Here is a 68474-nt window from a genome sequence, read left to right on the forward strand (position 1 = left end):
AAAGCCTCCTCGGTGCCAGGGGAAGAGGGCACAGTTTTGAGGACCCCCGAAATAGTCTCCTGCTGTCCCACCATCCTGGCATTGATTTAGGGGTTTAGGACTGAGGCATGGGCACAGTCCCAAAGAAGTTGGCCTTGAGCCTTGAACGCATAGCGCCAGCAGACACACCCTGGACACCTGGAAGCTCTCTCGCCCAATTCTTAGGCACTCGCCACTTGCCAACATCCTGCTTTCCTACCCCAAGGCTCCCCCACACGGAGCAGACGTGTGAAAAGGTCACTTCGGGGTGGGATGGGGTGGAGGAACGGTGTCCAGTTGCTTTGCAAACTTGTCCCGTCAATAAGTATGCGTGAAACACAAAGGTTGAGGGGTACCTGGAGTTTGGGGGACTTTATTTTGGGAAGGGGTGGCTAGGACTGTCAAGGACAGGTGTTGTGGCTTGACTAATGTCATCTCTGTCGCGCGGGGCAAAAGGGCGAGTTTCAGGACCCGCCTAGCGCTGCGGGGGGTGGGTAGAATGGGGCACCCCGAATGAGGGATCTTTAAATGTAGGCGGGGCTTGCGGGGTCGCCGGGGGCGGGGCCAACCGGGCTCAGCCAATCGTCCACCCCGCCCGCGTCGCACTGCCCCCTCCTCTCCCAGCCCGGGCGGGTGCTCGCCCCCCCACCCCCCCGCCCGGGCGGTGCACTGGGCGGCGGGGGATGCTCTCGCCGCTGGCTCCCCCTGCCCCGCCTCTGTTGGGCCCAGCGTCCCGCCGCCCCTGCCCGCCCCTGCCGCGACCCTGGCCCCGTCCTGTGGATCCTTGGCCGTATGGGACCCTGTCCCCTCCAGCCTTGTACGTCCATCCGAACCCAGCCCCGCAGGTACGGGATAGGATGGGAAGGGGCGCCTGGGGAAGGAGGCACGTCCGGGAGGGGAAGCGGTTTGGGGCAGGGGACCCGAGGAAGGGATGTGTGTGTCTGCACTGCCAGGGTAAGTGAGGAGTCTCGGACCCACATCCCGGAGGGGGAGGGTCCTGGGTTCTCTTTGAGGGGTGAGTCTCCAAACTCCACAGATGCGGTGGGGGGAGCTCTCAGGGTGGAGGCAGTGACCTGGGACTGACTTGGGAATGGGGGGAAGGAGACCCACACTACTGGCCCCTGGGTCTAGCGGTCAGGCACCCCGATAGGGGTCAGGAAGCCCAGATCTCCTTGGACAGAGATGGGGTACCCCGCACAGGGCACTACCCGCTGTCCTGGAGGGCAGCACTAGATTTGAGCGCTGGAAGCCAGGGCCAGGTGGGAGAAGCTGATGGAAATGGTGTGGTGTGGAGGGCGCCGGTTGGAGGCAGCCTGGGGAGGGCAGGGCAGGCTAGCTGCACTCTGCTGCCTGCTGGCAGGTTCCTGATGGGTGGCGAAGGGGGCAACGCCTGGGGGGTCAGGCAGTCAGCCAGTGCCTCACTGCACCATGCTGGGCAGCCCATGGGGTGGGAGGGAGAGTGAATCCTGTCCACTCTGCAGAATTAGGGCCCCAAGAGTGTTGGAATGGGTCCTTCCCCACCCTCCACAGGGACATAAAACCCATGACTTGTCTGCACATCCTGGAAAGTTCCACCATGTGCTGTTCTGGCCATGGTTCCTGGGAGCACTGTGTTTGCTCTACGCCCAGCATTTTGCCCTACAGGGGGCTCTGCCTTGGGGACGAGGGGGCAGGGAGCACCTTCTCCTGGTCCGCCCCTGAAGGACAGAGCTTGGTGTTGGGCAGTGGCACTGTGGCAGGTGTACTCATGGCCACATGCTAAGATTTTCCACATGAGATCTGGTCACCCACCCTGCTGGACGGGCACCAAGATGCCCCTTTACTGAAGAGGCAGCTGAGGAGGTGACTGTCCTCAATGGGATGCTGGATGGTCCCTCTGGGCAGCCGCTGCAACCAATCTGTCACTTGTAAATGGGCTCATTCAAGGGCCATTGGAGTCTGGTTGGGTTTTATTTTGTCTTCCTTTTGGGTGGGAGAGTGCCCTACTCCCTGCCACCTGCTAACCTTCCTTAGCTCCTCAAGAGCCCTCCTGGGTGCCCCCGGTCCCACTCGGCCCACAAGGTTCCCACAGTTCTCCTGGGATGGTGTGGAAGGGGGGCTTTGCTCATCCCCCTATCCCGGCCTTCGGGGAATGGAGGTCTCACACTCCAGACACATTGGACAATTTTGTCCATTCGAGGGTCCCTCAAAAACAAATGCAGCCCATAGGGTGTTTCTCACCATTTAGAGAAGTTCCTTGGAGAACTTGGGAGACTTGACCCCCCAATACACACCCTTTCATGGACACCCAAACCTTAGCTGGGATTTCAGAGGGGCTGATTCTTTGGGAATCTCTGAGGATCCCGGGGACCCCAGCTTTAGGTCCAGGTTGCCATGGGTGAGGGGAACATATACCTGGGAAGGGAAGAGGTCTCTTGTCCCTGGGTCGCTCTGGTCTCACTCAGCCTTTAGAAAACGGCTGCTCCCTCCTGTGGGATTTCAGGCCGACCACTCTGTTATTCCGTTTCCTCTGAGCTCATGGGAGGGTACCCACCAATGCCTGTGTCCTGAACGCTGGGGCCCCTCAAGGGCAGGGCCAGGCTGGCTCCCTCTCCAGATGGTGGCTTGTCAAGAGAGAGGCAGGCAGATCCTGCCACCCACCCCCAGTTGGCACTGATTTACTCGCTGCCCTTCCTGGCTGTGTGACCTTGAGCAAGGTATTGAAACTCTCTGAGCTTTGTCTCCTGTCTATCAGATGGGATCAGGGACACCACCTGCTTCGCCAAGTGGCAGTAGAGATTCAATGTGATAATGCTGATAAGGGATTCCACCACAATGAGCTGTAGGTACAAGTTAACACGACAGGCACCAGCAGTGCCCTCCATCCCCCTGTCCTGGAAGCTACCTGCCACCTGTCCCCACTCCCCTATCCTCACCCTGCCTAGGGCACCTTAGGACTTGGCTGCCAGGCAAGGAGGAGCATGGCCGACAAATGGATGAATTTGGCTTGTGCATCCAGTGGCTGAGTCACATCCCCAAATTGCATCTTTACTGGTGCATTTCTGAAGGTCATCTGCTGGGCCCCCTCCCCTCCTGGTCCTGTCTGCCGGGCCACCCACCTCTCCTGCCTGTGTGCTCAAAGCCCCCGGCCAGGCCTGGCACTCGCAGGAGGAATGGTGAGAGGGGAGCCTGTGCTCCTGGGCTCCCAAGCGAGGGGAGGGCCTGGGGCTGCTGTGCTGACAAACTCCCAGACCTGCCTGGCAGCCAGTAGCCCTTAGGGTGGCGGGCAGGGGCTCCAGCCCAGGAGGGGAGCAGCACCTAAGTGTTTGTGAGGAGACAGAGAGACAGACAGACAGACAGCAGGGCCAAGGTCAGCCTTATAAACTTGGAGTGCCTAGCCTGCAGGAGGCTAGGCCTTACAAACTGTGAAGTACCAGGCCGCAGGTGGCCACAGCCTAGTTAATGCGATGGGTGGGAGTGGGGAGGGAGGAACATGCTCTACGACTCATGAGGTCGTTCAGCATCACAGGGATGTTTCTTGCACGTCCCTGTGCTGTCACCAGCATCTGCGCACATGTTGTCAGCAGGACAGATGCAGTCTGGGGCTTGCCAGACCAGACACAGTGGTCCTGCGAGGCCTGGGGTGGATGCTCTGGCAAATGTTGCTTATGTCCCACCCAGCAGCATCTTGGCCCATCTGGGCATGTCCTGATGTCACCCCCTGAGGAAAGAGCACCTGACACCCCCAGAGCACAGTTTCAGGGCCGGGGAGCTGTCCCATCTGTGCACACAGCTCCCCCTCCAAGGCCCCCAGTTCATGCAGGCTTGGCCTTTTCAAAGGCACACTGCCTGCTGTGGCCAGGCTTGTTGGGAGAAGTCCATGCCGGGCAGCCTGGTCCAGAATGTGCCCTGTAAGGAGATAGTTCCTTCACAGCCTGGTGCCTCAATTTTACCAGCTGTTAAACTGGCCAGATCCCAGGACCCTCTTCTTGGAGGTATTGCAAGGATCCAGGAGAAAACTTGTGTGAAGGATGGAGCCTGGTGTGTAACAGATGTTTAATAAATGTTGGCAGGGCGACAGCGGGTGGCATGCCAAGTTGAGAGAGTAAGCTGGGGTGGGCCTGGCAGGTCAGAACCCAGCAGGCCCGGCTCCAGACAGGGTCATCGAGGTCCCTCCTCTTGCACGTGACCCCCATGATACAGCCCTGTGCCAGAGCAGAATCTGAGGATGTTGGGCAATTAGTCTGCTCTTTGGCCTGGTAGGGAAACTGAGGCTGGCCCAGGGTCACAGGGCCAGGCTGAGCATGTCTCGCAGGCTGTATAGATTCAATTCTGGAATATTAGGGTTAAGTCCTAGTTTGCCACATTGGTCCCAGAATCCATCTGGAGGCCACAGACCTCCCTCAACCCAGGCAGGAGGGAGCTATAGCCCCAGGCTCAGTAGCTAACGCCCCCTCGGCCATATCCTGCACCAATGTAAGTGTGTTAGAGCTTTGGAGAGGAGGAACTGGAGGTTCAGTAGAATGAGGTTAAATTGTTCGAGATCCTGACAGTCGGCTAGAGACGAGCACTGATGGGAGTTACCGCACAACCGAACACCTACACAGCCTCCAGTCCTCCCAGACAAACCTGCCGAGAGATTCCATCTCGCACACACAAGTGTTTACTGCATATTGGCTGTGTGCTAGGCATTGTCTAGGTGCCTGGAGACCCAAAACATCAGTGGGAAAAGGTTGGTAGCAGGGTGTCCCACGCAAAGGGCACAGCATGTGTACGGGGCCTGAGGCAGGAATAAGCAGGTTGGGGCTGTTAATAGGGAGGCCAGTGTGACCAAAAGGGAGTGGCTCTGCGGAGACTGAGCAGAATGGATGGTTGGGACTTGGACCACAGAGGGCCTCCTGGCCTCAGGGAGGCATCTGCTTTTTGTGCAACGACACTGGGGGCCATGGGAGAGTTTTAGCAGGGGAGGGGCATAGGCTAACTTGGATGCTTCTGGAATGGCAACGCATGTGTCAGCTGCTTTGGGTTCATGGCCTCTCAAGCCTCAGAATGTTCTGGAGTGTCGGTAATGGTCCTTGGCCCTCCGGTCAGTTGGCATGACCATGTCCCCCATGCCCTTGCAGGTCAGCGCGGGAGCCCAGCCACTGAGCCATGCCGGGCCCCAGGTGGCCTGCAGTGAGTCCAACCCCGGCACCCACATAGTCATGAACAACCACAGCCACAATGGCTGTGGGGGGCGGCCACTGGGAGGCGGGCCGGGGGCCCTGACCCGAGACCCTCCGGACCCTGAGGCCGGCCGCCCCCTACAGCCCCCACATAGCCCAGGACTCCAGGTGGTGGTTGCCAAAAGCGAGCCAGGCCAGCTTTCGCCTGGCAGCCCCCGGGGGCAGCCCCAGGACCAGGAGGAGGAGGAAGACGATGAGGAGGATGAGGCAGGTGGGCAGAGGGGCTCCGGGAAACCCCCCAACGTGGGCCACCGCCTGGGCCACCGGCGGGCACTCTTCGAGAAGCGGAAGCGCCTCAGCGACTATGCCCTCATCTTTGGCATGTTTGGCATCGTCGTCATGGTGACAGAGACGGAGCTGTCCTGGGGGGTCTACACCAAGGTGGGTATGGCCCTTCCCACTGGCGCCTCAGGGAAGCCCCACCCGGCACACCTGGTTCCCTGCCATCCCTCAGGCACAGGGTCAGGGCACATTGGCCCCAGGGGAGGAGGATGGGGGATAGAGAGGATCCTAGAGATGGGAAGTGGGGGGCTCACCTCCTGGGGGTGGCAGGAAGGCTGCAGGTAGGGGCAGAGGCTCCAGGCCATTCTTCAGCCTGCACCCTGGCTAAAGATGGGGAGAAGGCTGCCCCCTGGGACAGGCCTGGGCGGGGGGAACCCCAGATGAGGCCTGGGAGGGGAGCAGGGAAAGAGCTTCACCCACCCCAGCAGTCGGGGCCAGGTTATGAGCCTGGTTGTGGGTCCACTAGTGCTGCCCGAGGGTGTGCGAGGACAGAGAGTGATGGGGGCTGTTTTAGCCCATAAACTGTGCTGCACTCACGTGAGGCGAAACCTTACAAATGCAACATGCCGGGCCTTTAGGAGGGCAGGCCTCAGAAACTATGAAGTTCTCTGCCTGCATGCGACCAGGCCTTCCGAACTCTAAAAGTCCTGGACCCATCTTACTGTCAGCCCAGGCCAAAGGAATGACAGGAGCATCGCCTTCTGAGTGAAGTGCCCAGGTGTAGGAGTTGGGGGGCTGCCCCCACACCCCGCATTGTCCTGCTGTCTGCTCTCTCTCTCTGCACAGGAGTCCCTGTACTCGTTTGCACTCAAATGCCTCATCAGCCTCTCCACAGTCATCCTGCTGGGTCTGGTTGTCCTCTACCATGCCCGGGAGATCCAGGTCAGTGCCCAACCGCACTGGGGGGCCCCCTCTCCATGCCTCAGAGCCCCGACACCAGCCACCTGGAAGCCCAGCCCCCTAAACATAAAAGCACCAATAGCCTCCTTGTAGAGAAAGATCCCTGTGAAGACACATCGTTTAGACCACTCTAAATTTTGCTGGAATTCATGTCTGTGCTTTAATTGTTATCATTTGAGAAAGAAATGGTCATGGAGAGCATGGGGTGGGGAGGATGAGCTGGGCACACGGGGCACGGGAAGCCCCGGGATCTTCTGAGACTTTACTGTGCTGGGAGCCAGCGTTTGTAGCAGCAGGCTCCTTTCATATTCACTGGGGCCCCACATTTGAAAGACTTACTACATGCCAGGAGTTTGTTTTGGGGGGCGGGACTAATCAAAGCCAGGCCAGGCTTGAGTCCAGGTCGGGGCCTGTCGGGCGGGTGTGCCCACAGAGGGCAGACACGTCCTGGGTCTGGTGCCAGGTCCTGGGGGCACCAAAGGTTGTCAGATTAGGCTCCTCACCTCTGGCCTCTGACCCCTGACAGTGTGGCAGGAGATGGGTGTAGGGAAAACCATGCCTGGGTTGCTCTGTGTGCAGATATCTATGGGGACACCCGGGGCCTGGCACACAGGAGGGGCCCTGGATGTCAGTAGGGGCGCCTGGGCTGAAAGGAAGCAGTTCTGAGGGTACAGCCACTGGGGACAATAGTCTGGCAGTTCCTCAGTCAAACACAGAGTTACCATATGACCCAGCAATCCTACTCCTGGGTATAGACCCAAAAGAACAAACACATCCACATAAAAACTGGTACACAGGTGGTCATAGCAGCCCTATGCACAATAGCCAAAGTGTGGAAAGAACCCAGATGTCCACCGGCCCAGCAGGTAAAGGCACAGGAACATGGGGATGGACAGCAGCATGCCTACGTCCGCCTCGGCCGCGGCCGGTGCGTAGGTGAAGGCCAGCCGTGCCATCCGCCTGACGGGTATATGGATAAACAGAATGTGGTCCTTCATACAGTAGAATTGTTATTCATTGTATTATTAATATATTATTGTAGTAATATATTATTCATTTATTTACTATTCAGCTGTAAATAAAAGAAGGAAGCACTGTATGAGTTTGCCAGGGTTTCTGCAAAGTTGCGTAGCTGAGTGGCTTCAAGGACAAATGTTTTCTCTCCCAGTTCCGGACGTTGCAAATCCAAGATGAGGGGACGGCAGGGTTGGTTGCAGTGAGGCCTCCCTCCTCCACTTGCAGGCAGCCGCTTTCCCCTGTGTGCGCACATTCCTGGTGTCTCTTCCTCTTACAGACTCTCGTCCCGTAGAATGAGGGCGCTGTCCTCATGACATCATTTGATCTTAATTACCTCTTTAAAGGCCCTGCCCCCAAACACAGTCACATTGAGAGTTAGGGCTTCAACATAAGAATTTTGAGGGCATACAATTCAGTCCCTAACAACCCACCCTATGGTCCATCCCCCGAATCCTTGTCCTTCTTCTATGCAAAATGCATTCACTCCATCCCACTAACCCCCACCAAAGTCTTAACCCATTTCAGCATCAACTCTTAAATCCGAAGCCTCATGTGAGTGTCATTGAAATGAGATCCCAGTGGGACTGAGGTAAGAGCTCTCCAGCGGTGAACCAGACAAGTCACTCTTTCAAAACACAGTGTAGGACAGGCGTAGGGTAGTGGGGTAGTCCTTCTCCTTCCAAAAGAGGAGTTTCGGAAAGAAGAAAAGGGATGGGTCCTCAGCAGGTCTCAGAGCTGGGAGGCAGAGTCCATGAGAGCTGAAGGCTCAGGAATAATTCTCTTGGCCCAGAGCTCCACCTTCCAGGCCCATCAGGGTGGCTGCATCCCCGTTCGGCCCTGGTAGCGGCCTTTTTGTTTGGTTTCTCTGTGAGCATGCCGTGTTCAGGGTTCATCCACGTTGTAGCGCGTGTCAGTGCTTGGCTCCTCGTCGTGTCTGAGTGACGTTGGGTTGTGCGGGTGGACCACGCTGCGGTGTTCATCCACTCACCCTCTGGCGGACACTTGGGCCGTTTCCACTTTTGGCCGTTGTGAACAGCGCTGCTGTGGCTGTGCACGGGCAAGGGTCTGTTCGTCCGTCTGTTTTCATTTCTCTTCCATATCCCACCTGAGATTGGGATTGCTGGGTCATTCGTCACTCTGTGTTCCACTTTGTGGAGACCACCGGCCCCAAGTTTAGTTTGAAGTGTGACCAACCCTGAGATCTCAGGAGTTTTACCTATGAGGTCGTGTTTCCCATAAAAGTCGAGTGGGAGGGGTTTCAGCTCGGGTCTTCCTGGGCGGCCTGGACGCAGGTCTGAGACCCGCCGCCCGCCTGCCCTCTGCAGCTATTCATGGTGGACAACGGGGCGGACGACTGGCGCATCGCCATGACCTGCGAGCGCGTCCTCCTCATCTCCCTGGAGCTGGCCGTGTGTGCCATCCACCCGGTGCCCGGCCACTACCGCTTCACGTGGACGGCGCGGCTGGCCTTCACCTACGCACCGGCCGCGGCCGAGGCGGACGTAGACGTGCTGCTGTCCGTCCCCATGTTCCTGCGCCTCTACCTGCTGGGCCGCGTCATGCTGTTGCACAGCAAGATCTTCACGGACGCCTCGTCCCGCAGCATCGGGGCCCTCAACAAGATAACCTTCAACACGCGCTTCGTCATGAAGACGCTCATGACCATCTGCCCGGGCACCGTGCTGCTGGTCTTCAGCATCTCCTCCTGGATCATTGCTGCCTGGACCGTGCGCGTCTGCGAGAGGTGTGCCTTGACCCCCAGCCCCCTAACCTGCTGACCCCCTTGCCCACCCATGACTTCAGTGACTAAGGGCCCCCTCAGCCATCGCTTCTGTCCCCCTGACCCCAGTGACCCCCATGCCCACCAAGGATTTCAGTGACCCAGGGCTCCACCAAGCATCTCTTTCCTCCCCTCGATCTCTCCCCACCTGTCCAGTTCCTGGTCTGGTAGCCCTGGGGCTCCAGCCTTGTGTTCCCAACTACCCCTGGCCCCTACCCTGACCTGCACCCCTCTGGGACCCCAGGCCCCTCCCTCCAACCTGCCCCCAGGGGACTCATGCCCCTCTTTCTCCCAGCCCCTCCACTCTATGGACAGCTGACCTCTGACCTCTGGCCCAGGCAGTGGAGGCAGCAGGAACAGTGATGCCCCCCAGATGCCTGTCTCCCCCCACAATTTAACTTGCTCTCCTTCTCCCCTCTGCCCGCCCTGCTGGACTGTAGGGAAAACATGTGAGTCCCACCCTTGGCCAAGCTGCGTGTGCGGAGCTGCTGCCACCGTGCTGCCCACCAGGAATTTAAGATTAGCTGCCGAGAGGGGAGGGAAAGGGGAGTGAGGCAGGGTGGTCAGAACCAGGAGGAGGCCATGGGGCTTGGGGAGAGCTCCTTGCTGCACAGGGGGGCCAGGTAGGGTTGGGTTGGGGCCAGGACAGTGGGAGGCAGGCCTTTCTCAGGGTCTGTCTGCTTGGTGTCCTTGGGGACTTTGTCTCCAAGGCATGTGGGGGGAAAGGGCTTATCTCTAGCATCTTGTTCGGGCAGCTGACCCAGGGCTCTGGAGTCTGGGGTGAAGGAAAACTGGCCCAGTCTTTTTTAAGACCCCTGCTTGGGATTGATTCTGAGCAGTCCTGGAAGGTGGCAGGCCATCAACCCAACTTACAGACGAGGACAATGAGGTTCTCGGGACATTGGGACATTCCAAAGGGTCTGTTTCTGGTTGTCTCCTGAGGGAGGGCCTCTGCTGGGCTGCTCCTGGCCTGGGGACACCTGTCTGGGAGGGGTCTCTTGACTCGTGCCTAGTTGGGGAAGGCCCTGGAGGGGAGTCTGTGTTGGGTGATGCTATGATTGGGTCTCCTTGGGGGTGGCCCCTGGGCTAGACTTGCCCCCCAAGGCCCCAGTCCTCACCCCTTCAAGCCCCCCGCCCCATGGTCTCCACCTCAGCCTGATGCAGGGCTCACAGGGCCGAGGGCCCAGTTCTTTTTGTCATTGAAGTTTTCCATTGAGGGGTCCCATGGGGTCTCCTTGGACCCCTGATATACCCCAGTGCCAGTTCCCACAGCCCATCCCCAGCCACATCAGGGTGGGCTCAGGATCAGGGCCTGGAGAGCAAGAGAGGGGCGTCCCTCCTCAGGCATCCCTGAGGTCCAGGCTGGATCATTTCAGGGGTCCCCGGGTGGGGGTGGGGAGCAGCCAATCCTAAATTCTGAGCCCGTATTGCTGCTTGAAGCCCCCTTGCCTGCCTCGCTCTGCCCCTGTGGCTCTGTCCCACCCCTACCCCATATCCTGCATGCCCCTACTCCCTGGCCCTGGGTGGTCCTGCGTGGTCCTGCAGCACTCACCCGTGGCTGGAGGGGCCCCCTCCCTCCTGCCTCCTGAGTTCAGGGGCACCAGTCTCTCAAGAGCTGGAGGCCAAGGTGGCTTGGGGCTCAGTTACCTCAGTGAAATATGGGGGTCAGTTTCTGATCCTCTGTACCCAGCAAGAAGCCTGGAAGCCCCACGGTGGGGCAGAGACTCCCAAACACCAGACCTGCTGAGGAGGCCTCCATCCTTCCTGCCCCCACAGAGGCTTCCCTTCCATCTGCTCCCCATCTTGGACCCCTGGGCCCAGCCCCATCTGCCTGGAACAGCCTTCCCCCAGCCCCGGCCGCACCCCAGCCAGGAGCCCACCTCCTTTGTGCCACCTCAGTTGACCTCCCACCTTGAACCTCTTCAGGGGAGGTCTTCACCCACTGGTGTGGGATTCAAATGGCCTGAGGCCCGCTAAGGAGGGGGTCAGTTGGAAAGGGGTTCACTCGGAGCTGAAGGGGCTCTGTGGGCTGGACTGGGCTAGAGCAGAACCTCGAGCTGCTGCCAGACACCGAGAACCAGCCCTCGATCCCCCAGCCTGGGCTGGCCGTGGGCCGAACTGGCTCATAGCCTGCGTGGACAGGGTCCCAGTCCAGGCTGTGATGGAGACAGAATAGTGGCTTCTGCAAGGCCTTTGGGCCTATCCCTCCCACCCCCCCAAAAAAAGTTTAGCCCCAGACCTCTCCCCATACTAAGCGAGCCACTCCCTCCCTCCTTACACCCGGGTCAACTCCAGGCCTGGGATTGGGGTGACTGGTGCTGCCCTTTACATATTGATGTCCCTTCTCTCAAGTCCTGGAGCATGACCTGTCAGCCTCCTGTCTTCCCCAGTAGCCCTCCCCCCTCCTCAGGGCCTCTCTGGCTGGGGAATTTCTTCCTGGTGTCTGACCTGAATCCTCACCTCTACTCCCTGCCACTTCTGGTGCCCGTGGCCACCCGTGTAAGCGTCTGTCTGTATGTCTGCCTTTGGGAAGGGTATCATGTGGACATGCGTGGACACATGTGGTGTACCCTCACCTGGACTCCTCTCTGTCCCGTGACCAGGGCCAGGAGGGCAGACATCCCGAACAGCAGCTTGAGGGGCGGGCGAAGGAAGGGAGGTGAACGGGAGGCTGGGAAGGATGATGTGGGTGCCCTCTGCCCTGTGTGGTCTGCCCCAGCAGCTAGCCACTGCCCTGAAATCACACCTTTATCACCCCGAGCCCCCAGAGTGACCAGCTCCCCGCGGTCAAGGTGCTGCCCCGGGGGTGTGATGACGGAGGAAGGACCCTGTGGGCTGACCAGCCCTCCCCGCTCTCCCCAGGTACCATGATAAACAGGAAGTGACCAGCAACTTTCTGGGGGCCATGTGGCTTATCTCCATCACCTTCCTCTCCATTGGCTATGGAGACATGGTGCCGCACACCTACTGCGGGAAAGGCGTGTGCCTGCTCACTGGCATCATGGTAAGAGCCAGGGCCCGTGCACACCCCGCGCCGACAGGGAGTTCACCCCATCACCAGCCACACTGTCGGGTTCGAGCATTTGTTCTTGGAAAATCATGACGCTGTCCCCACCACCGTTTCCTTTCCTCCCACAGAAGGAAGAGCCACCTTGCAGGGGCTCAGCCCAGCCCCCTTCACCGTATGTAGACAGTCCCCAGTTGTCACCATCTGCTGAAGCCGAAGCCCAGTAACTCTGTCCCTCTTTGCTTCTCATTCCCTCCCGTTTGGACACAGCTAGGGGTCCACTTCCTCCTGCCTCCCCCGCCAGGGCCACCTTCTCCTGGCTCAGCTGACATGGCCCCTCGCCTGTGACATGGCATCATGCACAATTGCTTATGTGATTTTGTGACAGTGGAAGGAAAAAAAAGAAAGATAGGCCACAGTCCGTCTTCCCTCCCCCAGCAATTGAACTTCACAAACAAACAAACGAGAACAGTCGGGTAAGATGAGGGGTTTCCATCCAGAAAACCCTCGGTGAAATGGGAAAGCCGTGTTCCCTTCTCTGGGATGCGGCTCCTTCGAGAAAGTCAGTTTCAAGTCCAGCCTTCCGCTCGTTCCCAGCCCTCACCCCCAGCGCATGCACACACGGCCACGCTTGGGTCTCTTGTAGCTGCTCCATTAGCTCTCTCCTCTTCCATCCGTGCCCAAGTATGTCCCCTCCGGTCACTGCCCCAGGGACTCATCCTCTTCCACTGTCTCACCACCGGTGTCTCCCTATTCTTGAACTTCAAGGCATGCCACTGGGGCCTCCTCTGAGCCCCGCATATTTTGCTCAACATGGTGTCAGTACTGTTGTGCAGACTTGTCACCTGTGCTTTTTCCTTGCTGTGTAGTAGTCCATGTGCGGGTTTCTAGCATGTCACTGTGCCCCCAATCAACAGGGCTTTTCCTGAGAACAGGCTCGTGGGTCCTTCCAAGACCCTTGTCCTGATCAGGAACCTTCAACAGGGTTTGCTTGGAGGGTGACCTTGTGCCTACCCCACCAGCCTGGGCATGTTGGCTTCCAGACCCAACCAGGACACTTTGACAGTGTCTCCGGCCCTTGTCCACTCCTCCCATAAATGTGTTCTTCCATCCCTAAGAAAAACTGGACTGCTGCCCAGCTGCACCCCGGCCCGGCCCCCAGAGCCCAAGCCAGGGTTTGTCCCTGCTTTTAGCCTGTACTCAGCAGCCATGGGAGGAAGCAGCTGGTAAAGCACGAGGGACAGCCTCCAGCACAGGCAGGAAGCCAGCTTCTGGCTCCATCACCATCCCTGCCACCTACTTCTTGGTCACTCCTGAGGCTGATGACATTTCCTATGTGTCCTCGGCTCCCTGCACCACACTTCTTGGTCACAAAAATCTTCCTGCTTCTTCCCTTCCTCCCTCCTGTGTCATTTTCTGCTGCCCTGCTGTAACTGTCTGCCCTTCCTTCCTCCTTGGGACCTCACTCCTGCCTCTGTCCCTCCAAGTAGCCCCCAAGTGAACAAGTGAGCCCTCGCTGACCTCTTTTTCTAACCTGGGTTTGTCTGCCATTTTGGGCATCCTGGGGAGGGTGGGTGAGCTGACCAGGGAGCCCACAAGAGGAGACATCCTTCCCCCCCTTCCCCGCCTCCCAGGACTTGTGCTTTGCCTCTTCCCTTCTGCACAGACACACACTTCCTGTCAGCTGATCCCTGTTCCTGCCCAGTGACCTGTCAGCCTCATCTCTGTCCCTAACGCCCAGATCCCGAGGCTCTGACAGATTCTAAATTCTCTCGCCTCCGTGGACACTGGCCCTGAATGTGCCTGCAGCCCCTGCTGTTTCTTGTCCCTTTCTTATCGCTGAGCCTCAGTTTCCCCCCTTTACCCAATAGAGATAAGAGCGGTGCTGCCCCCCAGGTTGTTGGGATAAACTAATCCGTGGGACATGCTCCCCAGACACTCGGGTAAAGCGGGTGGGGTTGGGAGTCAGTGAACTCTGTGCCACATAAAGCAGAACGCTGATGTGCCCGCCTCCTTCCTCATGCAGGGGGCTGGCTGTACGGCGCTCGTGGTAGCTGTGGTGGCCCGGAAACTGGAGCTCACCAAGGCAGAGAAACACGTGCACAACTTCATGATGGACACACAGCTCACCAAGCGGGTAAGGATGCCAGCCCCCATCACGGCCACCTCCCCTCCTGACGAACAGGGGCAGGCCACCCCCCCTTACTTGTGCATGTTCCAGGCACACCCGTGTGCCCACAAGTCACCACACTGCCCTGCGCATGCGAAGGCCCAAGGCTCTGACACTTACGAGAACATCCCTGATCTGTGTGCAGAGACGTGGCGATGGCCATGCGCGTCCACAGTCCCGGCACGCCTGGCTGTGGGCCGTGCGGTGAGAGGCAGGACCTCTGGGGCCAGGCAGCCAAGTGCAGCTTACAAGCCGGCCTCAGCAGTTTGGCCTCTCGGTGCCTCAGGATGCCCATGCGTACAATGGAGAACTGTTCTTTCTCTGGCCCCAGGTTAAAAACGCCGCTGCTAACGTTCTCAGGGAGACGTGGCTCATCTACAAACACACCAGGCTGGTGAAGAAGCCAGACCACGCCCGGGTTCGGAAACACCAGCGTAAGTTCCTCCAAGCCATCCATCAGTAAGTCCAGCACCCTTCCCGCTCACGTTTCTGTATCCGCCTGGGGCGGAGGCAGCGTGATCCCCCAACCCCCTGGGAGGAGGCCCAGGGTCAGCCCAGACAGCTCAGCATGGCCTCGTCACAGCCCCTCCCATGCTGGGTGGTCAGTGGACTGGGGCCTGCAGCTTCTGTTGGCTGGGACTGTGGGATGGTCAGAGGGAGACACGTGATGGGCCCAGCATTCATCCAGGGAAATCACCTTTGTACACCATGCAGCCCGTCCAACATAAACGGTAGGAAGCATATTTTATTCTCTGAAATAGCCAAAGTGATTTTACCCCTTAGACACTGAGGCAATTTCCCCTTTTTGCTCTGGCTGCCAGGAAGCTGAGAATTAAATGTGTGGCCTGATCCAGAAGCTCATGTGGGACAATCAGAAATTACTTAATTTCCTCTTTGGTCCCTTTGTCTTGAGAATTAATTACTTAAGTAGTTCTCACCTTTGTCTCTTCACTTGAGTCACCCAAGGGGCTTTTGAAAGTCCTACAGGCCACATGCAACACCAGTGACAGTACAGTCTGGGCTTAAGCTTAAGTTCCTCAGGGGAGTCCAACGTGCAGCCAGAGTAGGCAACCTTTTCTTAAAGGGCCAGATAGTAAATATTTCAGGCTTCATGGGCCGGATGGTCTCAGTCCCCACTCTGCTGTTGTAACAGGAAGGCAGTGGAGCTGCATGAGTGTGTCTGTGCTCCAATAAAAACTTTATTTTCCAAATCGGGCATCTGGCCAGATCTGGTTGACAAGCTGTGATATGCCGATTACTGTCCACTAGAAATACCATGTGAACTACATATATAATTTTAAACTTATCAGTAGCCACATTTTCTAAAAAGCAAAAAAGTTAAATTTAATATGCTCATTTAGTGTATCCAAGTTATTCTCATTTTAACATGTGATTAAGACACAAAATCATTAACGAGATACTTTAGAAAGTTTCTGTACTAAATCTCCAAAGTGCATCGTCTGTTTTACGCTCACAGCTCGTTCGTATGCGGGCCAGCCGCATTTCCAGTGTCCAGTAGCCACACGTGGGACGGATGGGGCAGCCCCCCCGTCTAGAGTTTAAACAGCTCCAAACCCTGCGGGCGCGAGGCAGATGGTACCTGGTTTAAAGTAGTCAAATCATGTTTTTAGGTGCTTTTCAGAATCAGCCTCCCTAAAGAGAGATCCCACCTCTCATATCGGGGGAACCCCCCTCACAGGTGGGCTCTCCTGGGTGGGCCAGACGGCTCCCTGGCCCAAGATCTCCCGGGCCAGATGCAGGGGCTGACGAGCTAGAGAGTGAGATGGATGGGGTTAGTGTGGCCCCGCGCGAACGCAGCCGAGTCGGCCCAGGGGCATGCCCCCAAGAGGCAGCACAGAGACGCCAGTGTGAGCGGTAGGGTACGGAGGCTGCACGGAGGGGCGGCCCAGCTCCTGGGGTGTCAGAAGGTAAAGGACAATGACCCTTTCCCAGGGGAGAGGCCAGGCCATGGGAGAAGCATCTCAGACAGTTGGACTTTCATTTTTCAATTCCGTTTAATCATTTTTGTCTCTTTGTAAAAAGCAGCTTTCTTGAGGTGTAATTGACATATAGTCAACCACACCTGTTTACCGTGTATAGTTTGATGCGTGTTAACATATGTACACACCCATAAAACTGTCACCGCAGTGAACATAAGGAACAGAGCCATCACCCCAAAAGTTTCCTTATGCTGCTTACCAACCTTGTCTTTTAGCCAGAGAGTTTAGTCTGCTTACATCTGTTGTGTTTGCCATTATAATTGGGTTAGTTCCTAATGGTAACAGCCCCTGCTTCCCAGGACTTCCGCAGGGCTCAGTGAGGTGAGGGCAGAAGTGCCCGGCAGGGTCCCTGGCACGGAGCAATCACTCGTAACGCATGGCGTCCACCCGCCCCAACCCCCGCCCTCTGCCTCTGCTTGCACCATCACCTAAAAGCAGGGAGGGGAACTGCTACCCCATTTCCTCGACCTCACTGTGCCCAGGTGCTAGTCCTACCTCCTCACAAGACGCAGAGGCCCTTGAGGCAGGGAACTCTCCTTATTGGCTCTTCCACAGTTGTTAACTGACCACTGGGCCTCAGCCTGGTCTCTTCCACCTACCAGTGGGGCCTGGGCAAGTGACCGTGCTACTCCCAACATCTTCTCTGTAAAGTGGCGGTGATGGTGATGTTCCCTTTCTCCAGCAACGGGGTATGGATGGAACGCACGTGGGGTGACCAGAGGACTCGCTCGTGCCTGACTGCCACACAGTATTTTCTGAATATAGGAACTGGCATTGTTGTTATCGACACCCACAACATGGTCATTTTGTCATTCCACGAGCATTTCCTGCACCAGCTGGTGTGTGAGGCATGGGGGACACAGACACGGTCTTGCCCTGCACCTTGCCCCATGGGATGCTCCAGAAAGTTCTTTGAGGAAAGTAGGAGTGTGAGAATTGAGGAGAGCCAGGTCTTGGGAGAAGGCACCTGCTCCGTGAGTTATCTGTGTCCATCTGTTCGGGCAGGACCCTTTCGTTCCCCCTTAGATCCTCCTACACCCTTCCCCCCAGGAAAACAGTGACCCCGTAAGGGCAGGTGGTGAAATCAAGCAGGTCTGAACTAGGGCCTGAAGGGTTGTGGGATTTGAGTAGGAAACTGAGAGCTGAGCAGGCATACCCAGGAGTGCCCACGGGCTGAGGAAAGGCAGGGAGGGGGGGAACGAGCACAACGCCAGGAGGCCTGTACTGCAAACCTGAGGCAGCCATGGCACGTCCTGGAGCTGGAGAGGCCCCGCGACAGGAGCGCTGCATGCACAGCCAGTGGAAAGGAAGAAATGGTCGCAGAGAAGGCGGATTGGGGAGTACAGCCTGCGTTTGGGAAGTGTATGTGTTTCCTAGGCCTGCTGTACCACAAAGTACCACAAAGTGGGTGGTTTGAAACTACAGAATTTATGATCACTGTCCTGGAGGCCAGAAGACCAAAATCAGAGCCAGCAGGGCCATGCTGCCTCCAAAGGCGCTAGGAGGGGTATCTGTACCAGGCCTCGCTGCTTGCTTCTGGCAGCCTCAGGCATTCCTTGGCTTGTAGACGCATCGCTCCACTTTCCGTTTTCATGCGGCGTGCTTCCCGTGTCTTCATGCCCTCCCTCTGTGCGTGTCTGCATCCAAATGTCACCCTCTTCATAAAGACACCAGTCATAGCGACTTCAGACTCACGACTTGTCTTAACCTGGTTAAATAAGGTCACATTCTGAAGTCCTAGGATTAGGACTTCAATACATCTTTTGTGGGAGACACCATCCAACCCATATAACAGATAGCTTATAGAGAAGCCACTAATGGCTTCCCTAGGGAAGGCATGTCAGGGCTCCCCAGCAGACTTCTGGGGTTTGGGGTGCCTGTATCCACACCTATTTCTCCAGACAGAGGGCTGCGTCTTGGGGCCCTGACAGCATCCAGCATGGGGGGCCCAAGGGCATCCTGAGCATCCGTCCCATGTGGGCACACGTGGGTTGAGTTTGAACCAATGAGGGAGACAGTCCTACCTGGAACCACCTCCCTGGGCCAGTTTAGCTACAGAAGACATGGGAGAGCAAGGTCAAAGACACGCACGGGCCGGTCCCCACCCCCTTGGGCAGCTGTTGGAGGCCAAGGGCATGGAAGCTGAGTGGTAGGCACAAGGTCAAATCCCGCTGGGGTGCTATCAGGCAATGGCTTTGCCCCCCTAAGCCTCACTTTCCCCCTTAGGAAACATCATAGGTACAGTTTTCTGGACGGAATGTCCCCTCTGGGCCAGGCACCAGGCATAGGTTGGTGGGCAATGGGGTTGCAGAGCAAAGGCAGAGACATTCGTCCAGGCCAGGGCTGGGTGGGCACCGCTCAAGGGAGGGAGCAGAGGACAGATGTGCCTCCGAGGGGCTGGCACTGCCCTCTCAGAGGCTGAGCCCCTCCCCAGAGCAGGGGCGACAGCCCCTGGCTGTCCAGGCCCCCAGTCAGTGCCTGGGGTTGGCGTGTGGGAGGTGGGCAGCGCTGGGCGTGAGCTGCCCCACAGTGCTGAGGTTAAAATTGCCTTGTGATTTCTCTCTGCTCCACCGGGTCCTACAGAGCTCAGAAGTAAGTTTCTTCCTGAGGGTCAGAGGTGCATGCAGGTCATGGGGCAGGGTGCATACCTGGGGAAGCTCCTGGGGGAGGCCAGGCTTATGTCCACCCTGCAGACCAGTGCAGGCTTCACCTGACCCTGGGGGTCCAAGTTACTGGGACATTCTGAGTCGGGCATATGGACATGGCCAGACGGTGGGCACCATGGGTGGTAACTGAGCTGCTGTGCCCCCAAATCCCGCCTCAGCTCCCCACTGCATGTCCCACATGGCAACCCCTGGGTCTGGGGCAGGTGCATGAAGGACCTCCCCCACTGCTGCCAATGCAGCCTCCACCCAACCCCACCCACCCACCTGTCCCCAGGCTCCGGAGTGTGAAGATCGAGCAAGGGAAGCTGAACGATCAGGCCAACACGCTCGCAGACCTGGCCAAGGTGAGCAAGGCAGGGCCGGGTTGGGGGCTCCCCTGGACAGTCTGGGCTGCGTGGGTCCCCAGGGAGAAAGGGGACATTCAGTAAGGGACAGGGTGCAGCTTCTGCTGAGGGAAGGACAGCACTGGAGTTCATGGGGGCAGGCAGGTGACACAGGCAAGGGGTACAGATCAGGCGGGATGAGCCACCAGGGAACACCAGCCCCGTATGCAAGGGCCCATTGTGACCAGAGGCTGCAGCTGTGAGAGGGCCTCTGGGACTCTCCACCTGTGTGTAAAGGTTGCTTTTAACATGGGCAGTAGTTACAGTTTAAAAATCAGTATCTAAGAAAACAGCTTTAAAAAGAATATGTAATTCATGGGCAAAATTGATGATGTGGTATTTTTGCTATGGATATAAATTCAAATACAGCATCAACAGAAAGCTAATTTGTATAGCAATTAAACACCTTTCAGGAAATTAAAGTTGATTGCATGAGCTCAATAAGATCAGTTTGTGTTATAAGTGGATCTATTTGTTGGTTCTAATATCAAGTCCTACCCTCTTTCCCACTTGTAATATTCATCCATTAAAAGATGGTCAACTGACCCAGCTTTATTTTATTAAAAATTTTTTTATTGATTTGAGAGAGGGAAACAAGGATTTGTTGTTCCACTTATTTACGCATTCAGTGGTGGATTCTTGTATGTGCCCTGACTGGGGATGGAACCCGCAACCTTGTCGTATCAGGCCAAACACTCTAAGCGCCTGAGCCACCCAGCCAGGGCTCAGCTGACCCAACTGTAGTTAGGTGAGCTCTCAGAATGTTTTCACACTGTGCTGAACTTGCTCCTGACCAATGATGTGGTTTTCATAAATAGTTCGTGTGTGAGCTTTGCTTCTTGGTCTCACTCCCTAATCAATTATCAGCGTGAGGCCAATTTAATAATATCTTTAGAAGATATTAAGTCCTATTCTATTTCACTTCTTACACCTACCTGATTTTGGACTCACTCTCTTCCTCATTTCAAGAGATTGCAAAATAACTTAATATTAACCTATAAAAATTGAATTTGAAAGGGAACATTACAGAGGAAAAAACGTTCTAGAATCCTGAAGAAATAATTCAATTGGTAGCAGAAACTAGAACATAACCCTGAGAACATATAAAAATTGTTGACCAACTAATTTGATGTCATATGAGATTATAGCTATAAATATAAAATGCCTTGGAAAAGGTACTAGGAATTATAATTTGAATTATTCATATTATACTTCTTTAGCATAAATTATTGAAATTTGAATTTGTTTTAAAGAGTTTATTTATTTTTAGAGTGGGGGAAAGGAGGGAGAAAGAGAGGGAGAGAAATATCAATGTGTGGTTGCCTCTCACACACCCCCCTACTGGGGCCCTGGCCCACAACCCTGGCACGTGCCCTGATTAGGAATCTAACCCAGGACCCTTTGGTTTGTAGGCTGGTGCTCAATCCACTGAGCCACACCAGCCAGAGCTGAAATTTGAATTTTAAGTTATTTAAACCTTGTAAACACGGTGATATACCCCTGTCAAAATATATTTCACAAAAGTTTCTTTGAATCAGTCTTTAATTAGATTGGATTATATTTACATGGGCTTGTGATTTTTAAAAATTAAACAAGGTTAAGGTGTTTTCCAATCTTAAATTTTTATGCTCTCCTTTCCAAGGTTGTTGATTTAATTTGTATCTCTCTCTCTGACAAAAATAAAACGTACATCCTAAGTATAAAACAATTTTTTAAAAACCTCAGAGAGGGCTAAAATGAACCATCCCAGGCCTGATTGCCTCTAGATATTACTCTCTGGCCCGGGGGACGGTGGTTGCGTGAGGCAGGCTGGGGTGAAGGTCAGGGGCCCTGGGAGGGGCTCAGAGGTGTTGGACCCTCCACGTCCTGGAGTGTGGTCAGCCTACCGTAACAGAAGAAAGCATGGGGGACCCGGAGGGAGGCAAAGGCATGGGGAGGCTGCGAAAGTCTGCAGGTACTGTAATAGGTGCCTCATCCTATCTGTCTCCTGCCGAACGAGGGGTGGGAGGGGTGGGAGGGTGTTCCCGCCCCCGCCCCCGCCCCCGCCCCGCAGCCGGAACTTCGGAACTTCCCCTTCTATCCTCCCTTCCGAAGCCTGCAACGCCCCGTAAGCTTGCCCGCGGTGTCTGGTCGCACTGAGCAGGAGTTGAAGACGCCGAGCAATGTTCGAGCGCCACCTGATGGCGAGAGTGCGGTCTGCACGTGGTTGTCCCCGCTTTGCCAGGCTCCCCTTCCAGCTCCAACCAGGGTCCATCTGGACAGTGGCAGAACCAGCCCTTTCTGGCTGCATTGTGGGGAGCAGTCAAGGTGGTGGGGACACTCTGTTGCTTACCATAACAGTAATTGTGGCTGTCGTGTTCCCAGGTCTGTGACTGGGTCAGATCCTCTGGAAAGTCACCTCTCCCTCCAGGTCTCTGTCCCATCGCTAGTCTAACGTGCCAGTTCAACCCCTCAGGGCAGCTCTGGTCACAGCCACCCCCCTCCAGGACATCCTTCGGCCTTTCCCAGGTCTCCTGGCCTCAGCCTGGCATTTAAGACCTATCGGTGCCCTCACCTACTCTCCCACCATTCCCTGGGGTCCTGCAGGAGACCTGCAGGGCTGGGGGTGTCCTCACAGTTGCAACTGTCTCTCTGTGTGCCCGTCCCTTCCTGTCTCACTCAGCCTCTTCTCTCTCCCACCTCTATGTCTCTGGCAGACCCAGAATGCCATGTACGACCTCATGTCTGAACTGCACGCCCAGCACGAGGACCTTGAGGCCCGCCTGGCTGCACTGGAAAGCCGCCTGGATGCGCTGGGCACCTCCCTGCAGGCCTTGCCTAGCCTCATCACCCAAGCCATATGCCTGCCCCCACCACCCCTGCCTCCCCAGTCTGGCCCACCAGACCAGGCAGCCCGGAGCTCGCCGTGCCGGTGGCCACCCGTGGCCTCTTCAGACTGCGGATGACAGCCCCGCCCACCACCAGACCCCACAATCTTGGCCATTGTGTGGCCGCCACCTCCTCAGCATCCAGGAAGCCCTGTCCAGTTGCGCCTCTTGGAGTACAAGGAGCCAGAGCTGAGTTGGGCTGAGTGGCCCTGGGCCTGTCCCACGCAGACTGTCTGGGCAGGGGCGGCTGCTGCCTGCTTCCTCCCTGATTGGAGCTTGGGGAGCCTGGAGCTTCCTCTGGTTGCCCGGCTCCCTGACTCTCCCCAGGCCCCCCGTGGGCTCACAACAGCAGGGAGAGGGGTCCTTGCCAGTTCTGAATAAAGCAGGACCCATCCAGTTGCTGCCTGTTGTGTGTGTCTGGGGGACACTTGTAATCACAACACGGGACATGAACACCTGGCCGGGGGTCCCAGAACAGGTGTGGGAGTCAAGGCGAGCCCATCTCCATCACCCTCCTAACCTGGTAGTCTCCCCAGCCTGAGCTTGGTCGGCACACCTCTCTGAGGACATCTGCAACAGGCCCACCTGGCACTGACAGAGTGACTGCAGAGGACACGGCCCAGCCCCCACAAGAGGCATTGGATAATCAGACAGCCTTCCTTTCAACCAGCTGGCTTTGCTGGAGCACCCACTGTGCGCCTAGTGCCAGCGAAGCACAGTCCAGCGAGGGAGTTGACATGGGCGAGGAGGGCTATTCAGCCTTCTTTGGACATGTATGGAGCGCCTGCTATATATAGGGAATGTGATATGATGTAAATCATCACTCTGACTCTTCACCAGAACCTGCCCAGGGTAGAATGGGAGACTGAGGCTCAGAGAAGTGAAACCACCTGCTTGGGCCTACAGAATGAGGTGGGGGGCGTTGAGCCAGGACTTAAACTTGGGGCCCTACAGGCCACCACAAAGAGCCCAAACTTGGTGGAGGACACTTCATGGGGGGCTAGTATGAGTTGGGGAAGGTGTGGCACACTCCTGGGGTTGAAGCGCCCTGTTTGGCGTGGGCTGGAAGGGAAGCTTCAGGACACAAGTAGAACTGGAAAGGTCCCTCCAGGCCTTGGGCTCAGGGTGCTGGGGTCAGGCAGGGGTGGTGGGCCCTTGGCAGATGCGGAGCCCTGATGGGGGCGGAGGGGAGGGAACACTGGCTCCTGGGGAGGCTAACTGGTGCCCACCACAGAGCCCAGGCCCTGGCAGCCTCGGATAAGGCCACGGGCCACCTGGCTCAAAGAGATAGGTTGGTGGCAAGAGAGAAGGGTGTGGAGAGGTGCCAGTGGGCTGCAGTCAGACCTGGGTTCGAGTTGTGACTCTCCCACCCCTGGGTGCCTTTGGCAGTGGCTGCCCCTCTGGGGGCCTCTGTTTCCTCATCTGTAAGATCCAGTCATGAGAACAGGGCATAGTGCCCACCCTTGGGTGCACCCAGTCTGATCGAGGAGCCACGGTAAACACATAATGGTCACAAACACACTGAGCAAAGCCATAAGGAAATAAACATGGCCAGAGCATGACTTGGGGACTCTGAGGAGGCCACTTTGGGCGTGGGTTTGGGGGACGCGTGGGAGAGGGGATCTGGGGAAGGGCTTTCCTAACGCTGGAACAGCCAATGCAAAGGCCAAGCGGCAAGACTTGAGTCTGCTGTGTCTCGGCAACAACCTGTAGGTGGCAGGGGCGGGAGGGGGGGGAAGGCTGGGGCAGCACCCAGGACCAAAGGTGCCGAGTGGGTACGAATGAGACTACAAGGCACAGCCCCGTGGCTGCCTCCTCTCAGCGCCAGCCACATCCGGCCCGGGCCGCCTGTGACTCATCTGCGCCGACCCTGCAAAAACAGGGCCTGCTTGGTACTGCGGGCCGGGGGTGGTGACAAAGTCAACGGGGCGGGCTAGCGGAACGCACTTCCACCGCGGCCCGGGCCGGTCAAGGGGGCGGACGTGGAGGACCAGGAAGTCAGCGCGGGGCCTGAGGCTCCTGCACTAGTTCGCTCAGGGGAGAGAAAGCGCAGGGACGCCCGGGGCGGCGAGGACGAGGGCTGAGACCTGAGAGATCCGCGTGGTGGCCGCAGGCCCGGGCCGCGCCCCACTCCCGGGGCACCGTCCCCGCGGTGCACTCGGGACCGCGCCATGCGTCTCGGATGCGTGAGCAGCTTCAGGCTGGAGCTGGCGCGGGGCGGTTCGTACCGCGGCGGCGAGCGCCTGTGTGGCCGGGTGCTGCTGGAGGCGGCGGCGCCACTGCGTGTGCGAGCGCTCGAGGTGGTCGCCCGCGGCGGGGCGACAACGCAGTGGCTCGAGGGCCGAAGTGTGGGTGTCAACGCGGTTTCCAGTCACTTCGCAGCCGCAGAGACATACTTGCGGCGGCGGCGGCGGCTGCTCCGAGGTGAGCCGCTCACCCTCCCTCCCCATAGCTAGGATCACGCCCCCCCCAACCCGGTACCCACTCCCCAGATCTGCGCGCCCTTCTCCGAAAGTCTTCGTGCCCCTCTCAAGTCTGCGCGCCTCTCTCCAGAGCCGCGAGCTTTTCAACTTAAGAGGCCGTGTGATCGGGCGACCCTTCTCAAGAAGTGGGGGCCTCCTCCCCAGGGTCTGCCAGGGTCTGGACAGTCTCACTGGGACATCCACTCACCTACTCACTCCAAAACCCTCTTTCTCGGGAACCCCTCCCAGGGTCTGGGCACCTCCACTCCAGAGCCCAGACGCCCTTGATTTAGAAGTTGGGTAGTGGTGCAGTGGGGACCCTTTGGGGGAATCCCTGGGTGGAAATGAGAGATCTCCTAGATCTCCCCCTCTGGACCCCAGGATCCCTGTCAGCCCCTGGTCTGGGGTCCCTGATTTCCAAAGAAGTCCCCTGTCTCACTCAGCCAGTGTGCCCTTCCTCATTTTAGCCCGCAGTGTTTGAAGGCGAGGGCTCTTCCCTGGCTTGGGGGTTCTGGTGGTGTTTGCAGGTGAGGTGAAGGAGACTTGGGGTGAGGTCAGATTAGGCTGGGAGTCTTATGTGGTGGCAAACCTTGGTCCCCCACCATCAGATGGCCAGACAGGAGGAGAACCGGGACCACAGAAAGAGCCGCGGAGGACATGGGTCTCTTTGGGGGCCCTTCCAACTCCTCATGTATACCCGTCTGCAAAACACCCACAGCAGGGGAGCTCAGACTTGGCCTCGCAGCCTTGTCCCAACAGCCCCCAGGTTCGAAGGACTCTGGCCTGACCAGCTGTAGAAACCGAGGTGTAGTGGTGATGGGGTGTGGCAGGAAGGGGCCCCAGAGGAACTTCCCTTCCCCTGCAGCTCAAGCGAAATTGGGGTTGGTCTCATCCTACCGTCCCTCTGTCCCCACTCACTGGCGGCTTCCTCAAGACACCGGAGGGGTGAAGTTTTTGGATGTGCTGTGTGACCCTGCCCATCTCTGGGCCTCTGGGGACCCATCTGTAAAATGCACTGAGGGAAATGTTTGCTCATTATGAGCCTTCCTGTCCCTTCAGAGTCACCTCATCCCCCACCTCCTCCTGGCTTATGACCTCCTGTCTTCTCTTGGCCACAGTTGGCCCTGACAGAGAATCCCAACCCCTTATTTCGGTCCCAGAGTCGATAGACTCTGCCCCTCCCCCTGGGCCTGCTCTAACCTCTGTCACGAGCTGCCAGGTCTGTTTGTGGCCATCTCCCACTGGGGGTGCGGGGCCTTCCGGGGACGTCCCTGGGTGGCCTGAGCTAGACTCAAAAGGGATGGCCAAGGTTCGAGCAGCAGTGTATCTCTCTGCCACCAGAGGGCGCAGATGCCCCGTAGATCCGGAGGAGGCAACTGCCTGTGAAATCCAAAGTACGGTTCCTTGGGGAAACTGAGGCCCAGAGAGGGGTCATTTCTGCCCCGAAGTCACACCGCAGCCCTGGGCCCTGGGGGTGCCTGGAGATTCCCCTACACTCCGCTGTCTCTGAGGGGGGCGAGGCTGGAGGTGCTGAAGTGGGCACAAGGGCTAGGCCTAGAGGTCAAGTGTAGGCGTTTGCCAGGTGCTGGAAGTTGAGAAAGAAATGTTGGTTGGTAGGAACACCTTGGACTAAAGAGCTTTAAGCGCAACCTGGTGGCAACGGGTGGAGAGCTGTTGGTAATCCGGGAACAAGGCTCTGGGAGGCGTCCAGTAGGGGAGACACTGAGATTCACGCAGAACTCTCTGAGATGCGGGCTGAGTTTCTTCCGCATTGTGCACGTGGGAACTAGGCTCCAGGAGGTTGTCACTAGTCCCGGATCACCCCGCCGAGCCGTCTTCGAATCAGAGGAAGGGGCAGCAGGTGCGGGGTTGCAGGAGGCCCCACCGACTTCCTTCTTCCTCACCGTTGAACAGGGGGGAAAACTGAGACCCGGTGAGCTAGGCCTCCAGTGCTCCATTGCGGCCAGGCCACGCCCCTCCAACTCGGGTTGGACCTGCCCCGAGTCACGTCTGCAAGCAGTGGCGGGTTGATGATTAAGCAGAAGGACCAAATGGTCTTTTTGAGTGACCTCAAGCCCCGACCCCACTTCCTGGCCTCAGTTTCTTCTCTTTATCCCCGAGATCCAGGGCAAACCGGTTCTGGTCCCCAATTCTTCCGTTTCACCCCAGGGTCCACGAGGGTGGAGGGTAAGCGGGCTGGGAGTCTGGTAGTTTATTTTGCTACTTGTCTGGGCGGAGCCACGCCTCTCGCCGCTCAATTGGCGTATTCTTTCCCGGGGCGGGCGTGTGTCGCACTATGTCCCGCCCCGCTATATAAAAGTGGCGCCAGCACAGGCTCTGAAGAATCTCTGGCCGCCTTCTGAATGCTCCTGCGCACGCTGGGTGGGTTTGCTTTCTGAGGCTGTGGCGTCGCCCCTCGCTCCGCTGTGTCAGGGATTCTAGGCCAGGGTCCACGTTGTCTAGGGTTTGCATCCCCGGCGCGATGCTTTTCAACAAGGTGAAGGTGTTCGTTGTGCATCTCGACGACACGAGCGCGGGAGCTAATCCCGTCTTCAGCGGCGGCCAGGTCGTAGCCGGCCGGGTGCTACTGGAGCTGGCGGGCCCGGCGCGCGTGGGAGCCCTTAGGCTGCGCGCGCGGGGCCGCGCCCACGTGCATTGGACCGAGTCACGCAGTTCGGGCTCGAGCACCGCGTACACGCAGAGTTACAGCGAGCGCGTGGATGTCCTGAGCCACCATGCCACGCTTCTCGCGCCAGGTATGACCCGGGACTCCTGCTTGGCGCACGTGCTGCGCGCCCTGGGAGCGCTACTCAGCCACTGAGCCGCCTCCTTTTTCTCCTACTTACAGATACAGGAGAGACCACCACATTGCCGGCTGGGCGCCACGAGTTCCCATTCAGCTTTCAGCTGCCTCCGTAAGTCATCTGGGGTGCTGGATCTGGGGGAAGTATGCCCCCAGGTTTGGGGCTCCACTGTTAGGTATCTGGGGACCTCTGAGCCCACGGCTGTCTCCGCTGGAGGCCCTCAGGAGTGTCTTTGTGTCTCTCAAGCCCCCTAAGCCTTTGGGAATCCTCAACCTGCTAGGCTCTATGCCTCGCCTGCTGAAGCCCCTTCCTTCAACTCCTAGGACACTGGTGACGTCATTCGAGGGCAAACACGGCAGTGTCCGATACTGCATCAAGGCCACCCTGCACCGGCCCTGGGTCCCTGCCCGCCGGGCAAGGAAGGTGTTTACTGTTATTGAGCCCGTGGACATCAACACGCCTGCCCTGCTGGTGTGTGGCTGGCTGCCCCGGGGAGGTGGGATGGCTGTACCCGGGAACAGGGGCCTGGCTTCTGGGTGACTCCGACTGGCTCCTTATCCTCTTCACAAATTGTCACAAAGTGTGGTTCACAGTTGGGCCCTAGCAGGGAGGGAGGCAGGCAAAGGAATGTCTGGAGTTGGTGTAGCCTGGAGCGAATCCCAGCCCACCCGTTCTCTGTGGCTCGGGGCAAGTGTCTCACCCTCTCTGAGCCTCAGATGGCTTGACTGTGAAATAGGGCACAGCCAGGGTGCACACTAATAATTCCTTGCTGAGCACTAACTACGCACTAAGCACTGGCTTGCTCGTTTCATTTTTAGCTTCGTGAGATGGGTCATATTCCTGGGTCCATTTTACAGATGTTTCCTAGATTGTTAAAAAGAAACCAGGCAACTGGGCCCTGCCCCAAAGGTTCCCTTGGCTGGGGATGGTTTGGAAGTTCCACCAAGTGACCCATTTATGTCCTTTTCCTCCACCCCGTCAGGCCCCGCAGGCAGGAGCTCGGGAGAAAGTTGCCCGATCCTGGTACAGTAACCGTGGCCTGGTCTCCCTCTCAGCCAAGATCGACCGCAAGGGCTACACACCAGGTAGCAGGCACGAGCGGCCCTATGGGGAGGACAGGCTGTGTTGGGGCTGCAGGTGGGGAAACTGAGGCCTTGCCACTTCCCCATTACAGGCGAGGTGATCCCCGTGTTCGCTGAGATTGACAACAGCTCCACGCGCCCGGTGCTGCCACGAGCAGTCGTGGTCCAGACTCAGACCTTCATGGCACGAGGCGCCCGCAAGCAGAAGCATGCGGTGGTGGCCAGTCTCTTGGGCGAGCCCGTGGGCCCCGGGCGGCGAGCGCTGTGGCAGGGCCGGGCACTCCGGATCCCCCCTGTGGGCCCTTCCATCCTGCACTGCCGGGTGCTGCATGTGGACTACACCCTCAAGGTAGAGTATCGTAGGAGGCAGGGGGGATGCATCTGCTCTGGCTCAAGGCTGGAGCTGGGGCCTCTCGGCACAGGAGGGACCTCCTGTAGAAGGCAGGCGTGGCAAGGCTGCCTGGGCCCCCTCCATTGTGGTTGCTTCCTTCAGGTCTGCGTGGACATCCCGGGCACATCCAAGCTGCTCCTGGAGCTGCCGCTGGTCATCGGCACTGTCCCCCTGAACCCTTTTGGCAGCCGCTCGTCCAGCGTGGGCAGCCACAGCGGCTTCCTGCTAGACTGGGGGCTAGGGGCCCTGCCAGAGCAGCCTGAGGGTGAGTGCCCCGTCCTGGTGACCCCAAGGGGTGGGTGGGTAGAGAGGCGGTGCCAAGCCAACATGCCCTCCGCAACCTCGATGTCCCCCGTCTGTAATAGCGCCCAGAAATGATCACATTGGCAACCACAGTTCCCCCAAGAATCCCAGCCCGAGAGCACACGGCCTAGCAGCCCAGAACCGGCAGGAGCAGGCTCCTGGCCATTGTTGCCAGTTCCAGGGCTCCCTCCCCTCACGGCCCTCACCCTCTCGGCTGTCTCTTCCAGCCCCTCCGGAGTATTCAGAAGTGGTGGCAGATGGTGTGGCGGCTGTGGGGCAGAGCCCCTTTCCACCACCTCAGGAGTCCGACATGAGCCTTGAGAGCCCCTTCTTCACCTACATCCAAGAGTTCCGCTACCGCCCGCCGCCCCTGTACTCTGAGGTGAGCTTGGGGGTCCAAGAAGGCCCCATACCTTTCCGGGCCCTGGGACCCGAGATGGGAGTGGGAGACACAGGAGCTTAAAATGTTGACGAAACTCCTGTGCATACATTCAGGGCCTGAACCAGATTTGAGCCCCAGGCGGCTCTAGGGGTTGGAGACTATCAGGGCAGGGACGGGTACTTCTGAGCCTCCCATGCCCCCTGAGGCTTAATGGGTTTGCTTTCCTCAGGAGGATCCAAATCCCCCCTCTGAAGCCATGAGGCCACGTTGCATGACCTGCTGAGTGGAAGTGGGCACCTCGAGGGCCAAGGTTGCATTGCACATGAGCTTCCAGCCACCGTGGACATGGGAGCGGCTGGATCCAGAACAGACCAGCCCGACTGCATTGAAGCTGGGCAACGAAGTCTTGAAACAGGATGGGGCTGTTCACACAAGACAGAGGAAGGGCCAGTCTGGTATCTGACTTACCTGGTCTTTGTAAGGCATCAAATGCCTGGTGCAGATCCAAGTGACTGTTCAGACTGTCTATGCTGGCCCGTGGGCAGGGGCTGGGGTTTCCCCAGGAGCCTCTGCCTGGGAGAGACACAGCCAGACATAAATACTTCCAGTTGCGTGGGACCAAAGGAAGACCCGGAAGAGTCCAGAGAGGAAGCAGAGCAGGCTCCCTGGAGGAAAGGGCATCTTAGCTAAGGCTTTGGCACATGAATAAGAGCTCAGCAGATAGGTAAGCAAGAGGGAGGAGAAGTTGGAGAAGGTCAGAGCTGAATGATGTTTGGAAATTGCCCCTTCATCTTAGAACGGGGCTCAGAGAGCAAGTGCCTCAGCCGAGGTCACATGGCTGGCAGGTCCAGCAGGCGAGAGGGCCCAGGAATGAGGCATCAGGGAAGCAGGTCGGGGGAGCTAGGTGGGGCCTGTGGGTTGCAGGGGCAGCGGCTGCAGCCTTTGAAGCCTAGGAGAGCTGGAGATCCCTGCCCTAGGCAGGGACTGCCTGGGGGCTTCTCTGGGTGCTCTGGACTCAGCTGTGTGGCCTGGAAACCCAGGTTCAGAACAGGACAGACAAGACCTGCTACCTCACTTGCAAATGAAAATGCAGAGTCCTTGTTCAGGAGTATTAAGAATTTCGAGATAATGACAGCAGAGCATTCAACCAGGCCTTGGGGACAGAGGTCACCCTGGGGTAACACAGCAGGGTCAGTGTGCCTCTGAAGACCCCTGTGTCCTGGCCTGGGTCTCAGTATTTCTGATAAGCCTTAAATTGTTCTGTTTTGTACAATTTTTTAAAAATAAAATTGTGGAGGAAGAGACTAGGCTTACTGGTTTATCTTTCCCCAGCTGTCCAGGTAGGTGGAGTGGCCTTGGCCATCATTTCGGGAATTCCAGGCCAAGGAGGGATGAGGGGCCCATTGCCCAGAAGAGAAAACAGGCCCAGGGACCCACAGGGAGGCTGAGCTCTGGTTGGAGCCCATCTCCCACCCCCACCCTCCCCCCAGTGCAGTGACAGGTGCTGGGAGAAGGAATAGTGCCCCCGTCCTCAGAAAATGGAGGGGGGGGGGGCGCGCTGGGCTGGACAGGGGTTCCGGGTGCTGGGAGGGTTCTGACTCTGACTCTGGGCTTTTTGTCTGTTTTTGTTGAGATAGAACCCACATACCATGAAATGAACCATTTTAAAGTAAACAGTTCTGTAGTGTTTAGCACATTCACAGTGTTGTGCAACCATCACCTCTGCTTAGTTCCAGAACATTCTGTCACCGCAAAGGGAGGCCCCATCCCCTTGAGCAGGGACTCCCCATCCCCTACCCACCAGCCCCTGGCAACCACAGATCTGCGTTCTGTCTTTACGGACTTGCCTGTTCTGGGAGGCCATACCCATGAGGTCACACACGATGGGCCTCGCGGAGCTGGCTGCTCTCACTGGGCCTGTTGTCGCAGGTCACCCATGCGGCAGCCTGCCAGTGCCTCACTCCTCTTCGTAGCTGGGCGACGTCCCACTGTGGATGGGCTGCATGTGGCTCACCCCTTCCCCAGCTGACGGACATTCGAGTCGTTCCCACGTTTTGGCCCGTGTGACCAGGCTTGGGTGCGTCAACACGTACAGGGTTTGTTCGAATGCTCGCTGGGAGTTAAGGCAGCTCGAGCGCTGGGGGAAGTCAGTCCAACAGAGTGAGGGGGTTCGCCCAGCGTCCCACAGTAAGGACTGATGGAGCCGCCACTCAGAACGGCCCCTGGAATTTTGAAGACTGTGCCCCACAGCCCATGTGACGCCCCACTTGCTGCCCCCTCAGTACCAGCTACTCAGGCTCCACCTCTGACTCCAAGGACCCCCCTGCTCCTCGGGGCGAGGCCCAATTAAAACCCTCGTCTGAACCCTAGGCTGTGCTGTGAAAGTAAACAGGCAGCTCAGGATGGTCATTGGCGGGACTGAGGGACAGGGGTGAGGACTTAGGGTGAGGGGGTAACCTAGGGACTGGACACTGGGAGATCTGGGCTGACCTTTTGCTCTCTGTGTGACCATGGTCAGGGCACTTGCTTCTGAGCCTCAGTTTCCCCTTCTGAGACTCTGGGACACTTCCTCCCACAGCCTCCATCACCTCCTTCCCTGGTCTGAGTTTGGGCCCTGATTTCCAGCTGCTCCTGGGGTCTGCCCAACACTCCCTGTCCAACAGCGTCTGCTCTGGGCAGCTGACCCGTGTCCCTAGGACTCCCACATCTGCAGCCCTGGGGAACCTGGTCCTTAAAAGAGGTGGATTCCTGGTTCAGGTCAATGACAACCAGATGCAGCTGGCACAGGCCATCCAGAGTCCGGGGAACTCCCTGAACACGGTGAGGGGCCCACAGGGCTTAGAGGACAGTGGCCAAATATTCTTCTCCTAAGATAAAATCGCACCCTCCCCAGGCTCTTAAGACCTCCCACCTACTTCTTCCAGCTCCTTTTCCAGGCTTGGCTGCCATTCAAACATCCCGAGCTGGCTCCCAGCTCAGAGGCTTCGCACGTGTGCACACGGTTCCCTCTGCTGAAGGCTCTTCCCTACGGCTGGCTCCTCTTTATCCCCAGCCTCGTCTTTTGAGGGATACACCAGTCTCCTGGCTGAAGTTACCAACCACCCCCCCATCACTCCTTCTCCCATCCCCCTGTCCTATTGTCTTCATAGCCTTCATCACTCTCTGAGATTCCTATTTAGACATTCACTTGGTTGGCTGAACTTTTGAGGGCAGGGCTGGATTAGGTCTGTGTCCCTGGCCCCAGTGCATAGTGGGTGTGAAGGGGGTTGCTGACTGAGTAACTGGAGGGGACTCCCTCCCTGCTCTGGTGTAGACAGAGTTTCTGGTAGGGGTGGGAGTGTCACTGCCTTACACTTACTTGTTCCCAGGATCCTCACCCCGTCAGACCTGGCGTCCAGTCGGATAGCCTGTCTGCGTCTCTCCCACTCACTACCTCTCTGGCTCTGGCTCACCATCTCTCTTGGTCACCATCTCTCTGTCTCTGTCAGTCTCTGACACTTTCACCATCTCTGTCCCCTTCCCTGGCTGGGCCAGGCCCAGGTCACAGGGTGACAGAGAGGCAAGGCTTCTACTGCTTGTTTTCCCGCCCTCACTGGCAGGAGGCCCAGTCTGGCCATTGTTCAGGAATCCTCCTGCTACCCCCGCTCCAGCCACCAGACACAAGCTACCACCAGCCTCTCCTCCCGGCACATTCTGTCCTGAGGAGGTTGTGCTGAGGGTGGACAGGAGGGGGGACAAGTTCCTGCTGGGCTCCAGTTACAGGACAGCCTGTCCTGGTGGCCCTGCTCTCCACCAGGGCTGCCCCCCGATGCCTCCCCTCCCTGCTCTGGGCTTAGATCTTTCTGAATGGGGCCCCTCTGCCAGCTTATCCCCACCTCAGGGCCTTTGCACCTGCCTTTCACCTGGAGCTCCCTCTCCCAGGTCTGCCCAGGACCTTCTCTCCTTCAGGCCTCAGAACATATGTCACCTCCTTGGGACACCCTTCCTGTCTCTAGACCAGAGCACCCCTGGGCCCCCTACCCCTGCCTGATACATTGTGTTTCCTGGTCTTCCCCCACCCCCACAGTTATATATTTACTTGTTTGTCGTCGTGGTTTCTGTCACCCCCGAGTCCCTCTGTGTCCCCAGCTCTGGGTACAGAGTAGGTATTCAGTGAATAGTTCAGAATTGACGTCACTTCCTCCAAAAGCTCAGCTCTGCGGAAGCTGCCCAGGCTCCCTCACACGGCTCCCTATCCCCCTCAGGCTGCCTGACCCTGTGCCCCTGCCGTTCCCTGTACCGCAGTACTGTTCCCTGCAGCCTCCTGCTATCGCCTGCACCCGACAATCTCCCAGCCCTCCCACCTTTGCTCACGGAGTTTCCTCCACCAGGTGCGCCTTTTCCAACAAGGGGCTGGGTGTCTCTGTCTCCTAGGCCTGCCGGGCTCCACACGCAGCACAGCCCTGGTGCACACATGCAGAAACACACGCGTCGGTGGAGACACAGAAACGGGCCAGGGAGCTCAGGCACACATGCATCAAGCAGGCTAACCCCTGTCCAAGCAGGCGCAGCAGTAATGACCGTGCTCGCCTCAGCTCTGGGCGCCCACAGGCCCGGCTGAGGGTCTGTGGGGTGCTCAGGAGCAGCGTGCTCCGCTCCAGTGGCTGCAGCCTTCATGTTACGGGTGGGAAAGGACGCGGGACTGAACCTATGCTGGGGCGCGCACAGACTTGTCCACACAGCCTCGTCTTCCCCACCTCGTTTTTGATGTTCAGGTTCAGGGAAGGCCAGGAAAGTCCCCAGAAACCATTGGGCTGGGTGAGGGGCCCAGGAGGAACTGGTGACTCAGTAGGTGAACACCAGTGTGGGCCACACTGGGCGGCTGTCGAGGGAACTCACAGAGGGCGACAGTGAAGGAGGGGGCCGTGGGGTAAACTGGGCCCGGCCCCCCACAGCACGTGGGGGAGGGTAGGACCCCTCTGTGTTCCAGCACCTCAGCCCCTCTGGGCCGGATGCACGGGGGAGAAAACTGAGGCAGAGAACAGGTGACTTGCCCAAGGCCCCCCCAGCCAGGATGGCGCAGGCAGGGACCTCCAAGTCTTGGGGGCATCTACTCTCCCTGCCTGCCTTTAGTGAGCAAAGGGGGCAGGTGGGTCCACTTCCCAGTTTCAGAAGTGGACAGGCGACCATCTGGTCAGTTAGAGCCTTTTGTCACCAGAGATTCAGGGATTGGCTCAGGGATGGCCATGTGACTCCAGCTGAGTCAATCATCCTAAGAGTCTGGGGACTCCCTGGAGGTGATGATAGGCCTAGAGGCAACGATACAGGTCATCTTTCCACCATGACAAGGACAGCAGAGCAGAGTTCCTAGGACATTGTTGTGGAATGCAGATACCTCCAGCCCCATGGAGTTAGGGGGATGGGGACTAGTGGGTCCTGCGATGGCTTCCAAGAGGAGAGGACATTGGGGTTGGGGCTTTGATGGATGAAGAGGAGTTCCCCAGGGAGCTAGGCACTCCAGGCAGAGGGAATAGCCTGTGCAACCACAGCAAGCGAGACAGAGCTGGCTGGGTAGGAACACAGAGTGGGCAGTCGCAGCTGTGTTTGTTTATTTTCCTCGTAGGCTGGGTGTTCCTCACTCCCCACCACCAGCCGCGGAGGGTGGGACTGAGTCTGTTTTGTTTGCAGCTGACACTCCATTAACGTTTGTGACTTAGGTAGCCCTTCCAGGTCAGATGCCTAAGGGGGATGGTGAAAGGGGGATGGTGAAAGGGGGAGGTTACACCCACCAGTCAGGAAAGCCTGTGGCTGTGTGAGGGTGACCCCTGGAGCCTGGGAGCCACAGTGCAGGCCGGAGGGGCCATCCCACTCCGCAAACCCCTGACCCCAGCACAGTGCTCCAGGGGGAGGTAGATTAGAGCTCGGGGCCTGGACTCTCGGGGCCTGGACACCTCTTCCTTCCTGTGTCACCCTGGGCTAGTGGCAACGCCACTCTGGGCCTCAGTTTCCTCTTCTGGAAAGTGGCCTCACTGTAGGACTGGGTCAGTGCTGAGCACAGAGAGGGGTCAAGGTTTGTGGGCCTGGATGGGGGGCGGGGCACTGAGGCAGCAGGGAGGGGCAGGCCTCCAGAACATTCTGTCAGCAGTTCCCAGCCGATTTGAAAACAGGAAGCTAGCTCTCGAGGGAGCCCCCAGCAGTGCTTCCTGAGCCTCCTCATGATGTGGGATGGGGGCGGGGGGCTGTTTGCAGGCAGCCTGGAAAGAGGGAGTGCCAACAATGTGCGCCTTTGTGTTTGCGTGTCGGCCCCACTGGTGGAGCCACCCGGAGGTGTGTGCACTCGTGTTACACGTACCTCGCGGGGGTCACACATCTCGGCCAGTGTGGGAAACAGTCGTGCATTGCTCAGTGCGTAGACAGTCGGGCTCAGTGTTGGCGTGGGTGTCTGTCATCAGCGGACTGTGCCGTGTGCTTGTCGGTCAGGCCTGTGCTGCCAGGTGCTGGCCGATAGGAGCCCGGGCGGCCACCCCCAGGCCTCCACCAAATCCCCAGGTCCTCCCTGATTCAGCTGCCAGTGGTCACTATAGATTCCATCTGTCCCCTGCTGCAAACCCTCATGGCTCCTCGTGGTCTCCGGGGCTCTGTATGGCCCCTGTGACAGCCCCGTTCTCTTGTCTTTCCATCTGTCTGTCTGCTCATCACTTATCAGCCTCCAGGCCACTGCCTCTTTGCTGTCCCTTAAGGCTGCCAAATAGGTTCTTACCTCAAGACCTTTGCACCTGCTATGTTCCCTGGCCAAGCTGCTCTTCCCTCCCCAGCTCTCCCTCTCTCGGGCCTCAGGACAATAGCTCTCCCTCTCTCGGGCCTCAGGACAATAGCCTTGTGTGACTCACACCCCCTCCTGATCCTTGGCCCCTGCCCTGCTCCAAGTCTGGACCACAGCCCCGGCTTTGACTACTTCTGTCTGAATCCTAAGATGGGTGGCCTCCCTCCGCAAGCCTCAGTTTATTCTCCTGTAACCTGGATGAATTTTGGTGTGGCCTCACCTGCCCAGAGTCACCCAGAAAGTAGAAAAGCCTGGATTCAAACCTGGACTGGCCTGATCCCAGAGAATTTGTCCTTGTCCCACCAAGTAGGACAAACACTTGAGGGTCAGGAACAGTCAAGGGTCACTCAGCCTTGGAGGTCAAATGAGGCCAAACTGGGGCCTCCTGCATGTCACGTTCCTGCATGCCTTTCTCATGCAGACAAACTTCTATTCATCCTTCTAAACCTCAGCTCCAATGCCCCTTTTTCTCTGACCTAGTCCTGACCCCATAGGCTGAGGACATCTGTATCTGGCTGCCAGGGCTGAGGCCTCTCAGGAGCCCAGAAACACCCAGCCAGAAACAGGAGACCACGCTTCCCACATGCTGACATTCTGGAGCCGGCCCCGGTTCCCCTGCCAGGTTTAATCCCCAGGAGGTGCCTCCTGCTGGTGTATCACACTCAGGACCTGCCAAGTCTGTGGCTTAGAAGGGCAGGCAAGACATTTCACTTGACCCAGAGGCCCATGTGTTCTGGGAACCTTCCTGCCCAGGCCAGTGGCCCTTCCGGCCTCGGCTCACGTCAGCTCCGTGTCAGGCTACATCACCTGTGGAATGGACCAGAGACATTCTAAGGCCCGAGCAGTGAAGTGGAAGTTTTTGGCGGGTGTCTCAGTGCGCCAACCCAGAGCAGCCACGGGGGCTGTGAAACAAGGCTCAGACCCCTCACACAGCCTCCCCAAAGGCCATGAGGTCCCATGTGGCCCAGCCCCACAGCCTCCATCCCACCGCAGGGCCTTCGCATGTGCCGTTCCTCCTGCCCAGATAGTCCCTCACTCCCCACAAGGCCCCCACCTTTCCGTCCTTCAAGTCCAAGTCCAAACGTCCTCTCCTCAGAGGCCCATCAGCCTCCCTGACCAAAGCTGCCTCATTTCCTCTCTCAGCTCTTCCCTGGAGCTTCTAGAATTCCTAATTAGAACGTATTTGTGGGTTCACTGCTGTCCTCTGCCTCCCTCTGCAGTGGGAGCTTGGGGGAGGAGGGCGGAGCCGCAGCCTGCAGCGAGACTGCGAGACTGCGGGAACCCAGAGCGTGTCCTCCTGAGGCAGAGCGCCCAACCCACCCCCGGCCCCCAAATCCTTGCTCTCTCCCTCCCCGCAGCCTGCTCAGTGTTTGGGGCAGCGGTAGGAGGACAGAAGGCACTGCTCCATTCCCCGTGCACTGGCCCCTCCCATGAAACCCTCCATCACAACCCGAGAACCTCTTCTTCCAGACTCCAGGCCCAGACAGCCCCGAATTCTGGCCACCTCGACTCGCAGCATGGACGGGAGTCCAAGGTCACAAGAGATTCTGTCCCTGTATTTCTGCTCTTCGCCCACTGCGGCCGTAGCTCCCCATGACCCTTAGGAGGAAGGCCCATCTCTGCTGCTCAGCGTTCCTTCCTCTCTGCCTAATTTCCCCCCTCTGCCTAATTCACAGTTATCCTCTGCGTCTTGCCTGGGTTGGTTTCCCGGTGTTGACCATTCACACAGTCTCAAAACATATTAACTGCTGTTGGAGACCGAACATTCACTGCGCCAAGCGTGTCAGCACATTGGACTGAACGTGACTCTTTCAAAGTCAAGGGGCTTGCTGTTCGCATCGTGTGCACACAGCAGTGACAGCTGAGCCCACTGTCTGCCCAGCCCGCGAACTCCGCAGGCCGCTGACCACTGGTGGGATTCGGACAGCATGGGGACAGGGACTGCCCGAGACCTTAGAGCAGGAATCAACAAACTTTTTCTATAAATAGCCACATATTTAATTTGGGGGGCTTCACCAACCATGCAGCTACTCAATGCTGCCCACTTGAAAACAGCCCCAAACAATGCACAAGTGGGTGGGCGTGACTGGATCCCAAAAACACTTATTTGTGGAGGCTGAGCTGTTTCATATGGCTTCCTGTAGCACAGTACATTGTCTCTTGGTATGTTCTCAGTCCTTTAAAAGAGGCAAAGCCATTTCTAGGTCACGAACAGGGCTGTGCTCGGCCAGCCCCTGGGTGAGGTAACTGTATCGGGATCCACAGTTACAAAGAATCGGAACACTGTTAATTAAAGACCTTCCAGTTCCCCAGCCGAGAAATATTAGGGCAGGTTGATGACTAAGAGGGACCGCTGACAAGTAACAGGTACCTGGACTGATGTTTATTTTTAGTATCCAAACAAAGAGGGCATTGACTGCTGAGGGGTCAGGACCTGGGCTGGAGTCGGACCGGCCCCTGGCCCTGCACCTCGCCGTCCGGGCAGGGCGCTGCTGCCCGTTCTCCGAATGCTGTTTACCGAGTATCAGGTGACTGGGGCCAGTGACAGAGTATCGAGTCACAGGGCAGTCACACCTAGACTTGGGCACTGTGACAACTTTAGGCACCAGCTGTTTACAGTGACATGAGATCTGCTGTTTACAGGGGACCAACCACCCTGCTGTCAGGTGCCAGCGCCAGGGTAGGAAGGAGAAAGCGGCTCCTGACCCAGGCGACGTGCAGCTGTTGCCCACTCAGGACGCCCGTACTCAGTCTTGGGCTATTTGGAGGCAGAAATTGAGTGCTAAAGGCACTGGGCCCCCTGCGCTGGCTTCTCTCCTCACTGTGCTCATCCCGGCTGTGCCACCTGGGCCACACCAGTTAACCTCTCTGGGCCTCCACTTCCTTCTCTGTAAAATGGGCACGATAACAGATTAGGGTTACCAGACAAAATACAGGATACTCAGTTAACTTTGAATTTCAGGGGAAAAAATTGCTTTAGTGTAGCTCGTGCAACATTTGGATTATACTTACACTTAAAAATGTATTGGTTGATTGATTACGTGATGTTCAAAGTTACCCGGGAGCCTAGGTGTTTATTTGCTCATTCTGACCCGGCCTAGGATGAAGCCCCCCCACAGCAGGTTGTGCAGATCTTGAGGGGACCCCAGGCCAGATTCAGAGAAAGTACCTGATGTCTCATAGCCCTGAGGTTCATCAGCCTTGTCTCCCCCAGGCTGGGAAAACCGGGTCCATGGAAGGCCTGACGACCAGCGCATAAACGCACCATCTGTCCCTGGTGAACAGGCACAGGGCTGGTGTGACAAGAATGGCACCATTATTCAAGAATTTCACTAGAACATCAGCAAGAGCCTCGGGATAACAGAGGCCCCACGGGAGGGCAGGAGGCCGGGTCTCTTCACTCCCAGCACGTCCCCGCACCCGGAGCCCAGCCTGGTGCCTGTACTGCTCAGGGAAGAGTTGCTGAATGAATGAAAGACAGGATTCAATACACAGTTATTGAATTCAATGCTTAATGCTACCACTCTTTATTGAATACTTACTGTGTGCAAGGGCCTTCTGCCCCTGCCTGCCCACAGCTCCCCACCAGCAAGGGATATGGATACCCATCCAGTATCACCATAAATACAAAATTATAACTTGGACAGGACCTGCCAAAGGTAGACGCCCAGGGCTAGGACCCCTGCATGGGGCCCAGGAGGGCTTTCTGGAAAAGGTGACATCTGTCAGAGACCTGGAAGAGGGGGTTTGTGGGTACAAAGGGGGACACCAAGTGCCAGGACGAGGGCGAAGCATATGCAAAGGTCCTGGGATGGAAGGGAACATGATTTCAGGGGCTACTTTTGTGCCACCCCCAGCTGCCTTTGATAGTTTGTAGGCTCCAGCAAAGAGTTGGCAAGGCTACGTTTGGAAGGCCAGGGTTGCCTGGCGAGTTGGGCAGGGTGAGGCGTCTTCAGTCGCCCACAGTGGGAAGGACAAAAGCCCCCGCACATCCTTGGCCCAGGCAGGGGCCAGACGAACAGCACCTGGCACCACTTCTGCCCTGGAATTTCCCAAGTTGCCTGCCAGCCCAGTGCACCCTCCAGCCCATGGCGTCGTGGCCAGCTCGGGGCACACGGAGCAGAAGGCCGGAAATGTGGCTGCGGGCTGCTGGGCGGGGTCAGGAGGCAAAGAGGAGAGCTTTGGGACACCCAGCTGGAAACCCTCAGGGCTGAGAGCCAGGGCTGGGATGGGCACAAGAACAGCCACATAATAATGGCCACTAATGCCTGTGAGTGCCCAGCAGGGCTTGCTGGAAGAGATCTCATTGAAACGCCTCAAACCCTGGCCAGTCTGGGCCCATAAGTATCTCAGGGAAACTGAGGTCCGGGTAATGCAGCTGCTGACTGAGGGCTTGTGGTGACCCCAGGGTGTAGGGGTCTCAGCTCAGGTGACAAAAATGCCTAAGGCTGAGTGGCTGAACCAACGGACATTTATTTCCGCACAGTTCCAGAGGCTGGGAGTCGAAGGCCCAGGCTCCCTGCGTCAGCTGACTGTCTTCTCGCTGTGTCTCCACCTGACAGTGGGGCAAGGGTGCTCTCTGGGGTCTCTTCCATTGGGGCCCTAATTCCCTCGTGGGGCTCCACCCTCATGGCCTTATCCCGCCCCAGAGGCCCACCTCCGCACACCACCGCACTGGAATCGGGGGTTCAGGTTATGAAATTCGGGGAGACACAAACATTTCGTCTATAAAAACACCCACCATTCTTTCACTTTTGAGGTGAGATGGAGGCCCAGTGTCCAAGGCCAGAATGGGGGCCACTGAACCCGCTGGCCCATTTCTCTCTAACCGCAGCAGCAGCGGCTGTAAATGGCACTTTGGCCACCTGCAGAGGGACATGGGCGGTCCCTCCCCCGGGGTGCCTGGGGGATTGTGGCAGGCAGAGTCCCCGCTCCCTGCCCATCAAGTCTGTGACTCACTGTACCCGGTCAGCAAAGACAAGTGAGCTTGTCCACTGCTCATCACTGCAGACTTGGGGTGAGGGAGCGGCTGGCTGCACAGCGGCCACAGGGGACTTCCTGGACGATGGAAGCATTAGATCTGGGCTGATAAATCCAGGGATGGGTGCGTTTGTCCAAATGCATCCAAATGGACTCTACTGGATGTGAGTTATACCCTCACCGACCTGACCTTAAAAGAGTTCCAACCCTGGCCAGTGTGGCTCAGTTGGTTGGAGCGTCATCCCATAAACCAAATGGTGGCATGTTTGATTTCCGGTCAGGGCACATGCCCAGGTTGCGGTTCAATCCCCAGTCAGGGCACGTACCAGAGGGCAACCAATCAATGTTTCTCTCTCTTTCTCTCTCTCTCTTTCTCTCCCTTCCTCTCTCTCTAAAGGCAATTTAAAAAATGTCCTAGGGTGAGAATAAAGGAAAAAAAAAGAGTTCTAGAACAGCGATTTTCAACCTTACTTTTTTATCTCTTGGCACACATAAACTAATTACTAAAATTCTGCCACACACCAAAAAATACATTTTTTTCTGATTTAACAAAAAAAATAGATATACGTTTCATTCATTCACACCAGACTGCTGTTGTTGTGTTGGCTGTTGTCATTTCTTTTTAATTTGACAGTCTAAGAGAAAAGAGGTCAGTGTCCCTGACTAAATAGTCAGATATTGCACGTTTTAAAAATTCTTGCAGCACACCGGTTGAAAATCGCTGCTCATTGATATTTTACTTTGAGCCTGTGGGGAAAAGGCAACATAAGAGCAAAATCTAAATGCTTTACACAAACTCCTCTGCATTAGAAACTCCTGCTTTTGATTATAGCTCTGGAAAGATGAAAAGGGATCTCATGCTCTATACTCTAATGTCCGCACTGCCCATAAATGTTCTTTTTCTGTCTTCAAAAGAAAACACATCTGTATTTTAAATTGTGTAAACACTGCCTTGGGTGGGGGCTCAGTGGGTCGGAGCGTCGTCCCGTGCACCGAAAGGTTGTGGGTTCGCTCCCTGGTCAGGGCACACACCTAGGTTGCCCGTGGACCCCCGGTCAGGGCGCGTACAGGAGGAGACCAATCAATGTTACTCTCTCACCTCGATATTTCTCTCTCTCTGTCTGTCTCCTTTCCTCTCTCTCTAAAATCAGTAAACATATCCTTGGGTGGGGATAAAAAATTTTATAAAGATTAATATATGAAGCATTATATAAACAAAGAAAAAAGGTAAAAGCAGTCCATTTAGAAGTGGAGGTTTTATAGCTGTCCCATCTGCTCATGCAGACCCTGCCTCAGTTTCCCTGTCTGTTCATGGGGGTGACTACCCCCTGCTGTGGCCTGCGGTGGGGACCTGGTGGAACAGTAGGTGCTGTCAGGCTGGGATAAGTAAGTCCTGAGGTTGATTTGGTATCTTTTGACTCTCAGCTGTTTATTTGTTTTCCGCCAAGTTAAGTCGTTGCCCAAATGCTGGGGTTGTTCATTTACAGGGCAGCAGAGACTCCAGGGCCAGGCCACCCCTGGGAGGCAGCAGCGCCGTCCGGGTCAGGCTTCAGTGCACGGCTGCATCTTGATGAGGCCCAGTCCTGGGGTTACTATTCTAGAACAACCTTGGGGGTGGTGAAAAACCCGGGCCAGTGTCTTGACACCCTAGAGCCCTTGGTTATCGACATTGGACTCGGGGTGACCAATGGGGGCACTTACGGCCCAGCAAGGGGACCTGGGAACACCACTCTGGGGACTCAGCAATATGGTCCTAGGACGGGGGGATGAATGGGTTGGACAAGGTGGCCAGGCCTCATCTGAACGTCCAGTGCATCAGCATTCTCTGGAGGCTCCAGGGTGGTTCATCCCACTAGACTGGAGGCCTGGAGGTAGGTGCAAAGGTCAGATGGGAGGCCCAATAGACCTGTGAGACAGACACAGAGAAAAGTGGAGAGACAGACAGACACACACACACACACACAGGGAGAGAAATAAGAGAAAGAGACACAGAGGGAGAAAGAGACACAGGGAGAGTGCAGAGACAGAGAAAGAGACACAGAAGGAGATAGATGAGAGATGTGGACAGAGAGACAGGGAGACAATAGGAGAGCCAAGGAGATGGGGAGGCAGAGAGAGATTCCTGGGCCATCAATCCCAACCCCCAAATCTGGCCATGGACTCCTCTCTGGCTCCCATTAAGACGGAGGCCCCCTTCTTGCATACTGGTGGGGAAACTGAGGCCCAGAACAGCCAATCTGTAGCTTCCAAGGCCGTGACACCGATGGGACCCTGAGGATGGGAAGGAACAGGCAGGACCCTAAAGGCTGGGGAAGGGGTGCTGAGGAGTAAAAGAGACCCCAGTTCCTTATGGGCTTCAGAGGTGGTTTGCGTCTTGGAGCTGGCTTGTCCTGTGAGAAGCAACCTGGGTCTCAGCTGACCCTGGGATTAGCAAGAACCTAGTAAGGTCAAGGGGAGAGGGTGTTGTGGGTCAGTGCCACCTGGATCCTGCGCATTGGGGACAGCCCACCTATCACTGTGTGTTCTCGACTGCAAGGCCCATTTGAAATTTTCCATGACACACAATGTTTTAAATCGACCCCTGGGCACCCGGGGCTGATCCCAGGCCCGGGTGTCCAGAATGAAGGAAAATCTCAGCTCCTCCTGGAGGCTGGCCCACAGTGGGGGATGCCGAGAAAACTCCGAGAATGTCTGGGGCCCCGAGAAGAAGGCGCCAGGCGGTCTCGAGGGGGCGGCTGGGAATTCTGCTCCTGGCACCCCATGCCGTTGTGGGAATGCGCTGTACCCCCCACACCTGCTGGCACCCAGGTTGGAATGACCGGAGCAGGGGCCACCCCTTCTCACCTCTGGGAGGGGAACTTGTACACAGAGTGACCCCCACCCTCCAGGGGCAGCCTCCCCTGCGGATGCTGGGGGAAGCTGGGACACGGGGCGAGAAAAGCGGTGGCCTGAGGTTTTAGGGCAACTGGGGTCTCACTCCATTCCCTGAGACCGGGGGACTGGGACTGTCCTTACCGTTGGTGTCCCTGTGGAAATGGGCTGAAATCCAAGTGACAGGATCTGGAGAAACACGTCACTTCACCAGGAAAAATCACTGACCCACAGCTTCTCTCAGAAGCAGAAATAGGAGGACAGATCAGCCAGGAGCTTAGAATGAACTTGACACACACCCCCAGACAGGCGGGGGGATGGCAGCTGTGTGGAAGTGAGGGCATCTGAACCCTCAGAAAACCCTCACGGTGGAACACGGCCCCGATGGGAAAAGAACGAGCTGCTGAAACAGAAGGGCAGATGGAGGCTCCCCTGCGTGGAGGAGGAGGGAGAAACGAGACAGGTGGAGCCCTTAGCCCAGACTCAGCTATGTTCAGAGATGCTCGGGAAGCACGGAGACGGTGGATATACCTTATTCACGGACAGGGAGGTGGAGGCTCAAAGATGCTGAGTCTCCCCATCTGATGTCTTAACACCCCAAAGTTACAAGAAGGTTGTTTTTTCCCCCTTAATAAAATGACTCACTTGATAAAATGATCCCAAAATTTACATGGAAGAGCAGAGGATTGCAAAACAGTCGGGACACTTCTGCAGAATAGGGTGGTGTTACCTGTCGCACCAGATACCAGGACCCATTACAAAATCTGTAATTGAGTAACAGGGGTATTGGCACAGGGACAGACTCATGGACCAGTGGGTGGGAATGAAGTGCCTACAGACACCAGATGTAAGTAAGGAGTTTTGCTCTGGATGGAGAGGGCTGCCCCAGCAGTGGGGATAGGAGACCATTCCATAGAAGGGTCTGGGAAGGGAGAGTCCGCATTGAAACAATGAAACTGGACATTGGAAACTATGTCACGTCATCCATAAAACCCAATTCCAAATGGGTGAAGGGGTTACATGCAAAAATAGAATAAAATCAAGCTTGAATGTCCTTCAGACAATGTAGGCAATCTGGGGGTCAGGAAGCAAAATCCCCAAAAGGGCAAATCAGTGTTATCTATACAAAAAAGATCGATCCGTCTACGTGTACTAAAATGAGGACCTTTTGTTCATCAAAAGGCACCTTGAAGAAAGTTAAAGGCAAGTTACAAACTATGGAAAGACCCAAAAACAAACTAAAAAAGAAAAAAAACAAAACTAGGGGAAGACATTTGCAATATACTAGACTGACAGAGGAATTGTATCAAACATGTATAAAGAGCTCCTCTAACTCATCATGAAGACCCAGGAGAAGGAAGCGCATGTGGCAAGAGGATGTTTAGCTTTAATTGGAAATAAGGAAGATACATATCGAAACGCCAATTAGATGCCATTTGATTGGCAAAAGCTACAAAATCCCGCAATACTGATGTTTTCCAGGTCGCAGATTCACAAGAAACTCACACACGACTGGGGAAGGGTGGATCGTTTCTACACTTTAGAAAAGCATCTGGGGTTTCTGATCACATCAGAATCCACAACCCTCACCCCCTAAAATGCCCAAAAGAGAAATGCACGGCCTTCTCCGCCTGGCCAGGGCGTCAGGGTGTAGGCGCTGCTCCTCCTGGCTGGGGCATCGTGGGCAGGCACAGCAGCCATCATCTGGGATGGGAAAAAGTGCAGGAGTGTCCTGGGGTCCCCAAAACAACGTCCCACAAACTGGGTGGCTCAAAACGACAAAAATGTATTCTCTCACAGCTCTGGAGGCCAGAAGTCCAAGATCAAGGTGTGAGCAGGGCCGGCCCCTTCTGGAGGCTCTGAGGGAGAGTCCATGCCAGGAGTGTCTTCTGGCTTCTGGGGAATTCTCAGTGTTTCTTGGCTTGTAGCGGCACCACTCCACCCTCAGCTCTGGCCACCTGGCCTTCTCCTGTGTCTCAGTTCTCCCTTGCCTTTCTCTTGATGGCACTTGCCAGGGATGTAGGGCCCTGAATCCATGACGATCTTACCTCAAGCTCTTTACCTGCAAAGACCCTGTTTCCAAATAAGGTCACAGTCACAGGTTCAGATGCACATGTCTTTTGGAGGACACCGCACAGCCCACTGCAGAGGGACCCTGGATCCTAAGGTCGAACTCTAATCCACGGAGTACCCAGCAGCCCGAGGCTCAAAGACTGCATCCCTGGTGCTGCCACCGTTGTTTCCCTCTGTGCCCCAGGGACCTGGCACACAGCTGGAGCAGTGTCCAGGCTCCGGACAGCTGGGACCTAGGTCCTAGTCCTCCAGATCCGTTTCTTGACCTCTCCGTGCCTCTGTTTCCTGGCCTGGAAAGTAAAGCCAATAACATGTGCCAGGGGAGGGTTGCACTGTGGCCCCTCAAAGATATGCCCACCCGGAAACGTAGAACATGAAATTAAAGGGTCACAGCAGATGTAATTATTCACAGATCTTGAGAAAAGATCATCCAGGAGTATGGTGACCCTAAGTCCAGTGAGTTATTCTTACAACAAAAGGGAGAGAAAAGGAGACAAAGAGAGACAGGAAGCAGCCATTTGGAGACAGAGGCAGAGATTGGAGTGATGTGGCTACAAGGCAAGGGTTGCCAGCAGCCCCAAGAAACTGGGAGAGAAGCCTGGGACAGACTGTCCCTCAGAGCCTCAGGGAGCCCACACCAAGGCTTCTGGTCTCCTGAACTGGAAGAGAGAATTTGTTGTTGTTTTAAAGATTTTATTTATTTATTTTTAGAGAGAGGGGGCCGAAGGGAGAAAGAGAAGAAGCATCAATGTGTGGTTGCCTCTCGTGCGCCCCCTACTGGGGACCTGGCCCACAACCCAGGCATATGTCCTGACTGGGAATCAAACTGGTGACCCCTTGGTTCTCAGACCAGCACTCAATCCACTAAGCCACACCAGCCGGGGCTTTTTTGTTGTTTTAAGTACCAGGTTACAGTCATTTGTTACAGCAGCCCCAGGAAAACTCACTTATTGCCTTATAGGACTATTGGGATGACTAAATGTGGGAATACCTGGTACACAGCCTAGCACACAGTAGGCATGTAATGTATGCCCACTGGGAAAATCAAATGTGCACTTCAGCAAAGCGTGAAGTAAGCACCAGCTATGGACCGAAGTGACAAGGCTGAGTGAGGACCAGGGCTCAGTGCACTTCTTGCCCCTGATCCTGCGCGCCCCTGGGCCTAGGTGCCCCCCAGCACAGACAGCAGGCTCTTGGCTGGTTCCTCTTACGATACAACCAGCCTCAGACAGCGGCCCAGCAAACCGGCTGCTGCAGGCGGTTGGAGTCAGATGCTGTTTGCAAACTGAAACCAGGGCCTGTGGCTGTGGTCACCCACTTGTGAAACTGGCTGTGCTGTTTCCTCCCTGTGAGAAAGTCCCTCAGTGAGGAAGGGACCGCCTGTACCTTGTGGATAACACGGGACACGTGACCAGGCGTCACAGAGGGCGGGTGGAGAGGTCTGACTCCATTACAAGGGGACTTGAGGAGAGACAGCACCTGGCCTATAAAGTAGAGCTGGTGAGAAAACTGTGTCTCAGTTTCCCCATCTGCAACTGGGCCACATGGGAGTGGGGGGAGAGAGTCACAGGCTCCTGGCTGTGTAAGTAACTTCCATTCTCTTAGCCTCCGTTTCCCCATCCGGGAACCGGTGGGAAGCACACAGCCACCAGATTGGCCACGTGGGGTCACGTCTGTCCTTTGAGAGACACCTATCAAACCTTATCGCCCTCCTTGAGACCATCCCAGGGTGACCTACTACTATTTATTTATTTTTCTTAAAGATTCTATTTATTCATTTTTGACAGAGGGGAAGGGAGAGGGAAAGAGAGGGAGAGAAACATCCACGTGTGGTTGCCTCTCATGCGCCCTCCACCGGTGACCTGGCCTGCAGCCCAGGCATGCACCCTGATGGAGAATCAAACAGGTGACCCCTTGGTTTGCAGGCTGGCACTCAGTCCACTGAGCCACACCAGCCAGGGCTGACCTACTGCTCTTAAGGTGAGGACCAAAGCCCTCCTCAGGGCCCCCCAAGACCCCACGAGATCCATCCCTGCTGCCCCCCTACATTATCTCCTGCTACTGCCTCCTCGGAGCCTCGGCCCCAATGCCACCTCTTCCAGGACGCCTTCAGGGGCTGCCCATCTGGAAATACCACCCCCCCATCCCCCCATCTGGCTGTGTGTCCCGTGTTATTCACAGTCTGCCCCCCTCCGTGCCCCAGACCATGATTCCCACAACCCCACAAGAGCAGGGGTATATCTCCACTGCCTCCAGTTGTGTCCCCAGCCCCCGGCCCAGGGCCTGGTACACAGGAGGCACCTGGTAAATGACTCTTACTGTCAATGTGGTCATGTTGAGTACATTGATTTGACACTGCTTAGGACAAAATACAGACTCCCGACGGCAGGAGAGGGAGAAAGGGCTTGTGGGCGGGGGTGACATTTGAGCTGAGACTTGAAGAAGGTGGGAGAGCTGTCTGGGCATCTTGGTGAAAAAGGTCCTGGGAAGAGTCACAGCCCGTGCAAAGGCCCTGAGGCAGGAGAGTGTCTGACTGGTTGCAGGAGCTTTGAGGAGGCCTGAGCAGAGCAAGGGGCTGGAGGAGGAAGCGGGGGCAGCAAGACCAGCAGGGCCTATGGCCAAAGGCAGGACTTAGGCTTTTACCCTGATGGAGGTGGGAGCCACAACAGTTTTGAAGAGGGGAAGGGTGAGTCTGACTGCAGCCACCATGGAGAGAAGAGTCTGTGGGGGCTGAGACCAGAAGCAAGGAGACCAGGGAGGATGACGGGGCTGGACCAGGTGATAAAAAGGGGCTGGATTTGGAAACAATTTCACTGGTGGATGGGGCAGGAAGGCAAGAGAGTCAAGGATGCCTGTTTGGTCCCATTTCACAGGGAAAACTGAGGCTCTGGGGGCAGAGGGATCTGGGTAAAGCAGAGGGTAAAAGGAACAGGTGGTCAAGATGAGGGAGGGACCCCTGAGTCACCAGGGCCATCAGCTTCCTCCTGATGCAGCCTCTATCCTTCTGCCCCTCTCTGTGATTTTATCTTTGTAATTTCAATCCCTGTCGGAGGGAGGAGGCTTACCTCTCACCGTTGACAATAGGGACCTGGTTTCACACAGATTCATTTACGTCCCCAGCAATCGTGAGACATGGGCACCATGCCTGTTTTACAGATGGGGAGACGGAGGCTCAGGGAGATAGAGCGGTCATCCGGACCAACAGGTGGTAGAGGAGGGATTAGAGCCCCGAGTACCAGGCTCATGGCCAGATCCCTGCCTGTGCTGTGCCTGGGGGGACTCAGGTCGTTGAATGGAATGCCCACCCTGGAATGCACTACAGTTCCCAGCCTCATGGGGGGTGGGATCGGAACCTCCAGGCGTGCTAAGAATTCTGGTTTTGGTTTTTATGACCTCACGTTTCTGCACGTCATGCATTCGCAAGCTCATTTGTTGATTCATTCCCTGTCACTTTCAGGGCCTGTCTTGTGTGGGTTGGTGTCCCAGCTGGGGGTCTCTGAGCCTTAACACAGTTTTGCAGAGTCAAGGCCAGGGCAGAGGGAGGCACGCAGCGCTGGGGGTCCCCAGGAGTATGGGAGGCTTTCTCAAGAAGGGACCCTCAGCCTGAGAAGCCCTGAGGGTCCCTCCCTGCCCCTCCGCCCCACGCCATGATAAAAGGCATGGAGGGTGGGGACACTGGGACTTCCTGACCCTAGAGTTTCCTTGGCCCTGCCTTGGACCTCACCCTCTGGCCCCCATTTCCGGCTGGTACCAGACAGCCACCAATACCACTGGGACATGGCCTGGGCCAACTGCCAGACTGGCCTCTGGGAAAGCGACTCTAGGCTGAGGGGCTGTCACTGCCCAGCCCGCCCTTGGGGAAACATCTGTGCTGACTGCTCAGCAGCAGGAGGCGGGAAGGCAGCCGAGAACCTCAGAGCTCAGCAGCTGGACCAGGGTGACCAGGGATGGGTCTTCCTTACACAAGCCTCAGTTTCCCCATCTCAAAGCTGCAGGGTTGGGGGTACCCTGTGTCTCAAGACTGGGCGTTGAGCTGCTGGGCTTCCAGGGTTGGAAAGGTCCTCCAGGCAGCAAGTGAGGGCCCCAGGCGGCCAAGAGCCGGCTCCACAGGGGGAGGCTGTGGGGAGATTCGAAACTGGGTTTGTTGCAGGAGGCCTGGTCCGAGGACACTGGCTAGGCCTCAGCTGACCTGGCAGGCGGGGGTCTAGTCTGGGAGCAGGGCTGAAGGAGAGACAGAGGCAGTAAGAAACAGAGACACGGAGAGAGACAGAGAGACAGAGAGAGATGGGGGAGAGATGAGACAGAGACACACAGAGAGAGACTGGGAGAAACAGAGACATAGAGAGACAAAGAGAGAGAGACAGGGAGAAAGACAGGACAGGAAGGGGGTCAGTCAAGGGAGACCCCGGCCCCACACCTAGCAAATCTGAGGGTGCAGGACCAGATCCTGGTGGGCAGGGCCAGGGAGCCCCTGAGTGGACTGAATCTGTCCCCCCGAAAAAACCGTGGCTCTGCTGTCATGGACAGTATCAGCCACGGCTCCCTATGGCGGGATACCCCGGGGCCTGGCTCCCTCTCACCTCACACAACCCTCAAGCAGGGTTAGTTACCCTCATTTCTCCCACAGGGAAACCGAATCTCGGAAACTGCACGGCTAGCTGAAGGCAGAGCCAGGACCTGCCCCAAAGCTGCCAGACACTTGTCACATGGTTGTGACCTCCCCAGTCCCCCAACCCTAAGCCCAGGATGACTTGCAGAGATGAAACCTGCGCCTCCGCACACCTTCCCCACCCCTAACCCCGGCTGCCTAGGACAGTGTCTTTCTCCCCTCCTCTTGGGTGCTTTGGTTTCAGCAGGGACCGCCTGCCAGAACGGGAGCAGGCAGGGTCAGCCCTGGACTGAACCCGCACCAGGAGCAGCTCCCAGCCAGGGTGGGGACAGCAACCTCCATCCCAACCCGGACCAAACAGGCCCCCTCCTACCTCCCTACCTTCGCCCCCGCTACCACCCCGTGCCTTGGTTTCCCCACCCAGAAAGTGGGGCCTTGCGTGGGCACGGCCCCTACTTGTGGCCATCGGAGGCCTGTTGCTGGCAGCGGCCAAGGTGCAGACGGCTCCAGGCGCGGTTTCCTCGTCCCTGCCAAGCTCCTGTGTTCTCCGTTATTAAACATTGATGGAGGCTGCTTGTGGCTGCCCTCGAACCTCTGAGTGGCGGGACAGAGTAGAGGCAGACTCGCCAACCCCAGTGGGGACGGTTCAGGGCCAGCTGGGGGAGTGCTTGGTTGATGGTAGGACAGGGACAGGTGCCTGCAGAGACCAGAATTCTTAGCTGTAACACCTGAAGGACAAATGACCAGAGGAAAACGCATAAATTGGACTCTATCAAACTTACAACATTTCAATGACAAAAGACACTCTTTTTATAAAAAAGATTTTTTTTAAATTTATTTTTAGGGAGAGGGGAAGGGAGGGAGAAAGAGAGGGAGAGAAACATCAATGAGTGGTTGCCTCTTGCACGCCCCACACCGGGGACCTGGCCCACAACCCAGGCATGTGCCCTGACTGGGAATTGAACCTGTGAGCCTTTGGTTCACAGGCCGGCACTCAATCCACTGAGCCACACCAGCCAGGGCAAAAGAGACTTTTAAGTGAATGAAAAGACAACCACAGAATGGGAAAAAATATTTGCAAATCATGTATCCAACAAGGAACTAACATCCAGAATAAAGAGCTTTTATAGTTCAGTAAAGGGATACAAAACCCAATGAAAAGCGAGCAAAGGATTCTACTAGACATTCATCCAGAGAATATGCAAATGGCAGATAGGCACCTGAACAGGTGCTCGAGTCATTAGTCATCAGGGAAATGCAAATCAAACCACACTGACACGCCCACCACCTCATTAGTCATCAGGGAAATGCAAATCAAACCACAGCGCGCCCACCTCACACCCACTACAACGGCTAGACTCGGAACAAATGGGAGAAAGGGGTGTTGGTGAGGATGCAGAAACTGGCATTCGCTTGTCCACAGCTGATGGCAGGAATGTGAACATGCAGCTGCTTCGGGAAAGCCTGGTGCTTCCCTAGTAAGTTAAAGTCACATTCACCACGCGACCCAGCAGCCCCACTCTGGGCGTATGTTGGTCTACACCTAGGCATCAATCCCTAGGTATAGACCAGCAGAAATGAAAGCACATCCACCCCAAAACTTGTGCCGTGTTCACGGCAGCAGCATCCACACAATCGCCAACAGGTGGAGACAACCCAAATGCCCAGGGACCGATGAAGGGTAAGCAAATAGTGACAACATCTGCACAGTGGAATGTCACTCAGCCACACAAGGAATGGGGCTCTGGCACACGCTGCAACGTGGATGAACCTCGAAAACATCCTGCCGAGTTTCTTTCACAAAATAAGACACAAAAAGTCCACAGTGTGTGATTCCATGTATGTGAAGTTGCCAGAACAGGCAACTCCCTAGAGACAGAAAGCAGACTGGTGGTCATCAGGGGGGGTGGGAGAGGAAGTGCTGCTCACGGGGATGGGGTCTCCTTTGGGGTGATGGAATGTTCTGGAACTAGACAGAGCTGCTGATTGTACAACATGGTGAACTTGCTAAGTGCCACTGAAGTGTTCACTTTAAAAGGATGATTTGTATGGTGTGTGAATATACATATTTTTTTTAAAAAAGGAGGAATGATCAAAGGCTCCCAGCTGAGGGCAGAGCATTCCTGGCACCTGGGGGACGAAGGCCACCAAGTGTGAGAGGACAGGCCAGGGTTGTTCTACGTCACCTCCTGTAGCCCACGGTCCCCAGAGGCCTCTGACACCCAGCCCCATCCTGGCTTGAGGGCAGTGCCAGAGACAACCTCTCTTCCTGACCAAACCCAGAAGCCACCAGAGAGACAAAGGAGGGAGGTGTCTGGGAGGTAAACTAAGGCAGTCTGTCTTCCTGACGGCGGCAAGCTTCCTGGCTCACAGTGGGAACCATGATGAGAGGGAGAGTTGGCCCAAGACAGACAGACAGAGAGTAGAGGCAGCGACAAGGGGTGAGGGTCTGCTGTGGTCACCTTACCCATTTTATAGCCAGAACACCAAGGCTAGCAAAGCTGAGCCAGCTGCCCTGGCTGAACCACAGCAGGAAGAGTACGGACAAATCACAAATCTGGTCTCTACTCCACTGCTCTGGGACACTCCCACCCTCAGCCAAGAGTAAACCCTTAGGCCCCGCGGCCCTTGAGCTGTGGCCTCTATCTCCCACTCACCCATTTTCATCAGCCACACCTGTCTCAGGACCTTTGACCTTGCTGTTCTGGCCTCTCTTCACCATCTTGGCCCTAGTGCTACCTCCTCCGGGAAGCCTTCCCTCACCCCCATTCGTCACACTTTAACTTGTCACTCTTCTAAGTTTTATTTTAACTCTGTATGATGATTAGATTAACATCTGTCTTCCACACCCGACCAGGAGCCCCTCATGATGGGAACTGTGCAAGACAAGACTTGGTATACAGTAGGTGCCCAACACTGACTTCCTGAATCAATGAGTGAATGAAGCTAGGAGATGTTGTCCACCACAGTCTTGACTCCTGGAGTTACTGGGAGGAGCGGAAGGATCACCACTCAGAGGAGCCCAGGGTAGACACTCCGTAAGCACTGGGCCAGGGCTCTGCTAAGCAGAGTGGCCCAACCCACTGAGCTAGGGGCCCCAGCCAGCGCTCTGAACTCCTTCCTACTACACAGGCAGGCAAGCAGATGCTCAGAGAGGAATCTCCTCTGGATCATTTCTTCACAGGGGAAATAGAACTCAAAGTGGCTTCAACAAAAAGGGAACCTGATTTAAAAGAAAAAAAAAATCTTAGGGATGTAGGCTTTAGGCATGGCTAGCTCCAGGGACTAAGGATCCATTTTTCTGTACTGCTGTCCTCCCTGCAGGCTTCTCTCCCAGGAAAGCTCAGCCTTTCCCCCATGGAAGTACCATGTCCCTTTTCCCATTCCCTTCAGCAAGTTCTAGGCAGTGCTCAATCAATGCACGTCTAACTCCTACTCCTCGGTTCCAGATGGTTGTGCCTGGGGGGAAGTTTTCCGCCAAACTGGGTCCTGTGCTTCTGGGTGGGCCCAACACTGGCACTGCGGACTCAGGGGCATTGAGCTCTCCAGAGGCTCCAGTGTAGGGAGTAGGGATGGAGGGGATGAAGCTGATGACCCAGCATCCTCTCCTGTCTGTCCATCTGGCCGTACCACTGTCTGGGTCACCTTCTCAGGCTGGAACCCCATCTGGACGCATAGATAAGAAACTGGACCCCCCTCCCCCCAAACGGGCGAGGCCTAAACCTCTAGCCTCGCACGGTCTTACCGGGTGTCTGACCTCCCTCACCCATTGGCCTCATCTCATTTTGCCGTAAAACTCAGTGGTTCTGAGTTTTAATCTCTGCCACTCACCTCGTTTTTTGTTTTTTTTTTTTATTAAACCGGAAAAGTTTGTTTTGCAAACTCCGCGGGAGGTGCGAGGGTGGGGGACACGCCGGCCGGGCTGGGGAGACACAGGCTGCTGCTGCCACCTGCTGGCTGTGTGGGAATGTGCGACAACTCAAAGTTGAGGGGGAGGTAGGGCGGGGAAGGGTCACGAAGCTGCGAGTTAAAGCGTGTATGGGTGTGAGAGGCACTGGGCTTCCCGCGGGGCTTTGGTTGTGAGCAGGAGGAACTCCAGGTCCCGGCCTGAGCCCGGGTCCGAGTGTCGACCGGATCCTGGAAGGGCGGGGGGGGGGGGGGGGGGGGGTACTGGGGCAGCGAACCGAGGTTCCTGTTTTGGGGAAACCCAAGCCCAGTCCCCCTAGGGCCATCCCTCCTCCTCCCCAGTCCTGACTTTGAAGAGTGATCATCCAGCTGTATCTCCCCCAGAATGGGTGCTCTTGGGGGAACCCAAGAAGAAAGATTAATAGATGCATGTGGAATGAATGAAGGAATGAATTCTCAGATTCCTATTTGGGGATTTTGAGCAGAAATTCAGGCTTCAGCCAGGGGAAAGACACCCAAGAGAAGGCTCGTGTATTAAGGCTTAGACTCTCTGACAGCTTTGCGCGGTCCACATCATCACCACTCCCATCTTACGGGGGGAGACTGAAGCCAGAAAGCTACTGTCATCTCCCCCAGAATGGCCCCCTTCCTTTCCCCTCACCTGGACCCTCTGAGCCTGGAGACCCTGCAACTCAGGGGGGAGCTGAGAGTCCAGACTCCCCGTCCAGTGCTCCTGGGACAGGATGCGCGAACCAAGACCCTGGGTCAGTTTAGCCTCTTTTGGACCACCCGCCAGTGTATTCCACCCAAACAGGCCAACGACAGTGCCTGTCCCTGCCCCACTGATGTCAGGCCCAGTGTCATATAACAGCTTCTGTTTCATGGAGGTTCTTAGGGTTCCCCTCACAGGACTGGGGAGAGAGCAATGTGGCAGAATCTGGAAATGGGGTATGGGTCCCTTGGCCGGAGTTTGACTCCCTCCCATGCTGTGTGGCTGCAGGAGAGCCATGGCCCTCTCTGTGCCTCAGTGGTCACATCTGTAAACTAGTAAAATAGGACAGTGACACACCTCAGGCATCATGCAAGTGTCTGAACGAAAGAGGCTGGGGATGCAATAAGCATTTAATAACCAGCTGCTGTGATTTCAACATCAGTCTTCCCGTCCATGATATGAGGCAGACAGTCCTGTTTTTCCCTCAGGCCTCCAGGCCCCTGTGTCAAGTACCATTGGGCCTGGGGCTCTGCATTTGTTCTCCCAGGAGCAGGGACAGTCCAGCAGCCTGAACAGAGCTGTCCTCCAGCCTGTCCTGCCCACTGGGCTCCAGGGCCCCTGCCTCAGGATGTCCTCGCACCTGTCTCCTGTCTTCCAAGGGCAGCTCTGTGTCTAGCGCTGGCTCAGGGGCATCCCGAGGCAGCTCTGTCTTGGCCTTGGGAGGGCTGGGTGTGTCCAAGTCAGCCCTGTCACCTTTTCCACAGGGCATGGTCACCACCAGGGCCTCTTTCAGGGACTCTTCCTCCTCCTGCAGGAAGTCTGCCGTACTGGTCCACTGCCAAACCTGGAGAGGAAGGACAGGTTGAGACTGTGGGCAGGGCCCATTTCCCATTTACATAAGGATGGGGTGGTCCTGGTCCCTGTTGGCTAAATTCTCTAACATCTTGAGACCAATGTGAGGATCCATTGGAAGGGCCTCCATTTCTCTTTGGGAAATTGCACCTGCTCTTCTCTAATTAATGGGGCTGGGTATGTGACCCTGGCCCCACCAACTGGAGCACCCCAGTCTCTTGGATCCTGCCATAGGCCCAGGGATGGGCATGTGACCCTGAGAGTTTTGCTCCGGTTAATGGGGGAAATGGACATTCTCTTCCACGGGGGAAGGCTGAGCCTGCCTGAAAGAGAAGCCTGTAGGGAGGACAGCAGCACAGAAACATGGATCCATAGACCCTGGATCCAGCCATGCCTGAAGCCCACACCCTGGGGTTTTGTTTTTTTTTCCCCCTATCAATTTCTCTTTTGGTTAAAGCCACTCTGAGTTGTTTCTGCTGCTAGGAAATGGCCCACAGGAAGTTTCTCTTTTAGCCTCTGCTTGTGCATCTATAAAATAGGACATATACTTTCAGGGATAATTTCTACAGTTCATTAAAATAAGACAGGTTTTTTTTGAGCCTCTGCCTTAGTTAGTTAGGGTAGAATACTCAGCAGATCCCTGGCCCGGAGTATGGACCCAACAATCAGGACTGGGAATTAGACATAGAGACCTTACCTGCTTCCCCTGGCTGCCAGGGAACTCCACAGCAGTGCTGGCACAAGGTGTGGGCAGGGGCGGGCACAGGTGCGGCAAGACCCTGGAGCAGGAGGGGAGCCGGTCAGAGGAGCAGTGCTTCGGGCTCTTCTTACAGTTTCATTCTTCTGACTTTTTGTATCTTCACCAGGTTGTACAGGGAGTGAGGATGTGGACTAGGGAAGGCCGCACAAGGGTCTGCAGCCCCAGGGTCACATCCCAGCTCGGCCCCCACTGCTGGATGCCCTGGCCATCCGAGCACAAATCCCTGCTAGGCGTGAGTGGTTATTCTATTGTTATTACTGTTACGATAGCTGTTGGCGGCGGACCGTGTCAAGGGGAGGTAATGAGTTACCTGTTGAGGCTGAAGTACCCTAGGACGCCCAGGAGGAGAACGCTCAGGAAGCTCCCCAGAGACATGAGGATGATGGCCAAATCAGACCCCTCTGGCAGCCGGATTTCTTGGGAGAGGGAGAGCTAGGGTTGGGGGAGGAATACCTCCTGCCAGTTGTCAGGGAGGGAGCTGGGTGGGCCAGGCCCTCCACTGACTCCCTGTTCACCCTGGCACACCACGGGCCCCCACTGTGCCTCAGTTTCCTCATCTGTGAACTGGAGAACCGGGGGACCCACCTGACCCTGTGACTGTGGGGCTTGGCCCACAGGAGGCACTCAGGACTCTGTAGCTGCCCCGGACCCAGGGCTGCCCCACCGCACCCAGCCTGACTGCTATTCCGCATTCCACTGCAAGGACAACAGGCAGGAAGCACAGCAGGAACAGGGATCGTACAGTTTCCAGACGCCTCACAGCCACACGCCTCAAGACAAAGGAGCCCACCTCCTTAGCTTTGTGATGAGAGACAGTCATTCGTTGACATGCATTTGTTCATTTACTCAATAAATAGTCCTTCTGCTTCCTCTTCCTCTCCCGGATCCCCCAGCTGGGGGAGGCAGAGCCAGACACAGACACCCCCACCTATTCCCAGGGTGTTCTGTACAGAAGAGAGGCAATCACAGCTGGAGGGTGCCCAGAGGGAAGCACAGAAGACTTCCTGGAGGAGGAAGCTTACGCACTAAGATTTGAAGGATGAATAGGAGTTTGCCAACAGGGAGAACAAACATTCCAGGCAGAGGGGCCCTCATGGGTAAGGCCACAGGGGTGTGAGAGAAGGTTCAAAGGAGAAGGTATAGGATGAGGTTGGTGGAGGTGGTGGGAGCAGATCAGGCTGGGACTTTCTCCTGAAGGCGATGCATGAATGCTTTCAGCTCAGGTGGGGTGGGGCAGCGCACACTGGGTAAATGCCTGGGCCCTGCCCCTGGCCCGCACTCACCCACGTGGAAGTGCTGAGGCTGGCTCCAGGCGCCCCGCAGTGTGGCCGTGTCTGCTCGCACCTGCACGCTGTAGGCTGTTCCGGCCCGCAGGCCACGGAGGGTGACCTGGGTCTCTGAAGGGTTCACTGGCAGTTCTGCGCGGGGAGGCAACTGTGGGTCTGTGGACCCCTTTACTCCCAGGCCAGGCTCCGGCAGTGGGGTGTCCCCGTCCCCCCCCAGGTGGGTGGTCACACCATGGGAATAGAACTGCTGATACGAGTGAGGGTGTGCCATCCACACGCCTGGCACGTCGTGCGTGCTCGGCCAGTGCCTACTGGGCCCTCTCTGGTTCAGAAGGGGTGGTCAAGACCCTTGAGTCCAACACCTTGTGTTATGGGTAACCAAGGCCCAGAGAGGGGCAGCGAGGTGCTAGGGCCAGCCAGCAGGGCAGGACTCAAGCCCAGACTCCCTCCCCCAGCCAGACCTGCGCTGCCCCACGTACCAGACACCTGGTTGCTGTCCTGGTCCCACCAGCGTACGACGTACTTCTTTAGGACGCCGGGGCAGGTGCTCAGTGGAGATGGCCTCCAGTCCACCGACACCGAGTCTGGGCTGAGCATCTTCACCGACATGTGCTGGGGGCTCCCAACCTCTGAGGCTGCAACCAGAGCCATTGCCACGGTCAACTGCAAGAGCGCTAGCCAAGCACTTCCAGCCCAGCACTGTCCAGGTAACCTTGCCTTAGAACTCCTGGCTCTACCACTCAAGTGCTATCACCCCCGCTCCCTGAGCCTGCTCTCACTTCTCATCTATAAAATGGGCAATGGCTCTCAGGGTGTCTTAAGGGTGGACTGAGCTCACTCTACATGTCCAACCTATGGCCAGGACCCAACGTGCAGTAGGTTCCTCTAAAATAATGCTTATTGCCTCCTCCTGACTCCTAGGGCCACTGCGGAGTATTCCAGGGAGACCACCTGGCAAGTTTGGGCCACTCACCATTGCCCCCAAAGTGGTAGGTAGACAAAACCGAGGACCATGAGTTGGGCTTCTTGGGTTGTGCAGAGGCAAAGATGGTGATGCGGTAGCAGACCTTCTGCTCCAATGCCCCAGATGCTCGGCTCCAGAGGTGGGCTGCTGGAAGAGTGAGCAAGGACCAGGCCAGTAAATAGTTTGTGTTCCCACCTCAGCACCTTTGCACTGGCTGTGCCATCAGCAAGCAATGCCTAGAGCACTCCTACCCATACTTCAAAGCCCTTACCAATGTCCCCTCCTCTAGGATCCCTTCCCCGTGCCACTCAACCCACCCCTAACCCCTCCAGCCCAGCCGTTACTCCATGGGCAGGGTATCCAGATCCAGCTCTTTCCCAGGTGGAGCTCTTTGAGGGACAGGTCAAGGCTAAAGCGTCCTGTGGCCCAGGCCAGGCCTGGCCCAGGGCAGGAAGTGAGAGAGTGAAAGCTGCCTGGGCCACATGGCACCCTGTCTTTCCCTCCAGAAGCCTCATTAATTTGTCACCAGCACACCCTGCTATCTGCCACCTTCCTTGATGAGGGTGAATGTTTAAGAAACACCATGGAATGTGAGACTCATTACCCGCCTGGGTGCCATCCGCCCAGGGCTGAGCCCTGACATTCCAGGTTCCCAGCAGGAGGCTCCGGCATGCATGTGTGTGAGGGGTGAGTCTCAGCCTGTCCTCCAGTCTGCATGATTCAAGCAAGTGGCCAGACCTCTCTGGGCCTCAGACACCCTACGTGTACAGTCCCTGCAGGTCTGAGCTGGCAGAGCTCTAACAGGGGCTGCAGAGGCAGGCAGCGGCCGCTGCCATCATGGTACCAGTTCCAGCAGGATCCTGGTCTTTGGGTGCAGTCAGGGCGCAGGTGGCAGTGCTCTTATCCCGGTCCTGGGGCTGCCACTCGATGCAGTACGTCAGGCCCGGGGCCCAGTCCGGCCAACTCATAGTGGTCCCATTGGCCCCAGCACTGAAATTCAGAGCTCCTGGCTCTGAAAGGAGACAGGGAGGCATGTCAGGACAGCTGCTTTGGTCCGCCCCCATCCCCGCCCCCGCCCCCACCGCAGCTTCTGCTGTCCCTCCCCACCCACTCGCCCAGCTCTCCCCGCCTAGGGCCCAGCGTGTCAGTATCTCGGTCTCCCCACACTGGGACCTGCCAGGTAGGAGACTGGGCACAGAGGGGACAGAGAGGCTGTTTAAATAAGTTGAGTCTTCCCACAGCCAAGGGTTGACCAAGGGTTCCTTGCCAGGACACCCCCATCAGTGCTCCCTGGACTGACACACTCCCTGCACCAGCCCGGGGGTCATCTCCTGCTCCAGCGGTGGGTGGCACAGGACCAGAGCTCAGGGGCCCAGGACACACCCACTGAGTCCCCTGGGCGCATCTCTCGCACTCCCTGGTTTAAGGGCGTCTGCAGCAACCTCAGAGAGGTGGGGGTTGCTTCCAAGCACTGACTCTGGGCCCCGGGCCAGTGCCCAGTGCTGCGCAGACACTACTCTGCTACACGGTGAAACCATGGTCACCCCAAGGATATAGCAACTGAGGCTCAGAGAGGGAGAGCCACCAGCCCAAGTTCACACAGGGAGGCACGGCTCAAGCCATGTTCATATATAAACATATGTATACACACTTAGTGTGTGTGTATATATGTATATATTATATATAATAATTTACTTAAAATAATATATAATGATTTATATAAAATATTGTAATATATATATATAATTGAAGAAACTATCAAGATTTTAAATGAAGGTAGAGCCCTGGCTGGTGCAGCTCTGGATTGAGCTCTGGCCTGCAAACTAAAGGGTCGCTGGTTCAATTCGCAGTCAGGGGACATGCCTGGGTTACGGGCCAGGTCCCCAGTAGGGGGTGCACAAGAGGCAACCACACATTGATGTTTCCCTCTTTTTCTCCCCACCTTCCCCTCTCTAAAATTAAATAAAAATAAAATCTTTAAATGAACATAGATTCCACCCTGTACTTGCATGACCTTGTCTCACTCACCACGCCCTGATCCTCTAGCCCTTGTCCCCAAAAAACTTTATTTACAAAAGAGACAGTTGGCCCAGGCTGTAGTTAGTTGGTGAGAATTTTTTTAAATACTGCATTATAACTTTATGTATCTTGATTACTGTTTTGGCACAGCCCTAAATTAGACACCCCCTTAATTTTTGAGCCGCACCAGCCTCACCCTAGTCTAGCTGAGAGGTGCCCAGGTCCCAGGGCCCCGCCTCAGCATCCCCGGCCCTAGGAGCCACCTGTGTGTGCGTGGGCAGGAATGTGCCATGACTGGTTGGGCCCGCGGCCGAAGCGATTCTCGGAGATGATGGCCAGGTCGTAGGCAGCGCCCGAAAGGTTGAATGTTGTCCTCAGGCTCAGGGTCTTGGTGGCCTGGGCCTTACATGGACAGGACAGCATGTGCAGGTGCAGGCGGTAGGTCACTTTCGCGCCAGACTTGGGCCCGCGGCAGCCCTCTGGGAGCGGGAGCTGAGGCAGCTGTCATGAGCAGGAGAGACGGCTTGTTGGGACCTGCACACGCTCATTGTCCTCGTGAGCCGACACCAGGGCACAGCCCACGAACACAGACTCAGCCACAGTCCACAGCCTACGACATGTGCCAAAAATTTGAAAAATAATAAACCTTGGTGCTACCAAGGCTGCTGGGAAACTGGCATTCACAGCCAGCGCGTGTTGGATTTTTGTTTGGTTTTGGTTTTTGGCGGGGAGAGTAATTTGGCAAAACCCGCTGAGAACCAGCAAAAAAGTTTCCATTTTTGGACCCAGTGACCTCAACTCTGGAAATTTTTCCTAAGAAAAGGCATCAAAATGAGAGGAAACCCTGGAAACAAAGGAACTTCTCTGTAGGCGTATTGTGATGGCCCACTGGGGACCCGGTTGTCAGTTATAGTGAAATTTGTCATGGTTTTGCCCCTGACCCAAGCAAAAGATTTTTCCTGTGCCTCAGTTTCCTTCTCTGTAAAGTGGGGCTAAGTAGACTGTACTAAGTGGGTTGATTTGGGGACTTAAATCATCTTCCATCCAAACCAACACCATTGACCCCTCCTTGGCCTTCCAGCGTCCACCAGAGCTCCCCACAATATATTCCCCTGATGGCCACCAGAGGGAGCCCGAGAGCACACGAGTCCAGCTAAGTTGCTCCTCTGCTCACATACCTTCCATGGCTCCCCAGTATCTTCAGAGTTAAACCCACGGTCCTCCCAGTTCCTGCCACCTCCATGTCTTGTCTCCCTCCATGTCCCACTTGCACACTGCCCCTCACCCCCCAGTCTCTTGTCTTCTTTTCCCCAGGCCACTGCACACACAGTCCTGCAACAGCCCTCCTTACCTGCCCTTTCAGGGTCACTCGCCTCCTCCCATCTGGGCCAAGCGGCTCCACCAAGAACAACACCTTGGGCCTTGCGGGGGTTTCTGCCACGAGACAGCAAGACAGTGACACTGGAGGGGGCATTGCCCTTTCTCACAACCTCCTGCAGACCTTGGATGGGGGCCTGGGACCTTTTCCTTCCCTCCCATGAATCACAGGACTCCATGGGTTCTTAAATACCTTTCCAAATCTGAAAACATAGAGATGCATTCCACAACGCAAATGTACTTAATGTGATAGAACTAGACACTTAAAAATGTGTAAAATGGCTCATTTTATGTTACGTGTTCTTTTCCAATTTAAGGACAAATCTGAAAACAACTCAGTGTTATTTTCCAGGAGATATGTCATTGGACAGGAGGGGACCTCAGCTGGCAGCACTGGTGACAAATGTTGACAGTCACCTCATTCCCACCCCCCGACCCCTGCCCCGAGGCCACATGTCCACTCCCGAGCTGCCCAGGCTCCAGCTTCCTGTGTGATTTGGGAAAATATCTTCCTGACAGAGCCACTTCCACCTGTCAACTCCGTGTGCCACTTTAAAAGAACAAAACCAACCAAATGAATTGGAAGCAGAGAAAGACCAATACATGTTTTCTTTTTAGATTATGGATTCAACACAATCTATAAAGTTCCACTTGTTAATAATTTTCGCCAGTTTCTCCTGCGCCTTATTTCAAAAACCTGTCATCTAGTTTCTGACACTTGCCACCTCAGTTCTAACACCCACTGCCGTATTTCCGGTGCCTGCCCCTATTCCTGTGGCTCTGGGCACTCTCACCAGAAGGGACACACACGGGGCTGCTCCAGCTGCTCCAGGGACCTCCTGGGGCCCCTGACCCAAGCTGTCGCCGCCGCCTTAGCTGAAATTCCTGGGCTTCCTTTACCTCCAGCGGGCAGAAGCATGACTCTGGAGGGAAACAGGGCAAACGTCAGGCCAACGGGCTGTCCCACACCCAGGGGTGCTGGGGGCATGGCACTGGTCACTTATCACTGTGCATTTATGGAATGCCAACTGTGTACATGCACTTATTGGGTGTCAATTGTATACATGTAACTATACAATTATACTACAGTATTGTTACTAAGAGCCAGCTGTGTGCCAGGCCCTGAGGACATGGCAGGAACAGGCCAGGGCCTGTCCTCTTCGGGCCTCCAGGATTATCTACTTCTTCCACTGTCCCTGGTTCACGTCCCAATAGGGTCACCCCTTGAAATGTGTCTTCTCACCCCACCACCCACCAGTCTTTGTCTCCTCACCTCTAAAATGGAAATAATCCAATACAGAACTACAGGGCAGGCCAACAGGTGCACAAAGAATTTAGCACTGGCCGGGCACACAGTAGGGACTTGGTTCACACTAATTTGTTGCAGCTGTTGCTGTTGCTATTGTTATTCTCACCGAAGCCAGCCTCATCCTGACGTCCACAGTCACCCTGGAACGAAACCATATTTATATGTTGTCTGACATTTTGGCATTGAAAAATATTAGCTCTAATATTATTAATAAAAATATTCTTTTATTATTAACATGTTATTTTAAAATATTATTTTACTGAGTGCGATGTGGAACCCTGGACTAGATCGAAGGGAAAAAAGAAGACATTCCTAGAAAAATGGGTAACACCCAATAGCCTCCCTCTGGAGTTCGGTCCATGGCGAGGGGCTCCGCGCCCAGCCGGGGGTGTGAGCACGAACAAGAGGGAAGCGGGCGAAGGTTCTATGGGAGCTCTTTGTATTTCTTTGTAAAGTTCCTGAAAACCTAAGATTACTCTGAGATTAAACATTTATTTAAAATAATTATTTTAGGAGACAGAATTTATAATTTCCTAGAAGATTATTTTAGGAAGCAAAACCCACCTGCCTGCAGTGCTGGGCGTCAGGGGAGCCCTGCCCCCCACGCCCCCTGTCACCCTAAGAGGTCCATGACATCCTGAGCCTCAGCTTCCTCATCTGCAAAGCGGTCTGAGGGGTCTCCTGCAGAGTGTGCTTAGAGGGCTGTACATGAAGCACAGAGAGGTCCCCGCCGATCAGAGCCCCATGTCACCTGCTGCTGATTGATCCAAACCTAGTCACCCAACGGGGAGATGGAGGCTCAGGGTGGGACACTGGTTTGGAGGGAAGATGGGGCTGAAGCTGAGGCAACTCCCTGCCCTCGAGATGCTCCCAGTCTGAGGGAGAGGGGGCCTGGCCACAACGCACAGGCTGGGGGCCTCTGTCTCCCTCAGGCTGGAGGCTCCTTGGTGACAGGTCTGGGCTGAGGTTTCCTGCAGGCACAGGCTGGTCTGGCTGGAGGCAGCGGGGGGTGGGGAGCAGAGCAGGGAATAGACAGCGGCTGAAGAGTGAATGAAGGTCCAAAGAAGACACAGGTGGCCAGCAGGTACATGAAAATGCGCTCAGTATCACTCATCACGAGGGACATACAAATCAAAACCACACTGGATACCACCTCACACCTGTTAAAATGAGCATCGTCAAAGAGACAAGAGGTAACCACTGCTGGTGAGGGTGTGGACATCAGGGATCGTGGCACCCCGTTGGCGGGGTTGTGAATTAAAGCAGCCGCCATGGAAAGCAGTGTGGAAGTTTGTCAGAGAATTAAAAATAGCCCTGGCTGGGTATCTCAGGTGGTTAGAGCATCGTCTCCATACACCCAGGTTGCCTGTTCGATCCCCGGGCAGAGCACGTACAAGGATCAACCAGTGAAGGCATAAATAAGTGGAACAACAAATCGATGTTTCTCTGGCTTTCTCTCTCTCTCTCTCTCTCTCTCTCTCTCCCCCACCTCACCACTTCCTCTCTCTTTCTAAAATCAATAAATAGAAAAAAGCTTTAAATTAAAAATAGAACTACCATATGACCCAGCAATTCCACTTCTGGGTATTTATCCGAAGGAAACAAAAACACTAACTCAAAGATACATACGCACCTCTACGTCCATTGCAGCGTTATTTACAGTAACCGAGACCTGGAAGCCACCAAGGTGTCTGTGACTGGGGGAATGGGAAAAGAAAGTGTGTATATGTGCATACAGTGGGATGCTGTCAGCCTCAGAAAGAGAAGGAAGTCTGCCACCTGTGACAGCAGGGACGGAACTTGAGAACACTGTGCTGAGACGTGAGGTAAGTCAGAGAAAGACAGACGCCATAGGGCCTCACTCATATGTGGAATCTAAAACAAAAACAGAAAACTGAATTCATGGATGCTGAGAACAGATCAGTGGTTGCCAGAGGCAGGGAGTTGGGGGTGAGGGGTAGGCAAAATGGTTAAAAGTGGTCCAAAGCTACAAGCTTTCAGTTATGAAATAAGTCACGGAGATGCAATGCGCAGCGTGGCGACTATAGGTAACGCGACTGCACGGCACGTGTGGAAGTTGCTAAGAGAGTCAGTCTGAAAAGGTCTCATCCCAAGAAAAAGAACACCTGTAACTGTGTGTGGTGTCGTCACAAGTGAACTAGACATTGTGGTGATCATTTGCAATATGTGCAAATTTTGAATTATTATGTTATACTCCTGAAACTAATAGAAGGCTGTATGTCAATTATGTATTATTTTTTTAAGATTTTATTTATTTATTTTTTAGAGAGAGGGGAAGGGAGAGAGAAAGAGAGGGAGAGAAACATCAATGTGTGCTTGCCTCTTGAGAGCCCTCTACTGGGGACCTGGCCCCCAACCCAGGCATGCTTCCTGACTGGGAATCGAACCAGCGACCCTTTGCTTCTCAGTCTGGTGCTCAATCCACTAAGACATACTAGCCAGGGCTATATGTTAATTTTTAAAAAGAGAAGGAGAAAGGAAGGAAGGAACGGGTGGAAGAACAGCTTCCTGGAAGAGGGGCCCCTTGAGCTGGATTCTGAGGGTGGGCTGGACACGCATGTGCTCGCATGGAGAGGGCGGCAAGCAGGTGGAGGGAACTTCCTGAACACAGGGAAGGAGGCCAGAAATCCAGGGCATGGGTAGAGAATCGTGGCCATTCAGGAGGGCCCCAGAGGAAGCACAAGGCAAGTGAGGTCTGGCTGAGGACAAGGATGCCCTTCTGGGGGCAATAGGGAGCCATGGAGGGTGTGAGAACAAGGGAGGTCACAATCAGAGATGCATGTCAGACAGACCTCAGAGGCTAGACAGGGAGCAAGAGTGGAGGCCAGGCAGGACAGGTAACGGATGTAGGGATGGTGACACTGATTTAGGGGAGAAAGTGCCCTGGGAGAGGCCTGTGCCCACCCCTGACCTGAGGAACAAACTCACCAACTTCCACGGGCTGCCAGGTGTCCGGCGTCGGAACTGTACCTCGGTGCCTTCCTGGCCAGCTGGAGTCTCCCACTTCATGTGCAGCTGCCCTGCTGACCCCGACACCTGGATGTCTGCTGGTGGAGGGTCGTATTGAACTGGAAGCAGAGGTGGAGGTTGGAGAGGGGAAGCCGGCATTGGTGTGAGTTGTTGGTTCCACAAATTCCAGAAAATCTTCCCATGCCTTGCCCAGCCCAGGGTAACCCACCAACTCCCCCAAATGTGAATCAGGGACGCCCTCACAGCTCCCACCCAAGTTTGGGATTCTACAGGTCAAAGAGTCAAAATGTATACACGGGATCCTGTTAGTGAAGAGATCTTTAAAATATTAACACCCGTTGCTGACAAGGTTGTGGCGAGACAGCCACTCGTACCAATTGCAGACAAGAGGATAATTAATAAATTCTATTTTTCTGGAGGACTACTGGGAAAATTAACTTTTGAGACCTACTTCAAGGGGCCTGACCTCTATCTTGTCATACCCAATTCTACCTCAGGGACTTTGACCTTGCGGCGGCACACACTTCTCCACCTGGAACACGCCTCCCCCCTTTCTTCCTGCTGGATTCACTTTACCCTTCAGAACTCAGCTTGAGCCAGAGGCCTCCCTTGACCTCTCAGCAGCATCTGGTCACGTGCACTGACCCCACCTGGTCCTTCACCCCCACTTGAATCCAGGCTCCATGAAGGCAGAGGAAGCGCCAGAGTTAGGGCGAGGTGAGTGAGGCAACGTTGTACAAATACAAGGTGGGATCCTGTCTGTATTTAAAATTTTGATATTTTGTTTGTCGTGGATTTTTTACATTGTATTTTAATTTGTATATGTAATTTTTCAAAGATGATTCTATTTATTTATATTTAGAAAGAACGTGAAGGGAGGGAGAGAAACATCAACTGGTTGGTTGCCTCTCGCATGCCCCCAGCTGGGGACTGGTGCACAACCCAGGTGTGTGCCCTGACCGGGAATCAAACCAGCGACCTTTCAGTTCACAGGCCAGTGCTCAATCCACTGAGCCACACCAGCCAGGGTTATTTTTGCTTTTTAAAAATATTGTGTTACAATGTTTTTTTCTATCAACTACTGAGGGTTTTTTGGCACCCCCTTACAATTTTGGACCTAAAGTGCTGCCTCGCTCACCTCATCCCAGTCCCAAGCCCTAGGATTGGACTTTCAACTTCTGCTGGCCTGGCCCATGTCCCTATGACTCAGTGTGATACACAGTAGCAGTTTGAAAACTATATGCT

General features: G+C 55.9%; 3 protein-coding genes across 8 annotated transcripts in view; 2 read left to right on the top strand and 1 right to left on the bottom strand.

The window, feature by feature from the left end:
- The first annotated feature begins 701 nt into the window (after nt 1-701).
- KCNN1 (potassium calcium-activated channel subfamily N member 1) lies at nt 702-22695 on the top strand. 3 transcript variants are annotated; one of them, XR_011651561.1, is made up of 9 exons: nt 702-863; nt 5121-5603; nt 6291-6386; nt 8747-9165; nt 12064-12205; nt 14235-14345; nt 14710-14812; nt 19319-19388; nt 22124-22259. XR_011651561.1 is itself a non-coding variant. In XM_053911042.2 (9 exons), the coding sequence occupies exons 1-9, from the start codon at nt 702-704 to the stop codon at nt 22370-22372; spliced, it is 1860 nt and encodes a 619-aa protein (XP_053767017.2). In that variant the 3' UTR covers nt 22373-22695. The 3 variants fall into 3 exon arrangements, 2 of the variants coding, with proteins under 2 accessions (XP_053767017.2, XP_053767018.2); XM_053911042.2 differs by having other exon boundaries at nt 14710-14837; nt 22124-22695; XM_053911043.2 differs by lacking the exon at nt 19319-19388 and having other exon boundaries at nt 22124-22284.
- Nucleotides 22696-24183: 1488 nt separating this feature from the next.
- Nucleotides 24184-31020, top strand: ARRDC2 (arrestin domain containing 2). Of its 2 annotated transcripts, XM_053911696.2 has the most exons (9): nt 24184-24718; nt 27220-27512; nt 27605-27671; nt 27884-28031; nt 28543-28645; nt 28735-28991; nt 29136-29298; nt 29564-29718; nt 29948-31020. In XM_053911696.2, exons 1-9 carry the CDS (start codon nt 24477-24479, stop codon nt 29999-30001), a joined length of 1482 nt encoding a protein of 493 aa, XP_053767671.1. In that variant the 5' UTR covers nt 24184-24476; the 3' UTR covers nt 30002-31020. The 2 variants fall into 2 exon arrangements, with proteins under 2 accessions (XP_053767671.1, XP_053767672.1); XM_053911697.2 differs by lacking the exon at nt 27220-27512 and having other exon boundaries at nt 24188-24718.
- A 25012-nt stretch (nt 31021-56032) lies between these two features.
- The window catches only part of IL12RB1 (interleukin 12 receptor subunit beta 1), a 15258-nt gene continuing 2816 nt past the window's right edge, over nt 56033-68474 (bottom strand). For all 3 annotated transcript variants that reach the window (XM_045195901.3, XM_024560683.4, XM_045195902.3), the window contains 12 exons: nt 67188-67327; nt 64345-64378; nt 63724-63852; nt 62904-62986; nt 61816-62053; nt 60378-60545; nt 59543-59680; nt 59049-59204; nt 58567-58701; nt 57594-57699; nt 57221-57302; nt 56033-56515 (listed from right to left, as the gene is read on the bottom strand). In XM_045195901.3, the coding sequence (XP_045051836.2) occupies nt 56177-56515; nt 57221-57302; nt 57594-57699; nt 58567-58701; nt 59049-59204; nt 59543-59680; nt 60378-60545; nt 61816-62053; nt 62904-62986; nt 63724-63852; nt 64345-64378; nt 67188-67327 (1748 nt within the window). In that variant the 3' untranslated portion in view covers nt 56033-56176. The remainder of the gene's footprint in view (nt 56516-57220; nt 57303-57593; nt 57700-58566; nt 58702-59048; nt 59205-59542; nt 59681-60377; nt 60546-61815; nt 62054-62903; nt 62987-63723; nt 63853-64344; nt 64379-67187; nt 67328-68474) is intronic.

The sequence above is a fragment of the Desmodus rotundus genome, chromosome 9, assembly GCF_022682495.2.
Source record: "Desmodus rotundus isolate HL8 chromosome 9, HLdesRot8A.1, whole genome shotgun sequence".
NCBI classification, from domain to species: domain Eukaryota; kingdom Metazoa; phylum Chordata; class Mammalia; order Chiroptera; family Phyllostomidae; genus Desmodus; species Desmodus rotundus.

Coding starts and splice junctions, on each gene's coding strand:
- KCNN1 (XM_053911042.2), top strand. CDS start 702: ATGCTCTCGCCGCTGGCTCCCCCTGCCCCGCCTCTGTTGGGCCCAGCG. Junction 14,346..14,709: donor ACACACAGCTCACCAAGCGG/GTAAGGATGCCA, acceptor CTCTGGCCCCAG/GTTAAAAACGCCGCTGCTAA. Junction 14,838..19,318: donor TTCCTCCAAGCCATCCATCA/GTAAGTCCAGCA, acceptor ACCTGTCCCCAG/GCTCCGGAGTGTGAAGATCG.
- ARRDC2 (XM_053911696.2), top strand. CDS start 24,477: ATGCGTGAGCAGCTTCAGGCTGGAGCTGGCGCGGGGCGGTTCGTACCG. Junction 28,992..29,135: donor ATGTGGACTACACCCTCAAG/GTAGAGTATCGT, acceptor TGCTTCCTTCAG/GTCTGCGTGGACATCCCGGG. Junction 29,719..29,947: donor CGCCGCCCCTGTACTCTGAG/GTGAGCTTGGGG, acceptor TGCTTTCCTCAG/GAGGATCCAAATCCCCCCTC.